General features: G+C 38.9%; 7 protein-coding genes, 1 long non-coding RNA gene and 2 pseudogenes across 17 annotated transcripts; 7 read left to right on the forward strand and 3 right to left on the reverse strand.

The window, feature by feature from the left end:
• Positions 1-6823: 6823 nt before the first annotated feature.
• LOC126614938 (uncharacterized) lies at positions 6824-7687 on the forward strand (annotated as a pseudogene).
• Positions 7688-13014: 5327 nt separating this feature from the next.
• Positions 13015-18796, forward strand: LOC126632208 (potassium transporter 2-like). 6 transcript variants are annotated; one of them, XM_050302536.1, is made up of 10 exons: positions 13015-13261; positions 14922-15019; positions 15193-15427; positions 15531-15776; positions 15862-15915; positions 16069-16329; positions 16614-16666; positions 16757-16874; positions 17086-17340; positions 17490-18796. In XM_050302536.1, the coding sequence occupies exons 2-10, from the start codon at positions 14981-14983 to the stop codon at positions 18596-18598; spliced, it is 2370 nt and encodes a 789-aa protein (XP_050158493.1). In that variant the 5' UTR covers positions 13015-13261; positions 14922-14980; the 3' UTR covers positions 18599-18796. The 6 variants fall into 6 exon arrangements, with proteins under 6 accessions (XP_050158493.1, XP_050158500.1, XP_050158484.1 ...); XM_050302543.1 differs by lacking the exon at positions 13015-13261 and adding an exon at positions 14156-14295; XM_050302527.1 differs by lacking the exon at positions 13015-13261 and adding an exon at positions 14516-14813.
• Positions 18797-19217: 421 nt separating this feature from the next.
• Positions 19218-20637, forward strand: LOC126632292 (uncharacterized; annotated as a pseudogene).
• A 637-nt stretch (positions 20638-21274) lies between these two features.
• Positions 21275-22420, forward strand: LOC126614947 (glucan endo-1,3-beta-glucosidase-like). Its single transcript, XM_050282658.1, has one exon. The coding sequence runs from the start codon at positions 21275-21277 to the stop codon at positions 22418-22420; it is 1146 nt and encodes a 381-aa protein (XP_050138615.1).
• A 479-nt stretch (positions 22421-22899) lies between these two features.
• LOC126632241 (mini-chromosome maintenance complex-binding protein-like) lies at positions 22900-27082 on the forward strand. Of its 4 annotated transcripts, none has more exons than XM_050302557.1 (14): positions 22900-23275; positions 23502-23615; positions 23707-23814; positions 24044-24175; positions 24605-24649; positions 24749-24868; positions 24962-25120; positions 25289-25363; positions 25531-25644; positions 25810-26012; positions 26084-26219; positions 26308-26532; positions 26661-26755; positions 26840-27082. In XM_050302557.1, the coding sequence occupies exons 1-14, from the start codon at positions 23108-23110 to the stop codon at positions 26952-26954; spliced, it is 1809 nt and encodes a 602-aa protein (XP_050158514.1). In that variant the 5' UTR covers positions 22900-23107; the 3' UTR covers positions 26955-27082. The 4 variants fall into 4 exon arrangements, with proteins under 4 accessions (XP_050158514.1, XP_050158529.1, XP_050158522.1 ...); XM_050302565.1 differs by having other exon boundaries at positions 22906-23275; positions 26688-26755; XM_050302572.1 differs by lacking the exon at positions 24044-24175.
• Positions 27083-27897: 815 nt separating this feature from the next.
• On the reverse strand, positions 27898-30087 carry LOC126632267 (expansin-A8-like). Its single transcript, XM_050302608.1, has 3 exons — positions 29848-30087; positions 29233-29545; positions 27898-28821 (listed from the first exon to the last, which is right to left on the reverse strand). The coding sequence occupies exons 1-3, from the start codon at positions 29990-29992 to the stop codon at positions 28518-28520; spliced, it is 762 nt and encodes a 253-aa protein (XP_050158565.1). The 5' UTR covers positions 29993-30087; the 3' UTR covers positions 27898-28517.
• Positions 30088-34355: 4268 nt separating this feature from the next.
• On the forward strand, positions 34356-35179 carry LOC126632320 (uncharacterized). Its single transcript, XR_007626706.1, has 2 exons — positions 34356-35033; positions 35066-35179. It is a non-coding gene; the product is annotated as an uncharacterized LOC126632320 (long non-coding RNA).
• A 2634-nt stretch (positions 35180-37813) lies between these two features.
• LOC126632266 (transcription factor RF2b-like) lies at positions 37814-41025 on the reverse strand. Its single transcript, XM_050302593.1, has 4 exons — positions 40438-41025; positions 39413-39545; positions 39097-39181; positions 37814-38641 (listed from the first exon to the last, which is right to left on the reverse strand). The coding sequence occupies exons 1-4, from the start codon at positions 40926-40928 to the stop codon at positions 38265-38267; spliced, it is 1086 nt and encodes a 361-aa protein (XP_050158550.1). The 5' UTR covers positions 40929-41025; the 3' UTR covers positions 37814-38264.
• A 6134-nt stretch (positions 41026-47159) lies between these two features.
• LOC126632270 (RING-H2 finger protein ATL74-like) lies at positions 47160-48761 on the forward strand. Its single transcript, XM_050302624.1, has 2 exons — positions 47160-47664; positions 47863-48761. The coding sequence occupies exon 2, from the start codon at positions 47963-47965 to the stop codon at positions 48611-48613; it is 651 nt and encodes a 216-aa protein (XP_050158581.1). The 5' UTR covers positions 47160-47664; positions 47863-47962; the 3' UTR covers positions 48614-48761.
• A 2096-nt stretch (positions 48762-50857) lies between these two features.
• On the reverse strand, positions 50858-52500 carry LOC126632279 (chalcone isomerase-like protein 2). Of its 2 annotated transcripts, none has more exons than XM_050302630.1 (5): positions 52334-52500; positions 52114-52197; positions 51849-52004; positions 51429-51655; positions 50858-51169 (listed from the first exon to the last, which is right to left on the reverse strand). In XM_050302630.1, coding segments are annotated over exons 1-5 (630 nt in total). In that variant the 5' UTR covers positions 52335-52500; the 3' UTR covers positions 50858-51007. The 2 variants fall into 2 exon arrangements, with proteins under 2 accessions (XP_050158587.1, XP_050158596.1); XM_050302639.1 differs by having other exon boundaries at positions 52340-52492.
• Between the last annotated feature and the right edge of the window lie 17975 nt (positions 52501-70475).

The following is a 70475-nucleotide window of genomic DNA, read 5'->3' on the forward strand; positions in this document are numbered from 1 at the left end:
TGTATATTTTTGGAGTACTGGATGTACTTTTGATCACCTGGTTGGTGATAATAGCGGCAGTCTGCTGAATAATTTTGGAGTACTGGGCGTACTTTTGATCACCTGGTTGGTGATAATAGCGGCAGGTTGCCGAATAATTTTGGAGTACTGGGCGTACTTTTGATTACCTGATTGGTGGTAATAACGGCAGGCTGCCGAATAATTTTTTGTAGCACTGGATGTACTTTTGATCACCTGATTGGTGATAATCGAGGGCCTGACTCTTTTGGGCATATGAGCCTTCGCCCTCTAATTTCAGCCCATTATTTTGGGCTTGCCGTTTATATATATATATATATATATATATATATATATATATTTTTTTTTTTTTAATTACCCTCTAATAGGGTTATACAGATGTCTCCGAAAGATAAGAAAAATAAATTACATCATTCAAAAATAAATCTGACCCTCTGCTCAATGGGTCACGCCCATGATTCCCTTTTCTGTATGTCATCACCACTGCAATTATGTCTGCTTCTTTTTATCTTCTTTTGCTTTCTACTTTTGCTTTCTGCTTTTGCTTTTACTTTCTCTTTTGCATTTCCTGCATGTTCTCCTATAAAACGTAGCAGCTGCCTGGACAGCCTTGACACCACCCACTTGCTTTTCTCTGGCTTTCTCAAAAAATGGGAACCTGCATATGATGAAAGTGTAGGCATCTTCTTTGGTGGTCGACAAAAGCAAAAGTAGACAGGATAGCAATGGGACTGGAAATCACCATGCCTGAGCTGACCAAACGAGCCATCTCCGCATGTGAAAAGATCACTGCATCCTTTCCCCATGTCAGTACCTTCCCACTTGAGGTTAAGGCGAGAATGTGAGCTCCGCCGCAGGCAATGGAGCAGATGGATCCGGCGGCAGGGGAGAGAGAAAGGTGGCAAAGCAATTGAGGAAGGTGCTCGTCCTGTACCCTGCCGGTGCCCAGTTGCCTGTCCGTTCCTGCCCCCTAACTTCATATTTGTTACTCGCTGCTTCTTTTTTTGTCGTGCTTTGCTACTTTGCTTTCTTCACTCCATGATTAATCGTTTCGACTCGGCGTCGAGCACAATCAAATCCAGAACCCTGACTGATCGATCTTCAAGCTCAGGCTGCCTTTCTGCAACACCAGTCTAATCAAAGTGAGGGAATTGCCATTGCTCTTCACCATTAATCGGCTCAATAGCTCGTTGACTCCGATCTGTATCCTGTCCGGAACTAGACTTGAAGTCATAAACTGGAACCTCAACCTGCTTCCCTGCTTTTAAATTATTGACATTCTGGAGCAATGTGTCGTAGTCTGTCAAGCGTGGATCATCAAAGTTTCCATCTCGAATAGAAAGATCACCTACTCGACATAGGAGGTCCAATATGGGTAGTCCTCCAGCAAAAGAGAAACATTCGAGTCACCTTAAGTCTTCGAAGCATGCTAGGTCCGCTTTTCATCCTGGTCGCTCTCCTTCTCCCCGAACAAAATGGTTAAGAAGAGCTCAAGCTGATAGAGAGGTTGAGAGAGAACTTCACCGTCAGATTAACAGTGCATGAGTAGGCATCGATCTTCCTCTTCTCAACCTCGGGAGCATCAACAACATCAAAACAAAGCTGCATGAGAACAACAAAACCGGAGTTCCTTAGAAGCGTCGAGAGTAATGGTGGAGGAAGACGGTGACTTGGAGACGATGAGAGTCAACTCAGGATTTAAATTCAGATGAGGAGTATTCTCCCAGAGATTCTCTCCCATCGCCGGAGTTCAGGTGGCTAATAGGACAGAATACGAACCGGCCCGCGTTTCGAAAGCTCTCGCAGAAGAAAAAAAGGGAGTCGAAATGATCCATTGTTAGTGGTGAGTTTGAGGAAGTGAATGGAAGGGAGTTTAACTGGGGTAGGAGATAAGCAGATCTTTCTGGTTTGGTTCGTGTTTTGTATGGGTGGGTTTCAGAGAAGATGGTGAATTTGGAGCCACGTGGATTTTTTGGTTCGTACGATTTGTTAGCAAGTTGTGCTAGAAATCAAATACGAGAAGGAGATGGGTTTTGCAGTGATTCTGCAGGTGTTTGGTTTCTTGGGTTTTGCAGATCCACGATGGACAGTGGTGAGGTTGTGAAGGTTTCACGGTGGTGAGATGAAAAAATTGAGAGAGAACCGACATAGCTTTTTGTGTCGATTTCTCACAAACGGGGCCAAATGTGGATGCACAAAACCGGAAGGGTCTTGGAACAACGTAAATCCGACCGTGAATATGCAAGAATGTAAAGAACACAAGATGTATCGTGGCTCACCCCCAATGTTTGGGCTACGTCCACACTGATTGTATTTATCTGACAGTATGTATGGATTACAAGGGTGAGGAGGGAGTCCCCTAGAGAAAGAGAGTGTTTGAGAGGGCTCTCTGTTTGTGAGCATGAGAGCTTGAGAGAGATGAGCTTTGTGAAGGTGAGAGGGCCTCCAATTGTGAGGGTGAGGAGGCTCTTTTATAGAATAAGGGCTCCTCAATTATTACATATTTGCCCTTCCATTTATTACATAATTACATTTGAGTCCCTCAAGTATTTATACGAGGTCTAAATACGGATGCCCTAAATATGGTACAAACATGCACCTTCTTTAGTTTCTCTGTGAAACATGTACTTTCTCTGTTATTGTAAAGAATGTTTGATTTAGTGACTTTAATTAATCTCAACTAGCCTACTGTAGTTGAAGAATTGGACTTTACTTTGGTTTATTTTCAATGAATGGTTTGTGTAACATCCCATATCGCCCAGGGGGATGATCTTTAAATGTATATTCTCATCCCTACCTAGCACGAGGCCTTTTTGGAGCTCACTGGCTTTGGGTTCCGTAGGAATTCCGAAGTTAAGCAAGAAGGAGGCCAGAGCACTCCCAAGATGGGTGACCCACTGGGAAGTTGCTCGTGAGTTCCCAAAAACAAAACCGTGAGGGAATGATAAGCCCAAAGCGGACAATATCATGCTACGGTGGTGGAACGGGCCCGAGATGTGGTGGACCCGGGCTGGGATGTGACAAATTGGTATAAGAGCCAATCCCTGGCCGGAAGTGTGCTGACGAGGTCGTCGGGTCCCTAAGGGGGTGGATTGTAACATCCCACATCACCCAGGGGAGTGATCCTTAAATGTATATTCCCATCCCTACCTAGCACGGGGCCTTTTGGGAACTCACTGGCTTCGGGTTCCGTAGGAACTCCGAAGTTAAGCGAGAAGGAGGCCAGAGCACTCCCAGGATGGGTGACCTACTGGGAAGTTGCTTATGAGTTCCCAAAAATAAAACCGTGAGGGAATGGTAAGCCCAAAGCGGACAATATCGTGCTACGGTGGTGGAACGAGCTCGGGATGTGGTGGACCCGGGCCGGGATGTGACAGTTTGCACTCCTAATTCCATGTCTTTCTTATGTTCATGGTTTTGATTAAGCTTTGTGACCGTGTGTCTAAAACTTCAGTTGGTATTTCTGAATGAAAAAAAAAAAACTAATACAATAATCAAGGGTCTGGTTGGGACCCTTGATTATTGTGTATATATATATATATATATATATATATATGTTTTGGATACATATATATATATGTGTGTGTGTGTGTGTGTGTGTGTGTGTTGGAATGTGTAATGGGTTATTTTATATTATTAAAATAATTATAAAGTGTGGCTGACAAGGAACAATTGCTTGGCAATCGCAGCAAGTTCTGCGCAGTGCTTCTTCATCGTCACAACATTCCTTCCAATTCTTTCCAAACCCTGGCTTCTTCAATCCCCACCGCACCATCTCCGCCGCCCAATATCAGATTTAAAAATAAAAAAAATCATGGAAAAAAATCGAACCGAAAAAAAATCAAAACTGAAAAAAAAATAAACCGAACCCAGCCCTAGTTGCAATTCCAACCCCACATTCTCCTCCTCTCCCTCTGAAAATCACATAAAACCTTATCCATGCTTGTGGTCCTTTTCTGGAGTTCTCTAGATGTACAATGGGTGGTATGGTCAGTTGCGTGGGTGTGTAGATGAGGTGAGACACCTTGGGGCATAATATTAGGACTTATCTTTTAGAATCATTTTGCTATCGAAAGCCTTGAGGACATACCATTCACTAGCACCAAACATACACGTTTGTCTTTTACTGGCTTGGCCTTGTGGCCTTTAGAAAAGGAACATCAATTAGCTTGAATGAACTTCTTCTTCTTTAATTTTTAGTTAATGATTTCAGTTACAGGTTGATAGCTAGTTGGCTGACTTCTTTCCCTGTTATTTTCAGTTATAGGTTTATTATTTACATTACTTTCCTTGACATCACAGTGAACTATACCGAGCTATAATTTGTGCACTCGAGCATAGATTAATTGGGTTTGTTTGCAATTTGTTGCCTGCGATATTGTTCTTAATTTTTTTTTCTCTTGCATCTCCGCAGGTTTATCACCTCTCCCAGACCCTGCGTAAAGCGAGAGCCTTGTGCACTGGGTACGACCTTTTTTTTTATCTCCGCAGGTTTATGAGAAATTTTTGTCGGCTAAGTTACATGTTTAGTTTATCAAACATGTTACTAATGTAAAAATTACTTCTCTTGAAATATAAATATCAGCATGATGTAGTTCATACTATTCATTTGCTTGTTCGCTGAAATTAAAGTTTTAATTATATATTATCAGCCAAAATTATGAAAATAATTAATTGAGAATTATGATAAATTACACAAAACTACCTTAATTATGAGTTTAACCACAATCTCATCCTTCATCTTTTGAACATTGCAATGTCAGACCTCCGTTAATCAATTTGTCAAATTGGTGGTTAAGTGATAACGTGGTAAATGTAATACCATATTTTTTCTGACATGGATGCCAACTTTGCACAATATAAATATAAAAATATTAATAGAAAGAATTTCATAAATACAAAAGAATCCAAATGGGCAAAGACGGAGCTAGTGTAGGCCTAGGGGGTGGATGCCCCCAATCATTTAAAAAAATATATGGTTACGTTCAAATTTTCAATAACTAGCCCTAAACTAGTCTACCGTTTTGGATCCCAAATGCCCTACCTGATGATAATTTAATTAACAATTAATTTAATTGTGCCTCCATGTTTTTCTAACTCTAAGTCGTTAATCCACACAAAACTAATCCCACCAAGTACAGCAAAAGCAATTCAAGTCCTCAACTTCTCCAGATTCCTCCCCTTTCATTCAAACAAAACTCAATTGAATTTGGAGTGTTATAGAGTAATCAATTATCAAAATTCAACGCAAGAATTTTACTCCACAAGGTATTTTATACGACTTTATTTCATTAATTTGTTTTTGGCATTTCAATTTAGAATTTAGCTTTCTAATTTAGATATCAATTGATGAATATTAAAATGATTATTTTTATATAAAGAGATATTTAATGGTATTGGTAATGATATTGTTATGTTACGCTTTTAAAACATGAAAATGATTTGAGAAATATTGTAATATATTGTATGAAAAACTTTATGAATTAATATATTATTATTTTGTTCAATAAATTCTTGATATTTTTTATTGTGACTTTGTTGTTTGAGAATACTCTCTCGTACAAATTTTTGGTTTCGTCCGGCAAATGGGTATCAGAAAAATGGGATCTTGGACGTGGATGTGGCTACAGTTCTCCGGCGAGCTCCACTCGCAAGTTGTCGAAGGGTACACTTTTGGGGCAAATGGAATCTTGGACGCCTTGTCGTTCCACACGACGAACAAACCCAGACCAGCAAAGCAACTCAAACCCCCCACAGACACAGCCAAGCCAAAGCTTCGTACTTTCCGACAGTGTCGGCGATTCGATTGATGCAGGGTTCGGGAATCGGCGTGCCGTTGTCCCAGAGAGCTCGTTGTTTACGACATCTGTCGGGGACGACGTGCCGTTGTCCCATTTGGATTGTCAAATAAAATTATTTTTACAACACAATTCCTTTAAAATTCCGGGAGTTGTCTCTATTCCTCAAAATTTCGATATATGTGACGAATTTCAGTGGATATGTGACGATCCTCATAAAATCCATGTTTTCTTGTATTGACTATACTTGAGTTTTAAAGTTTATTATCGAATCTTAATTTGATTCCATCCCTAAAATTGTTTTATTGTTAATAAATTTTAAAAGGCTTTAAAATTAATAGATTTGATAGAAATTAATATGAATATTTAAAGATTTCTATGGTTTTAGTTTGACTTATGAGATGGATAGACTTTTTATGAACGAGAATCCTCTTCATATCTTATTTGTGAGGATCTCGAAGATCCATCGTATATCATGGTGTTAGAAATCATTTTAAAAAAAATTATTTAAAATTGAACACAAAAAGTACCTGATGAAAATTGGACGCACAACGAGTCAAATTGTAAATGGGCAAATATGTATGTTTTTTCCTCTCTGAATGGAGTGTATATATAGGTTTACGAGGAGTCTGTACAAGTAAATCAGCTATTCAAGGAAACAAATAAAATCCCAAATATCGTGCTACTAATGTAAATGGGCAAATATGTATGTTTTTTCCTCTCTGAATGGAGTGCTATAGGTTTACGATGAGTCTGTACAAGAAAATCAGCTATTCAAAGAAACAAATAAAATCCCGAATATCGTGCTACTAAAATAAAATTACTCTAATCAATACAAATCGCTACAATTTCGAGATTCCAGACTGGTGGTATAAATACGGAACACCTTAAATAATCCAACATGCACCCCAACATTTTCAACACCAAAAGAATTCTGAGGAAGAGGAACTGAGAAGATCGCCATAAGTCAGATGTGCCCAACCAGATCGCCGTCGTTTTGAGCTTATATGGCGGATGATGATGGAAAATTGTCGATCTTCTCCTCCAACAATGAGGATATAATCGTCGAGATACTTTCATGGCTACTGGTCATATGTCTCCTGCGATTCCGTTGTGTATGCAAGTCATAGGGCGCCTTAATCTCCACTCCTCATTTCTTTGACAAGCACCGACCACGTACCAACGACAACGACAACAACAAGAATGTCCTGATTCTCTTCAACCGCTCCTCTAGACGTGCCGATTACTGGGAATCACACGATTCACTCCCTTCTCGATTTCCCCAACTCATTGACTACCAATCACTGAAGAATAAGAGGAATGTTGTCGCCTCTGCCTCCACCGCTACAGCAGCAGCACTAAGTAGATGTAGAAACCTTGAAGATGAATTTCTAGATGATACTAGTGTCCGCGATTCATCCCTTGCGGGTTCTTGCAGTGGCCTCATCTGCCTACTAGGTAAATATGAAGGAGTCTGTGAACGTCGTGACATGTTTATAAAATGGTATGGAAACAATAGACTTTTCCTATGGAACCCTAGTACTAGAAAAGCCCAAAAGTTACCGGACATCGACTATTTTCGTTTCGGCCCAATTTATTACAGATTTGGCTACGATTCCACCACTCAAGACTACAAGTGTGAAATTCCATCCCCAGAATTTCATCATTTATTACGTATTTCATAATTTAAATTCGTATTTCGCGATTACGTTATCTTTATTTGTAAATTTTAATTCCACTAATTATAAGTTTAGTATTTGATTAGTTATCGAGTTGGAAGTTTCATAAACAATCTTTATCTTTCATTGACATTTCGAAGTTACAACTAGTGTTTTTAAATAAATCTTGAACCCACGAATGCATAGGCGAAAGCCGTTTGCGAGTCCGAATTATAACAGTATAGTTTCGGACGTTTGAAGTGGTGAAACTATAGATTGTGGGAATTATTTTAATTTCCACTTATGGGTAAAAGGCCCAAACCCTCTTTGGATTAATGGACCGGCTATTATAAGTGGAATTGGGCAATTTAGGTGTTGGCAAAAAAAAAAAAAAAGGTTAGGCAGCAGCCACTAAAAAGGGGACCCAGCAGATTTTTTTTAAGGATGAGAAAGGACCAATAGGAGGAAAGAGAGGTTGACATTTTCTTTTCCCATTTGGTGAACCCGTGTACACCACCAACCCCTTTTTATTTTCAAACCAACCAATTTTAGGCCAAGTCCTACCCTTTCTCTTTTGATTTTTCCTATCTCCTCCACCTGCAACTTGCTCAACTACCTTCCTCCTTCCCTCTCTACCAAAAATTAAGGGTTTTAAGGTCTATTTCATGAAGAATTCCATAGGAGAACCTGGGGGTTCTCGACGAGGAATTGTCATTCCGGAGAGTATCACCATTCACCATTACCCTTAATCAACTTCCCTTGGACCCAAGAACAATACCCAACTGGTGGTTGGGGCGTTGGAACACCAAGGAAGCCGAATTGAAAAACACCCACCTTAGGGTTTCGTTGGGTGCGAGCCAATTTGAGGACCTTCCTGGCCAAATTAGACTCGGCCACATGTATAAAGTTTACTCTACTTGTTGAAATCTTCATTCTTGTAAAATTTGAGAATTTTTGGAGAAATTCAAATTTTTCGGTGTGTGACATTCGATTTATGAAAATGTTGTTGGTTGAGTATTTTATCGATAAGGTTCGCCACTTGATTATTCTAACCATTTGACGAACTTACCATTGAATTGAGACAAGATTTTAATATGCTATGGTAGATATTGTTTAAGGACCTTAGGGACTTACTAGTGAAAATCTAGTGATTGGATCTTACGGAGCAAGTGACGTAAGATCATGGACCCTACCTTAGAAAACGGTTCGATTCCTCATTAAATGTTGTTGTGGGAGACATATGAGAATTTTTTAGTATGTGAATTATCGAAGGAAATCTAAATGTGGATTTGTGCTTTGTTAGGCGGTGATAGGACGTGATGCCTTGACTATCGTGCTAGGGTACATTAGCGCGGACTCCAGGTGAGTGACTTTAATATATGTGATATTGGTAATTACCAGGTTGTCATAATTATGATCCTATGTGGATATGAATTGGTTTTATGAATATGTTCTATTGAATTGTTATTCCAATACGTCGACATCAATTTATGTTTATGCAATGGGGTGTGGCGTGTATATTTGAAATGTGGGTTGATGTGTATGATTGGCATGTTGAGACTAATGTGAGGACTAGTATGGACTGTTAACCATTGTGATGGAGATTTGTTGCTTCGATATGGTTCCACCTTCTGCTTCGGTGATTGGTTCTAAATTTAGTAATTGTGCCTAATCTTCCTTTGTTGAGTTTTTGTAAATTAAGAGCATGTGCTTGTCTCATTTCTTTGAGCCGCCGTACATTCTGATTGTTGGATTTCTGCGATTCCGTTGAGTGATGGTCTGGAATCGTATCCACTCGGATTCCGTTGAGAGATGGTTCAGAATCCCTTATATTCCGCGATTCCGTTGAGTGATGTTCTAAAATTGTATCTAAATTGGGTTTCATTTAGTTATTGTTACGTATTGTATTTAGCGATTCCGTTAAGTGAGGGTCCGGAATCGTATCCACTTGGATTCCGTTGAGAGATGGTCCGGAATCCCTCCTATTTCGCGATTCCGTGGAGTGATGGTCCAGGATCGTACTCACCTTAAGGTTTATTGAATTTGAATTGAGATGGCTTCAAAGGTGTAGGCTTCAGCCAAACTGTGTCGCTCTAACTCTACTTTTCATTGTGTTGTATGAGAAGATGATTGTGAGATGTTGTGATTGGTTTCAGACGAACCGTTGGATGTCTGGGTGACTCCTTCGGGGTTTACAAAAGTTGGTATTGATTTCTTATGAATGATTTATATTCAAGATATGTAAATTGTGTTTGATGGTTGGCATTAGCATTATTCTCACATACTTGATATTATTGTCACTCTCATAAGCTTCGCAACTTATCCAGGTTGTTGTTTGCCTGGTGCACCATTCCGATGGTGTAGGCACTGATCGTACAGGTGACAGGTTTGAGTAGACTCCGAGAAGTTTGTAGGTGGGGGTAGCAGTGCAGTTATCAGGGACTTGGAGCGTTAGGTTACCCTTGATTCACTCTTGTACTTTATCTTTTGGGACTTTCTTTTGAGCACCTCATACTTGTTCTTAGTAAAGCAAAGATTATGCTTCTTTTTGGGATGTAAATATTTGTAAATATTTTGTGGAGAACTTAGCCACCTTCACATTATTTTGGGTTATCAGTTAAAGTATTTCATTCCGTAACTTATACCGTATTCAACGAACGTTAATTTCCTTGTCACATGCCGATTCTCAACGTATGTTGGAATCGGGGCGTGACAACAAGGTCCTTTTGGGTTGTAGGAATTTGGTTGCAATCTATGCACTCAAAACAGGTTCATGGAAGATGCTTGAGACTGCCTCGGTAGAAATTGATAGGCGAGGGTGCTTTTTGAATGGAGCTCTACATTGGGATCAGTTCACATCACATCGGGATGGGGGAACAAGAATCTGTTGCTTTGATTTCGCACAGGAGAAATTTCATTCGTTGTCCTTTGTTAGGTATAAACCATTAACATCGAGCCAGGGGAGGGGACTGGGAACTATTGGAAATCGTCTCTCCTTTTACAATTCCCGCTTTAAGCATGCAGATCATCATGCGTTGGAGGACGGCCTTACCATATGGGTTATGATGGAATATGATTTTCCCTCCAGATGTGAAGTGGTTGATGCCTATATACCATATGGAAGATGATGGTACAGTTCTGATGCGGTCGAGTCAAGGTGACTTTGTATTATATATACCTAAGGAAGAGGAAGAGGAAGAAGACACATGCATGATTGCGCTCGACAATCCTGGTATTCCTAGTAATCCTTATTTTGGAGAACCAGATCTGACCTTAGAAGCGGTTATGTACGTGGAAACTTTGGTTTCACCGGTGACTGGTGACGGCTAGCTCATGCATTTGATTTCAAACATACCAACAGGTATTGCGAGCCTTGCCTTTCCTTTGCTCTTTTTATTAACGTAACAATGTGAATGTGACGTAATTGTCGTACAAATTAAGATATTGTGGAGGGTTGTAGTTTGTACTGAATTTTTGCAGGAGCAGGATGATGAAGATGATGAAGATCATGACTTGAGCCTAAACCATTTCTCTGTTTGCTCTGCTGTATTGCTAACTGCAGATGCAATTTCTGAATAAGTTTTGAACATCAAGACAATATTGAAAAAAATAATAATTTGGAAGTGCTAGTGTACCTTTTCCTTTTATCTTTTATATCACTCTCTCATACATGTTCTACATCACTGAAAATTTAAGAATTATTCGTCTGCGCTGAATTTACGTCGGATGATCCAACTATATCTTCAAAAGCTTCCACAGCGATGGTCATGTCATCATCGATATCAGATTGCTCTACCTCTGTCGTAACTTCATCCCTATCGCCGCCTACCATAAGTTCCACCCCATGTTGCAATAGTGAATCAGAGTCAATTTTAGCTTCTTCAATTGCTTTGTCTGGTTCAACTGAATTTCGCACAGTGAATTGTGGATATGGATCCCTTGAGACTGGCAGCATAGATGTCGCCAATAGATTCTGCGAGCAAGAAATGCTAGTTGTAATGCTACGAATCAAAAGTTTTAAGAAAACTAATATGCAAGTTGTAGCTGTTACACACTTCAATATTAGTTACATTAAGGTGGCAAGGATTAACTTAAAGAAGCAATTTGATCAGGCGCATGAGAATACCTTCATCCAACCTCTTCACCAGCTCGAGATAGATTTCTCGTAACAATTAATGTAAGGTGCCTAATTTCCCTTTGTTTGCTCAACCGGAGATATATTTCCTCGACCAAAACCATTACCGACCAAAGGTTAGTCCACCTCTCTACTAACATTTGAAACTTGAAAGTTCTTGATGTGCTCGGCATCTAATATTTGAAAATTCTTGAAGCAGGAACTCGGAGGTGGGATTCGAGCAACCATCCAAGATGTCTTAGCAAAAGCAAGGGCCAAGGTGAACACTGCTCAGATGCCAAAGTTGGCACCCCAATTTGTCGCAAGAAAATATGAAGGAACTGTGGGATATCCAACATTGGCAAAATGCTATTTATCCAATCAGTCAGTAAATTATCTATGAATTAGCAAATGCCAGTGTATCCTACAATCCAAAAGAGGCAAATGCTATGTTTTACCTCAGTGGAAAAGGGTTGCCGTTTGGGGGTTAGGTTTCTTCGAGCTGGAGATTGAGGGTGGATTTTCGGAGAAACATTCAAATGCTGACTGGGTTGGAGGAAATAACTCATTTATATACGAGGGCAATTAAGTCATTTCATATTTCAGAAAAATTATATTTTGGTCCCCAAGGTTAAGAAATCTTGTGCATCGTATGCATGTTTTGTGCGTATTCTAAAAATGTTATTTTGGTCTCAATATTAACTGTTTTGTGCGTATTCTAAAAATGCTATTTTGGTCTCAATATTAACAAAATGGGTCATTTCTGGTAATTTCTTTGTATTAAATCAAATATTTTTTTGTCCATCACAGCTAAGTAACCATATCAGTTGCCCCTCTCAACTTCCTCTCTCTTCCACGATTTTCTCTCAAATAAAATACTTTTAATGATGAAATAGTTAACCAGAAACAGTCACTAAAAATATGAGCAACCTATTTAACGACCAAAAATCATTTGAAGGTCATCTAAAAATCTTTAATATTTTCTCTTTTTATAAATTTAATTTTAAAAATTTTAATATATACAATTGCTAGTATTAATAAACCAAACATTCATTCCCATTTGTAAAAGTCTCATGTATGACACGACCTGTACTTTAACAATTTTAAGAACAGAATCAATCGATATCCTCCCAAACTCCCCCACGTTCATAAATCATATAATATTGTCACTTTACTGATGAGTGAATAATATACTGAGAGAGAAACATTCGCAATGGTCGGTTAGTCGACACACTTTGAATCTTTGACATGCAATGCACCCGAATCCACCATGTCTCACTGTCACATGCTTTTTCACTCCACTCAAACACACATCAAATCCATCCCCTATCGAACCGAAAATAAACACCCAAATCTTTGACCCGTCTGTTTACTGCTTCAGTTTACTTTGACAAAGCCTGATAAACACCCAGTTGCCAGTTGTTGTCACCTCTGAGCAAAAAAAGTGTGCGGCTCAACTCAAGTGCTCTCAAGTAGAAAACCTCGTTTACGCGAAAGGGTTTGTAGCTCGGTTGGTTAACAAGAGCATACAAACTTGCATTCGAGTTCGTGAGCTTGATTTTTCCGCCTCCCAATACGGTTGTGTAAAGAAGAAGAAAAACAGAAATATAAAGGCCTCATTTTCTGTTCAATGCCTGGAGATCCATGCTGATTTGCTGGTGCGAAAATCTTAGGTAATTTTAGTTTGTAATCGGTTTGTGTAAATGCAAGCTCTATTTCATTCTCTTTGTTATTGGTTCCATTTTTTTTTTCCAGGATTCGATATTTTAAACTACTCTAATTCACGAGATAGAAATTCGAACTTAAGCCAAAGGAGAAAGACACATTGCCTACTAACTGCTTAACCGATAGATTTAAAGTTATTTCCTTGAATTTCAAGCTTAAATTTTAATATTGTATTGGTAGGTTATAACTTAGAATTGCAAAGGCAGAATCTTCCAGAAAATAACTGTAATTTGGACAAAAATGGAAGTGACAATCTTCAATCCCGGCAAAGATTGATGATAGCTGATGCAATCAAAAAGTTGTTTAGCTAAAATGAAGAAAGGACAAGGTGGGTGGGTCAGAAGGGAAGAGCCCACAGAGGCCAATCCTACTGGGTGTGATGGAAAATCTGAAAAGACTGAGCCTTTCATCCCCTCATGTTGTTTGTCTTTAAGGGTTGGGAAAAAGTTAGCTCCTTCGAGCTATCATTAGCATGTTCATAAGTCCTTAATTTCACATGGGTTTGCCAATTGCCTCTATAATTTAGATTATATAGTCCTTGTTTTGCAATTTTTATTTTTTTTACTGCCATTTGGGTAAATCTTACAAGTTTCTGGAAATTAATTTTTGGTATGGTCTTGGTTTTGTTTGTTGATTTCTTCAGTTAGCTGCAAACCCTTTTGTATATTTATTGAGATAGTGACAGTTTACCTTCTGTGTTGGTAAAAAAAATTTGTTAAGAGACAAGCTTTTAATATCATGTTTTACAAGCCAAAGAAAATGAAGGGTTTTAGCAATTAGGTGGGAATGTGGAACAACCAGAACACTCATAAATGAAATACTTGATTTATAAAAGGTTGTGGGTTAGAGAGAGAGAGAGAGAGAGAGAGAGAGAGAGAGAGGTGATAAGATAGTGGCTATGAATCTGAGATAAATGGTCCTTGAAATCAGCTTTATTTGCGTGGGCACCAGTTACCTGACCCCGAATTTTCTTTTCTTTTGGGTAAATGCAACTCTTCTTACTGATTCACGTGGCTATGCCCTTGTTTCTATTACTCAACTTTTTCTTTGACCATCTGCTGATTTCTCCAATTTCCATATGTTTTTCTTGTGAAAAATGGGAAGTTTTATGTCACATGCATCATAGTTAAATTCAAGTTTCTCCATCTTTTTCCTATAGAATGTTGACAACAAGGTTAAGTTTTTATTTACTAACCCTACCAACCATTGAAGGTTGAGAAGGGTAAAGTGACAGGGAGCTGCGTATAGAATGATTGAGGGCCCCTTACTTATTTCTATGAGACATTTATCTGAAGAATTCTAGACTTTCTAGTGCAGCTGACCACCAATTCTTTTTTATTTTTTGGCTTTTGGGTTTTTATCCCTTTTGAGTTTTCATTCTTATCCTGCAAATTTGCAAAAGACTTTTCTCTGAGCCTTCAAACTTTTGGTGGGAATGTGATTACTAGTATGGATTCCATGTGGGTTTACTGGAAAGTGTGTGAATATGTTCTTGGAAGTGTGATTATTCATACTTTGAAATCTATAAAGCTGTGGATTTTAAATATTTGGATTCTGCAGAATCTGCACTTTGAGTTAACCAATGAAATTTGTACTGTTTCAATGCAGATCTGCAAATAACTGCTTCCAACTGATCTAGCACTCAAAGCTGAAATTTGAGCAGCGCCATGGATCTTGAGAGAATTAAGTGTTATGACACTCCAAAGGTTAGTGCTGTATCTTCATTGTGCTTATGTTCATCAACCCTTTTGATGTTTCTGGTTGGTTGTGGTATAAGTCTATATAAGCAAAGCAATTTATGTTTTAGAAACTTGGTGAATGATTGTTCCTAGAATCGACCCGAACACTCAGAAATTTGTTTGTTGGACTGAATTTCCAGAAGGATTCTTGGAAGAATGTTATGCTGTTGGCCTACCAGAGCCTTGGAGTAGTGTATGGTGACCTGAGCATTTCCCCTCTCTATGTTTACAAGAGTGCATTTGCAGAAGACATTCAACATTCGGATACGAATGAAGAGATTTATGGTGTACTTTCTTTTGTCTTCTGGACTCTTACTTTAGTCCCGCTGTTCAAGTATGTCTTTATAGTCCTTCGGGCTGATGATAATGGAGAGGGTAAGTACTAAACAAGCAGTTATATGAAAAAAAGTACTAAACAAGCAGTGAATGCGTACATCTTGTATTTAGGCTATAACATTTGGTGCATGATTTTCTGCAGGTGGTACATTTGCACTGTATTCGTTGATATGTAGGCATGCGAAAGTAAGCCTTCTGCCCAACCGGCAGCTTGCTGATGAGGCCCTTTCTACTTATAAATTGGAGCACCCACCGGAGAAGGAAAAAAGTTCAAGGGTGAAACTTGTACTCGAGAAGTGCAAGACCTTGCACACTGCTTTGCTAATTCTTGTTCTTCTTGGAACTTGTATGGTAATTGGCGATGGCGTGCTCACTCCAGCCATTTCAGGTAGAATGCATTTCGTATTGAAGAATAAAAGATGTAGCAATTTCTTCTGGTTTGATGACTAATTCATGGCTGTGCTTTATTTTAGTCTTTTCTGCGGTGTCTGGCCTCGAATTATCCATGTCCAAGGAGCATCACCAGTGTAAGCAGTCTTGTCTCCTACTCGATTTTCCATTTCCAGTCAATAGGAGCGTAGGATTAATCAGTTTTTGTTTTCTTAAGATTTGTATATGATGAAATGTCAACTTTACTTTAATTATACTGATGTGCGTAAACTTCTCTCGCCAATTTTCAGATGCTGTGGTTCCAATTACTTGTTTCATATTGTTATGTCTATTTGCACTTCAACACTATGGCACCCATCGAATCGGATTCTTTTTTGCACCAGTGGTGTTGGCATGGCTTCTGTGCATCAGTGCTCTTGGCTTGTATAATATAATCCACTGGAACCAGCATGTCTATCAAGCTCTGTCTCCTTATTACATGTTCAAGTTCTTGAGGAAGACAAGGATAAGTGGGTGGATGTCTCTAGGTGGAATATTGCTGTGCATAACAGGTAACATCGGAGAATAATTATCATATTCCCCTATATACATCTTGTCGTGTTGCTTGTCCTGCATGTTGATGAGTTGTGGAAAACGTATGCATAAAGCATAAGTTTGCCAGTGCATGCCAGATCCCATATGGTAGAAAGCATTGAACATGGAATTCCAGAAAACCTAACTGATATAATTTCATAGAACTGACATTCGTTTCCTGAAATAATTTGATGGCAAATAAATGCAAGCGAAAAGAGAGAAACCAAATAAATGCTAATGATATGTGTGACTATGCTTGCAGGCGCAGAGGCAATGTTTGCTGATCTTGGCCACTTCTCATATAATGCCATTCAGGTAATACCTTCCTAGTAATGTCTTCGCTATGCATTTCCAACGCTGATTTGCATACTGATAACAGAAGCTGCAACCCCCTTCGTTGTGCAGGTTGCTTTTACCTTTTTGGTTTATCCAGCGCTTATATTGGCATATATGGGGCAGGCTGCTTACTTATCGCAACATCACCACACCAGTCACCGAATCAGTTTCTATGTCTCGGTTCCAGGTATGTGTCATTCTTGTTTTAAAGGCAAGAATATATCCAGCACACGTAGAAATAGAATCAGATATGCTGCTGCATGAGAATTGGATGATTTAGTTTGCATTGTACTACAAGGGGTTCATGCCGTAATCTTTTAGGATATCTATCATACTGTAGTTGTCTAGTATATATACTTATTATGGAAGATGTAACAGCTCTTCATTTTTTGGGACAGAAAGTGTGAGATGGCCGGTGCTTGTACTAGCCATTCTTGCTTCTGTTGTGGGAAGCCAAGCAATCATCAGCGGAACATTTTCTATCATAAACCAGAGCCAATCATTAGGTTGTTTTCCGAGAGTCAAGGTCATCCACACTTCTGACAAGGTACATGGCCAGATATACATCCCCGAGATCAATTGGATGCTCATGATCCTCTGCATTGCAGTGACCATTGGATTTAGAGACACAAAACACCTGGGAAATGCTTCTGGTAAGTTACCCTTACATATTTTGCTAGCTCGTACTATATATTTGATCTTAAAGCCTGCGTAAACTTCAAAACACGAATGCATCCAAGAAGAAGTTAATTAATCACTTTTGTTGCTTGAAGTACTAAGCGGTTGTTATCTTTAATTGCAGGGCTAGCAGTGATGACAGTTATGTTGGTTACCACATGCCTCACTTCCTTGGTGATTATCATTTGTTGGCACAAGCCGCCTATTGTAGCCCTTTGCTTCCTAATCTTCTTTGGCTCCATTGAATTGCTCTACTTCTCAGCTTCGCTCACCAAGTTCCGAGAGGGTGCCTGGCTTCCCATCCTTCTTGCGCTGTTCCTCATGACTATCATGTTTGTATGGCACTATGGAACCATCAAGAAGTACGAATATGACCTACACAACAAGGTTTCATTAGACTGGCTTCTAGCTTTGGGTCCAAGCTTGGGAATCGCTCGGGTCCCTGGCATTGGCCTAGTGTTCACAGATCTCACCTCCGGCATTCCTGCTAACTTCTCCCGCTTTGTAACCAACCTCCCTGCTTTCCACCGCATCCTAGTTTTCGTGTGTGTAAAATCAGTCCCAGTCCCATATGTGCCGCCTGCTGAACGATACTTGGTGGGTCGCATTGGTCCTGCAGCTCATCGGTCCTACAGGTGCATTGTTCGTTATGGATACCGTGATGTTCATCAAGATGTTGACTCCTTTGAAACAGAACTAGTTGAAAGGCTGGTTGATTTCATCCGATATGACTGGTGGCGAACACAGAGGACCAGCTCATGCACCGAGGATGACACATCAAGGTCTACTGACACGAGCGAGTGTAGACTAGCTGTCATCGGAACAGTAGCATTTTCTGGTGCACCAGCTTATGAGATTGAGGAGACTCAACCGGCAAGTGTATCTGCTGGTTTCCCAACTATAGAAAGTATAGCAGAAGTTATTGAGATGGAACCAGTTGAAAGAAGAGTGAGGTTTGTTATCGACGAGGTGGAGTCTCAGCCTGACACCCGGCCTGAGAATACAATGCAGATGCGCAAAGAGCTTGAGGATCTCTACGCAGCTCAACAGGCTGGGACTGCATTTATACTTGGGCACTCACACATAAAAGCCAAGCAAGGGTCGTCCTTTATGAAGAGATTCGCCATTAACTTCGGTTATAACTGCCTAAGGAGGAATTGCAGGGGGGCAGACGTGGCGCTGAAGGTCCCTCCGGTGTCTCTTCTCGAGGTTGGCATGGTTTATATTGTGTAGACCAGACGGACATGCAATTACCGAAACAGTTTTGTCTTTGTTTTTATCATGTCAATCTCGTTGATGAAATTTACTACCAGAAAATTGTAAAAGTTACTTCTTTTTTCTTGGGTGGATACGAGGCTTGACTTGTTAGAAGTGTTTTTATTAGAAGCACGTTAGGCTTATTTGCTTTTATGGCCCGTCCTTTGACGAAAATCTCGCTATTCTCCTGAACTTACAACTGTATGACTGTGCCTCCTACGATTCATCTCGGAAACCTATGTTACCTCCTATGCCAAGTTGTTCAGAAAATATCGTTAACTTCGATAATGTTCAACTGACCAAAAAAATGAGTGCCCTTACGCCACCTCATTCTTCCTAAGCCAACTTAACGAGTTTCTCGTTTTACTTGATAAAATAAGATACCTAGAACATGAAATGAAAACACCGAAAGTAAGGTCACACCATTATAAGTTCAGGGAGGAAAGTGAGACTTTCGTTAAAGCAAAACCTTGGTTTTTCACTGGCTATTAGTTTAATATTCTATCAGATACTTCATGTTTGGATCGAATGACATGAAAAAAAAAAAAAAACACCAAACGACTGCTATGACAAATGGCCATGTAGAATTATACAAACCACCAGGTCTTCTGAGTTCCGAGTAGTGGCCACTACTTAGTCCCCCAAACAGGCAAAAAGTGGCATTCGTTCATAAAAACCCTCCAACCAAACAGAGAATAAGCAATTAATCCATACATGGGAATCCTAATTAGAACACTTGCTCTGAGCTATCCCCATGGCAACTTCCCTTCAAATTTTTTGGAGCTGCAGAGAGATTACCAAACAGTGGATTTATCAGCAGGAGCTCGTCCTCTCAGCTTAGAGTGCTGGCCAAAACAGAAAAGGGGGAGAAGGAAGAAGAACCAAAGAAGAAAACCAAACAGTCCTTCTTCTGCAATGTGACAGAAGCACTTGATTTTTCTCAGACCAGGTCTGCAGAGGATGCTGTGCTTATTGAAGAAGCTAGGGATGGAGAGATTTTTCAGTGTGACCGACACACGAGGTGGTACACTACGTGTCACTATACAAATGACGGGATATGTGTGTTAAAAAGTTAATAATTTAACAAATAAAATTTCCCACCACTTACATAAAAACACATGGTGTACCACCCGTATTTCCATCACAATAAAAAAATTCTGCTTGGGATGACACTAAATCTGGAGATGGAGTGTCCAGACAACAGATATAATCACTAACTCATTAAATTCTCATCACCTTCTTCAATTTGCCTTCTCAACTTTCAATTTGGTTTTGAGCCCCTTAATTTTTTATAAAGTGTAAATTTACCCACACCGTCCTATACACCGCATTTTATGTTCGTTTTTCTCACATAAATGGCAAATTAGCACATTCAACAAGATTAAGGAGCTCATAATCAATTCTAAAAACAGCTGACAAATCCGAATCACGCCTTAATTTTAAGAGGGATCGATTAACAAAAATTAATTAATTAATTAAACTAGAATGCTTGTGCAAATTTGCCAATAGAGTTTCATTATTTTCATGCAGCATGGGGCTCTGAGAAGGAAAATTGGAGGGACGTACAAGGATTTCTTCGAAGACTATGTCGAGGGTATGTAGCATTAGCAATTTCAAATATTCATATATTCTACAAAGAAATTTAGGACAATATGCACGCAAAATGCTTACAAACGAGAACTGGAAGGACACTAGGTCTAGCAAATGGATCGTATTTAATGCGTTCGTGTCGTTTTCATGTCATACTAATTATATTAACGGGTCGTGTTTGTGTGTATTTTCTTTAAAAAATATTTGTTGAAATAATTTTGCTAGTTTGGATAATTGTTTTTTACTTGAAATTAGTGGATGGGAAATATGTGGAGGAGGGGTGGGTGGACAAAACGTGCAAGGTTTGCAAGAAAGATACGGGTGGCGAGCCCAGGGAAGTGGACAAGCTTGGAAGATATGTTCATGTGGCCTGTTTGGAGAAATCAAAATCCGGCAATTTCTTTACCAGACTTTTCTCTGGATGATGAAGGCTCATCAGTTTGCTTTGTTATGTATATCAGATGTCCCAGAGAGCCTAAACATAAATACGTACATTATACATCAATTATCGGATTTAACGTCGGTAATTGCTTGCGTGCCAATTCAGGCAACAAATTTTAACCGGACACACATTCTCCGTTTCCGGAACTCTAGGCTTCCGACGTGAAGTTTGGAAAATTAGATCTTTTAGGGCCTTAAAATTATGTTCGAAGATTGAGAGTGTGAATTACCACTCTAAGAACGTCATCCTGCACTTTTTTTGAGCTCAACTTTTTACGCTAGAGAGCAATGCAGCTGTTTGGGTGCTAATATTAATTCCCGTTTCGTCTTTATTAATTTAGGTTTTCCTAGTCTGAGTTGAACTCCTCGTTTAATTTAGGTTTTTCTAAGAAACATACCTGTTTTTGTTAGTTTAACTTTCCTTTTCCGACAATGCAGTAAGAGTTTCGATTTCCTTTGTCCATCAGGAAATCAAGTTTTCTTTTTACTGGTTGAACTGGGGTTTGATAACTATATAATGCATGGTTTAGAGCTGTCTAATTTGCAGATTATTCACACTACCAATTCAGCTCGGTTTAGAACCTGTCTAATCGATCCTGTGTTCTTGAATCAATCTTTGCGATGGCCGGTAAGCTTCTGTTGCTTTGTCTCGCCTTCTTTGTCACGCTTTCGACATCACTCAGTTCTCCAATCGGAGTATGCTATGGAATGCTAGGTAACGACTTGCCACCACCAACAGAAGTAATCAACATGTACAAACTGAATCAAATCGGTCTAATGAGACTCTACGATCCAAACCACGAAGCGCTCGAGGCCCTTCGTGGTTCTGGCATTAACGTCGTAGTTGGAGTTCGTAATGATGAACTTCAACAACTTGCAAGCACTGATTCCGCTGCTGAGGACTGGGTAGCAGCTTACATTCGTCCTTATTGGCCGCAAGTCAATTTTCGATACATAGCCGTTGGGAACGAGGTCATCCCAGGAGAGGTTGCAAAATACGTCCTCCCAGCAATGCAAAACTTGCACAATGCATTGAGCTCCGGGGTTCTTAACTCTATTGAGCAAATAAAGGTCTCGACCGCAGTTGCAATGACGGTACTGGGTGAGTCTTACCCTCCCTCGGCCGCAACATTTTCTCAGGACACCGCGGAGTACATGGTTCCGATCGCACGATACTTGAACAACATTGGTGCACCGTTGCTAGTCAATGTGTACCCTTACTTTATCTACGTTGAAAACCCTAGCGACGTTTCACTACCCTATGCATTGTTCGCTTCTGAAAACGCTGTAGTGACAGATGATGGTCTGAGTTATTACAACCTGTTTGATGCCATGGTGGATGCGGTTTATGCATCGTTGGAGAAAGCAGGCGCACCCCAAGTCCGAGTGGTGGTGTCCGAGACGGGCTGGCCCTCCGGCGGGAATGGGAACGTGACAACACCAAGCACTGCGCAAAAATACAACTCTAACCTAATTAGGCACGTCCTGTCGTCACATGGCACTCCAAGGCGGCCGGGAAAGTCCGTCGAGACTTACTTGTTTGCCATGTTTAACGAGAACATGAAATCTGGTGAAGCAGTGGAGCGACAATGGGGTCTGTTTTATCCGAACAAGACACCCGTTTACGCTATCAATTTTGAAGAACAAAGGATGGAGCCTGTACAAAGGATGGAGCCGGCAACGGAAAGTAATGCGAGTGCACTATTAGCTCAAAGTGCAGTTATATTGTGTCTTTGTTTAATTTCTTTTTTCTTAATTAGTATGTAATTCGTCTCCAAATAATGTAACATTCCTAGATTTTTTTTTTAAATTCATGTGTTTGTCCAATTTGATTCTCTTCTACGTTTATGAACTGATGATGGAACTAATGAAGGCTTTTCAGAACTGCTAATTAACCATCAAGTTAATTGTAATCGAAGATTAGGGCGTAGCTAAAATGACTGAACAATATGCTCTCTCTATACACTTAATTAAGTTCGACGATTTCAATAATAAAATTGCAATAGAAATAGATTTTATCGTCATGAAATAATTAATCAATAGAATTAAATTTAACCCTTGCATAACTAAGTTCGCTAAAATAATACACAGACTCTAACTTAAGTTTGAATCAATCTATCATACTTATTAATTAAAATCTAAAATAAGCTCACCCAAGCTAAGCAAGCAAAAACAAAACACAACTTAGCTTTCCAGGAATCCAACGATCCAAAAGTCGTCTGCCACATCCGACGATCCGAAACTCATTAAATTATACTCTTTGTAAGTAAGAAGATATAGCCAGTAACCTAGGACCAAAATGGCGGGAACAAGCACTTCTTAGCGGGAAAAATCCAACGACCTCACTTAAAAGCGCGGGAAACCGAATCCCAAACGGCACATCGACAGAGAGAGAGAGGGAGACTGTGAGAGCGAGTGAACTGAGAGGAGAGAGAGAGAGAGAGAGAATCAGATATGGTGGGAGTAGCGTACGACTGTCTGGCGAACCCTCTCGGAGCGGTTCGATCCACTTTCGGGAAGGCGATTGCGTCGGGATCCGACCCGGCCTCCTTCAGCGGCAAGGACTGGGGCGCCGTCGATGTCTTCCGCAGCTTTCTCTACGACGACGGCGGCCTCTCTCAGGTCCAAAACCTAATACCCACTTTCAATTGCTAATATGCCTTTTGATTTTCTCATTTTATTCTCCTTGAAACCCTAATTGTGCGTTTTTTCCCCTTTTCCCCATTAATCTCTTGTTCTTAGCTGGGCTTATATAATATTATTCTGTGTGCGATGCCAATTAACAATTGAATTTATTTCTATAGCAAAAAAAGATTTGAAATTTATTTATTTACTTGTGAAAATTTAGGTCCCACTTCTGAATTCTGCAAGTATAAGATGGGTTCAGCCCAACACTCTGGTTCGATTTCGCGGAATGATACAAGACATGCTGGGAAATGAATTCTACGTTGGCGCTTATAAGGTAGCAGTCTTATGCCCTCTGATCATTTTTCTTATGATCCAATACTGACTGATTTCTTTGGTGCTAAAACAATGTGTTGTTTGTATTGAAGGATGGTTCTGTTTGGAGGACCAACAAGTTTACCGATGTTCCTCAATTCCCCATGGATTCTAAGCCCGATATGCGATTGTGGGAACGCCGTATGATCTATTGCATACCGGTGAATCTATGTTCAAAGTCTTTCTTCTTTATAGCACCATATTCTTTAGTTTTAGTAAAATGGTTATAGAAATTCGAAGCACATAAGCATATGCCTAGTGTTGGTATTTGGTATATGAATTTTCACGTTGTTAGGATAAATGACGTTCCTTTAATTTCAAAGAGCCTGCAAGGATTTGCGGGCCAACATTCTTTTGATTTTCATTTTGTTATATTGTTTTTGTCTTTAGGTGCCAGGACAGAATTCATGGACTGAATCTCCTTCTGAAGCGGTGGTGTATAGAAGTATGGATTCGGCAACCCAACAAAGAGAGAAGCGCCAAAGAGTGGATGCTGAAGCTACTGATATCATGGATTACGATGTAATTTGCATTTTCATAATCTGCATATTAACTGTTTCTTCTTTATTGAAAGGATAATCGTGATTAAGTATGCATTTTAACTGTTTCTTCCTTATTGAAAGGATAATCGTGATCAAGTAGACAATGCATACTATATTACAGTGCAAAACCTCCTTATGGTCATCTTTATGATGGGCTTCAAAGCAGCTCAAAGCGGTTATTTGAATTTAGGAAGTTTTGGTTAGCGAATTGGGTAGGAAGCTCTCTGCAAGGATTTCAGTTAATTGGATTGTCATAGTTTACTTGATAGGCTAGATGCATTCATGTTGCTTTGTTTATTTCAGATGGTTTTTATTTTCTCCACATCCCATTCTCTGAATTGTGCCCTCAGCTTTGTACTGGGAACATGACATCTTGTTTGTCTACCTAACATACTGCATTAAATAACAGGTTTCAGATGATGGGATTGAAGGTTCTCCTTCTCCCAAAAAGCTGGTAAGTAGTACCAACTTTATTCAAATAAAAAACAAACATTAGTTTTCAATTCTGATGGAACATATACTTATTCATACTGAATTTCTTCTTGTTTTCCAGAAAGAGAATGGACATTCTTCCCTTCCTACTCCATCTCAGCAGTCAATTACTGAGGGCACCAGCTCTAGTGTGATTATGGTGCCTGATGTCGACAGGGATTTGCTTCCTTGTCTTATTAAGGTACATTGGACAATTAATTGTACTAACAGAAAAATGATGAACCGAGATTTGTTCTCTCTTCGTGAAAGCTGATGAAACTCTTGTTGCTTTCAGATATATGATTGTCCGGAGTCTGACTTAAAGCTAAATGAGGTTTTTGAGTTTGTTGGAGTCTTCACTTTTGATTCAGAATTTAAAGAGGACAAGGATGTATCGGATGATTTCACAAATGGTTTTAGCGAAGATGTGTTGGTTCACTTGCCCCCTAATAAGGTATGGGTTCATCTTGCATTTATGAAATTGTTGGTCTCCATATATAAGAAAAGACTAAATTTTGCATGTTTGGTTCTGTACAGCTTGTTTGTTAGTACTTGGTATTGGACTATAAGTACATACATTTTTATACTCTCTTTTTTGTTTCACATTTTTCCCTTGGTGCAGGTACCACGTCTCCACTGTTTTATTCACAGGAAACTTGCAGTTCACGACTTCCTTCCTTGTTCCCCTACAATCGAGGTGATTTTGTGCTCATTATGGTCTCATATTTCCTCAAACAAAGGACTTCTATGCCTGTCTGAGTGTGTATATGAAAACCTGGGATCTTTAAATTTCCCCACTCCCGCATTCCTCCCTTAATTACTTAGATATTGTGTTTGACAATGCTATTATTGTCTACCTTATAGCCAAAACCCAACGTGGTGAAAGAGATCAGGGAATCTTTCTTGAGGCACCTTACAGCTGTTCTTGGTAATGATGGCATAGCTGCTAATTTCATGCTGTTGCATCTCATGTCCATGGTAAATGGTCCTCCTCATATCAAAATTTTCGGTGTTGGATCCACATGATGATACTATTTTTGTTCATCATGTCGTTTGATTTCATGTCTTATTTCAATCTCTTAAATGACATCTCTCCTCATCTCCTTTACTTATGAGGTATATAATTTAATCTCTTTTTGACAGGTGTATTCTAGAGTTGAAACTGTCGCTGTGGGGAAGCTTTCACTAAATCTTACTTGTTTAAGCAAAGAAAGTGCACCCGTGTTTGGTACTCGGATTGGCCGTGCTCTCAAGAATCTTTTACCTTTCACACAATGTATATCCGTAACAGTGGATTATCTCAACACTGCTTCTCTTGCACCAAGAAAGGATTATGAAACAAGCAGGTAATGAGATTTCTAATTCTGTACCTTAGTGTCAATTTTGTTCTAGTTTTTAACTTTTCACATTGCTCCAGGCTGATAACCGGAGCTCTGCAGCTGGCTGAGGGTTCACACATGATATTTGATGAGACCCGGTTGGAAGCTGGCATTCTTAACTCTGTTGGGGTTGAAAATGCAAGATTGCTTAAAACTTTAATAGAGTTGCAAAAGGTGATTTTTCTATTCTATTATACATGTGTCAGTTTATAGCACCGAAATGCACACTGAGGCATGATACTTTTTAATTTGTCCTCTTCAGGTGGAATATGATTTCAAGTTCTATAAACTGGACATGCCAGCAGACATCCAAATCCTTGTGCTTTCGGAAGGCAAATCAAACATTTTGCTAGCTGATGTAGTGTTACCTTTCCATCCTTCTTCAGTGGCTTCTGTTGACATTACTGCAGAGGCACTAGAGGCTTGGAGATGGTACTTGGCTACTCTTAGATCATTGCCACATTCTATTGAGCCAGAAATACAGAAGGTAAGAGTTGCTTTGGATGATTTTATACCCTGAAATTGCTACTTCAATAGAGTTAGGAACTTAGGATTACTAATTTAGTTCAGAAATGTTTTTCTCCATGTACAATAAAATGATGGATCCGCCTTTAGCTAATGTCGTTGTCTGAAACCTTACAGGTGATGGAAAATGACTTGGTTGAGGCAAGGCAGGAAGATAGGACACTGGGAACCCAAGATTTCAGCAGGTTAGGGACTGAAAGATATGCAAAATGTTCTTTCTTCTTTCGAGATTAGTTTGTCATTCATTATTTCCTTGCTCGTGCTTGCAGATTGCTGACAATGGGTCGATTGATGTCTATGAGTTTCGGTGAAACCTCCCTATCATTAGAACACTGGCAGATGGTCAAGGAACTCGAGAGGTTACGAAGAGAGAGACTCAAGTGAATGTACTATTCACCACTGAGATTTGTTGTTACCGGCCACAGGTGCAGATGTTTTTGTAAGAAAATATTGTGCCATTAATGTTAACATGCTCTGCCAATTTACATCAAATTTCATACTCTTCAAACTCTGGAGTGGACCCTTTTTGTCTGGTTTACTGAAATACCTCTTTAGGTTTTCTGATCGAATGAGGAGTAACACTAACTTTCTTCAAAACTTAATATGTTGATGTCCAAAATCGGATCAACGATGTTAAAACCGCTAAACGCAAGTGTTAACGTCGATCACCCAATACTATTCAAGTTCCGCACACAAACGATGATACGACCCAATTCTCAATTCCCTTAATCAACTTGCAAGTAACACAGAGGATAGAGAGGGAGGGGGGAAGGAAGAGAGAGAGCAGAGCTCTTGAATATTTTTTGTTTATATTTCTGTTTTTGTAAATTCTGATCTGCCACATTTGAGGGAGCTGGGCTTCTTTTATACAGACTCTACTTCTTAAAACGCCAGCTGGCATATTTAACAATTCTTAACACTTCAATTAAAGCATAAACCTCAATTACATTTTGGGTTCATAACAAACGAATTATATTCAAACCGTCTTGAGAACCTGTCTACCATACAGGTAGAGAGATTTCACAGGCCATCTTATTTCACATGTCAATCACTTTGGTTTAAAGCACGAGTACATGATCACTTTTTTAGAGTATCGATAACAGTTTTTAAAAACGAAAATTAGTGAAACAAATAAGTCTTCGTACTAAACAAAAGCATATAATTTTTTTTTTTTTTGAACAAATGATATTATCTATACTAATGGAAAGGAGGTGAGCTTAGCCTGACTAACAATAATGTGGTTCAAATTCGTCTTTGTCGAAAATCGAACCTAAGACCTCTCATTTATAAGTAAAAATGAACATCACTAGACCGTAGTAATAAATGGCAACCAAAGTATATAATTAAGAGGGAAGTACAATTTTGCCCCAACTGGGTTCAGTACCTACTTTAGGGTATGAGTGATAAAATCTGCATACCACATCCAAAGGTACAAAATACATCGTCAAATTTGGAAACAATAGTACTTGTGTTCCTCTCATAGAAGAACTTACATGTCCCTCTATTTACGATTAACAATTTTTTAATAAACTAACTTTTTTTTTTGAGGGATTTAATAAACTAACTATAAACTCACAATATCCTCACTATGTATAAATAAATAATATTATTATTTATATATATAGGACTAGCGGGTGCCAGTTAATTAGCCACCTCAGCAATCAGTTGCCTCTCCTAAAACTACCCCCCCAACTCTCCTCTTCCCATCCACGTACAAATTACCATATACAATGGGGTGTGCTATCCACACACCCCATTTTACTTCTCACACACCCCTTGATAATTTATGTCCGTTGATCTTCTTCAATTTATCTGATCCGACGGCCGAAAATTAAAAAGGTGTGTGAGAAGTAAAATAGGATGTGTGGATATCACACCCCTATACAATTCACCCTTCACCATTGACCATTCACCAGACTTTTTAACTGTTTTACCGCCGGAGGAGTCTCAGAATTGACTGCCCTCAAATGTTTGTCCGAACTGCCAGTTTCCCGGCGCAACATTGTTGGCGGTGAGAGTTCTGCCGTCGCTGGTGGTGACCTGGAAGGAGAGGCTCTGGCCGTTGAGGTAAGAGTTGCTCTGCCAGTTCTGGCCCCAGTTTCTTGACATGGCTTGCCACCCTGTCTTGGAACCCTTGATCGACACAGAGTGGACGTCTCCTGCTCCTCCGACGTTGGTGATCAAAACCAAGTTGAAGTAAGAGTGGCCGTTGATTGTGAACCTTATTCCTCCCTTCTTCACACACGAAACCCTACAAAAATACCAGCACATGCATGTCAGTGTCACCACCCTCACAAAATATTAGTAACTTTTAACAACAAAACAAATAAATTATTATGTGTGACCATTCCACGTGACTTTCGCGACAAAAAATCCAATGTAACAGTTGTATATCGTCTTTTTCGTGTCCCACGTGACGTGGTGAGCAGATGGGTGAGGTAGAAAGAGAGTATGCAAGTGTTTCCATACAAAGGAGATACTATTGTGAGTCGGTGACAATGTTTTAGCGAGGTCAATCACACATTTTCATGCAAAAAGGTTAAGATGTGATGGACTTTATATGCTCCCATATTAGCATTTCCGTTGTAGGTAAACTTCAAGGTTAAATGTAAGAGTCGCACAGAAAAATTACTGAGGCAGTTTAAGTTAATGTTGTTTTTACCTTCTGAAGGAGACGGGGACAATTCCAGCTCTGTATTGGGCAATTTTCAAGAAAGCAGGCTCAGCCAAATCAAAGTGCTGGAGAGGAGGGTTGCACCAGCCACCATTGTCGTTGGCCTGCGCAAAGTTGGGAGGGCAGAAGTTGGTGGCGGTGACGATGATGCTGCCGGGGAGGCACCATTTGGGGTCACTGCCACATTTCATCTCATAGCAAGACCCGCAGCTCAAGCCATTGTTGAAGAGAGCTGTGCTCAGTGCTGCAGTGTTGGTTCCGTACCCTTGGCTGTACAAGTTCCCATATCCACAAGCACCTCCTGCAATATCCAAATATACAACCCCATCAACATTCATGCTAAAAAATATTTACCATCTTGCATCTTGGGTTTTTGGTTTTTTTCCATACAAGTGATATCCTACTTTAAACTAATCTAAATTGCAGCGAGACAAATTTAAAGTCAGGTTTATAGAGAGAGTATATTTGCTCTAATCAATGTGTGACTATGTCCACGTCTGTGGGATTTGGGTTTAACATATTGAAGCTCAAATTACAGTAAAGTTTTTACCTTTACCACATGAAGTTACCCTAAAGTGAAAAATAAAGTGAGTTGGGACTTACCCATTGTGCCAGAGGCATCACCACCACCATAAAATGTGGCATGGCCACCCTCCCATCCACCTCCATAGTCACCAAAAGTACCTTGAAGACATAGATTGAGGACAAAGAACAGAAGAGCAAAGGTGGAGTGAGAAGTAAAAGCCATTGTTTGTGTTTTTAGAGAGAGAAACTAAGGAGAGAGAGGATGAGGAGGAAGTATTGAGTGCAAAGTGAGAGGTGAGTTGTTGCATTGGGGATGGATTTGGGGTTTGCTTATATAGGAGAGTTGAAGGCATTTGGGGTTGTGTGTGATGGGGCAGAGGCAGTGTGACCAGAAAGAGACAAGTTTAGCACAATGTTGATCACCTTTTAGAGAGAGAGAGAGAGAGAGAGAGAGAGAGAGAGAGAGAGAGAGAGAGAGAGAGAGAGAGAGCCACATAACACAGATTCGTATTTTCAGGTCATGTTACAAGAATCGATGTGCACATGCAAATGTTCCAGTTAGACTTACCAACTGCTAAGCTCGACGACCCTACCTGCACATGCATTTCTCAACCGTTTTCTACAACTACAAATTACTTGTAGAAATTGGTATTTTCTTCTTCTTCCTAATTTGCCTGAAGTTACGGAGATTAATTAACCAACAACCTTATCCCTTCAATTTGGGGTGTTTAGGTTCGATCACAAGTCCAATTTGGTGGCTTTGGAAATGAGAGAATCTTGGTTTTCTTAAGTTTGCGTTCTTACGTTTATAAATTCAGTCTGTAAACATGAACTTGTAACTAAAAAGGTCAATACATATGTTAAGTCGATTGGGTGAGATATTCACCATTACGTTCTGATAAAGTCAAATTAAACATGTGTTGCTTCCTCATGTTAATAGGGTGACCTCGCCCTTATAAGTGGGTAGTAAATCATTTTCAAAGAGAGATGAACGCATGAGATATACAACCCGTTGCAAGATAGATAAAACTTGTATTATAATTTAAACATGTTTTACACATCATGATAGTTTAAACAGAGATCCACTCCAGATTTTACAATCCGAGCCCCAGGGACCAAGCAATTTGGAGCACTTAAATTGAATATGACGATCCCTATTAACTCATTCCGTACTCACACAAACCAAGAGCTCTGATTTCTCTTTCACACAAGCCAAGGGCTCGAATTTCCTGATTCTTAAACTCTGAACACAAAAATCAAGAGAGAATTCATATTGGATTTGCTTGGTACCCTTTCTAAAAGACCCAAAAAAAACATCATTTGCAGAATGCACTGACCATTGTTGTACGGTGCAGAGGATCTACTAGAAAATCCGACATGAAAATCATTACCATCTTTACGGGATGCTCGAACAATATCAGTTCCCACGTGTGTTGATAATTTGAAGAGATTGAGAAGAATCTGTTGAAGTGTTAATATGCTTGATTTGTAAGACATTAGTCAAGTTAATTAAACAACTGAATCTACTAATCTAGTTCGTTTCTTCCAATAAATTTTAAACAATTAGAGGCGAGGCATCGAATCATTAGGAAAATGAAAAACCAAAGAGTAGATAGATGATCTGGAATAATTTGTCGGTTGAAATTATGAACATTATTAAGAAAGAGTAATTGTCAACCCAACCAATTATGGTTCATATATAATTCTCAACCTTACACGTTTGTTGCCTTCAGGACGACGAAATTAAGAAATTAGAATAGGGGTGTGCTATCCACACACCTATTTTTACTTCTTCCACACCCCTTGTTAATTTATATCCTTCGATCTTCTTCAATTCATCCGATCCGACGGCCGAAAATTAAAAGGGTGTGAGAGAAGTAAAAAATGATGTGTGGATATCACATCCCATTAGAATATGATTAGCTTGTTTTCTGTTGACAATGTAATCGTATCATCAAGATTACGAGAGTACGTGGATGACAATTATTTTAAAGCATATGCTTTTTGGTATGTCGGGGTAAAAATTGTGGGTTAAGTCGGGTATAAGGTTGGCGTACTGTGTTAGACTCTATTAATCGTGTAGAACAGAAAATACGTGCAACGATTTGTGAAGAATGTCGGGTTATGCGATGTGTGCCTCTGCCTAGGCCGCGTCTAATCGTTGGGCAGCTGGCCACCGTCCTGATTAATCTTTAGGCCTTTGAAAATTAAGAAAGAACGTCTAAACCTGCCTTGCCCGTCTAGTCCCACCTAGGCACCCACTGTCACATCCCGACTCCACTGTAGCACGATATTGTCCGTTTTGAGCCACGCCCTCACGGATTTGTTCTTGGGCAAGAAAACCTCACTACCCAAAACACGTTATGCTAGGAAGAGAGGGGCATGTACATATAAGGCCAGGGACCAACCCTCATCCCGTCCATGTGGGATTCTACAATCCACCCCCCTTAGGGAGACCGACTTCCTTGTCGGCACATCCAAACGGACGGTGAGTCTGGCTTTGATACCAAACCGTCACATCCTGACTTCGTCGTAGCACGATATTGTCTGCTTTGGGCCACGCCCTCACGGATTTGTTCTTGGGCAAGAGAACCTCACTACCCAAAACGCATCATGCTAGGAAGAGAGGGGCATGTACATATAAGGCCAGGGACCAACCCTCACCCCGTCGATGTGGGATTCTACACCCGCCTAGGTCGCAACTCTCACTTAAACATAAAATAGTAACTTTCATTTTGCATTTTATTTTTTCAATAAATTGTGAAAGACGGTTGAATACTCTGATGAACACTCATTATATGTTTGTTACCTATGTTTTCAATATATTTTAATAATTTATAATCTGTATACCATTCTCTTTTGGGATTTATTATTATATATTTCAATACAATTATGTATTTGTTTGGGGTGTGATATCCACACACCCCATTTTACTTCTCACACACCTTTTTACTTTTCGGTCGTCGGATCGGATGAATTGAAGAAGATCAACGGACATAAATTATCAAGGGGTGTGTGAGAAGTAAAATGGGGTGTGTGGATAGCACACCCCATTTGTTTTATGGGAAAGGGATCCTCTCCGGATCCCTTCCTTCTAATCCACCAAATCAAGGAATCTGTGTCGTTGAAATTTGATCAAACGGCTACAAACAGGGGCCCACTTTAAAAGTTATAATAACTTCAGTCGTTGGATCAAATTTCAACGGCACAGATCCCCTAATTTGGTGGATTAGGAGGAAGGGATCCAGAGAAGATCCATTTCCTGCTTTATGTATACATAGACAATTATTTATATGTTACATAATAAATTTAATTATAAAAACAAATAAAAAAAACCAACTAGGCCTTCCCCTAAACGCCTAAGCGTTAGACTTCTGTCCATTGTCCGACTAGTACCTAACGCTTTTTAGAACCTTAAATTTTACTATGTAACAATGGAAATAAGTATTATCCTTTTATAATCGAGACTTTATTCTTTAAATTAATGATGATTTTATTTAATTGAAAAATTGGAATATATTTAGATGATGAACCCTACCATGTTAGCAGCACATGCAGTTCCCGGGCTTGGCGGTCCCTATAATTCACGCATCATTTTCAGATGATTTTTGGCGATGCTTTTCGGTTTTCTAAGATAATGATAAATAAATAAAACATGGAGGAAACAGTAACTAGAGAGAAAAAAATGAAAAATAAATATTTGACTGTGACTTTTAGAAGATAAAAAACAAAGAATAATTATGACTTTTATAAATAAATTTCGAAGAAAAGGACACGATTTAACCTCAACAAAATCATCAACTTTTTGTCTCTTCTGTAAAGGAAAATCTTGGGGATGGATTTGTCGAATCAAAGTCACTAGGATTGTTACGTCACACACATTTTTCTCGCATTTACATTTTCCATTTTGTTGATGTCTAGGCCGATTTGTTTGGGCATTATGTATGTCTTCTTCAATAAAATAAAATATCGTTTCATCACTTAAGTTATCGTGTTTCGATCTTGAAATTAGTTCATAATCGATATGTTGACGTTGGGACACCATAATATGATAAAAAGTAAAGTTGGTCAAGTGGGATTGTTTCCCACCAATATATGAGGAATAGGTTTACAAATTTACAACATAGCAAAGTTCCTCACGGGAAGAATCACGCATGTACGCCCCAGATAAATAAGCACAAGAATAAATAAACCCTAAACGCTCTAACACTAGGCCGAATACCGTTACACACGAAGTCTTCGTGCTTAAAAAATGCTTACCATCTAAGAGTGATTTGCTTAAGATCATTTCAGCTTCGCATGAGCAATCTACGAATGTGTCTGATATTGGACCTATCATGGAAGATACTAAGGCTCTGTTTGGCAGATCGGATAGGACTAGTTATACGGACGCCGGTGTTTGGCGTTCACTCGTACTAAATAAGCGTCGGATTAATTTAACCGGTATGTTTATTTAACACGGTATATGCCGGATTAATAAAACCAACCAAAAGGCTCGGATTATTAGTCGGCCCTCTCTCTCTCGCCTTCTCTCGGCCCTCTCTCTCTCTCTCTCGACGTCATCGTCCTTCCCGTCACCTTCTCTCGGCCCTCTCTCTCGCTCTCTCTCGCCTTCTCTCGGTGTCATCGTCCTCCCCATCACCTTCTCTCACCATTGTCGTCCTCCTCGTCGCTTTCTCTCGCCGTCGTTTTCTATCGCCATCGCTTTCTCTCGCCATCTCTGCTTTCTTAGTCCTCGTCGTCCTCTCCTTGTGGCCTTCCTCATCGCCTACTCGCAGTCCTTCCCTGCAACTGGGTCTTGCAAAGAAACATGGTGTGGTGGAGAGATGATTTCAATTTGGGATTCTTCCGCAACTGGCTGTTTGAATTTATTTGGGATTCTTCTGCAGTTGGGGAAGAAGAAGGGAGAGAGAGGGAGGGAGTTTGGGGGGTGCGACAAAGAGATATGGGGAACAATTATTTGGGATTCTTCTACAGTCGGGGAAGAAGAAGGGAGAGAGAGGGAGGGAGTTTGAGGGGTGCGGCGGAGAGATCTGGGAACAAAAGTGATAGTTTCTGTTTTTTTTATAATTTTTTTTTAAGTTTGATTCCTCCTATCCGGTATAAAATCAAACACAGTATAAATAATACGGTTATTAATCTGATACTGCATCAAACGCGCGACTAATTTAGTCAGTACTATCCGGTGGCTATTTATCATATCCGACAGAAATAATCAGTACAGTCCGAGCTGTCAAACGATGCTTAAGTGTTTACCGTAATAGGTCAAACGATGCTTAAGTGTTTACCGTAATAGGTTGCTGAAGCTTTTGCTTCCCATGTCCGCTGGCAAGCAAACTGTGGAGCGCATCGGCTTGCTCGTTTGCCCTTCATGGAATATACATTTTATAATCATGATCATTATTTTATTTTTATTATTTTGCAATTTTTGTAAATAAGTGAAAAAAATGACAACGGTCCAAAGTGAGTGATGCTACACGAATTCGGTGCAAAGTCAAAGTTTGTGGCTTCAATTTTAACCAATCGAAATGTCGTAAGAGAAAAATACATAGTAAACATATAAAATGTGTATCGGGTTTTGTGGTCATGGAGTTTGAACAAAGTTGTTCTCGATCGAGAATCCGAAGTACCATTGCATTGTATTGATGTTTATGATGTTCCTGCATTTGTTACCGACACCTAAATATGTTCTCTTGCACTCTATTTTATGAAAAACACAAAAAAAAGGGAAATTTTATTTAAACTTATGCAACCTCTTTTTACACCCAACTTAAAATTTTGAATGTTAATTGTCTATTTTATCCTATTGCATAATTACTATTAAGTACAAAATGAAATTAATAATAAAACTCAAATTTATCAATAAACCCAAAACCCCATTTTCTCTCCATCTTCTTAGTCTTCTTCTTCGATTTCAATCTTACATCTGTTGAAGAATCAATGAAGGGTGGTGGGAGAGATGTAAAAATACGCGTAAGGAAGGGCACGCACAATAGAAACTAAAAATAAAGAATGATATTTAGTTGTTTTTACTTTCAAGAATTTATTTCATTCTTCTTTATTTTTTTTCTCTCTCTCCCATCGCCCTTTAAAGTTCCTTCGTGTATGAAGAATACACTTGTAAAGGGCATGTAGTTGCGTTCATCCTTGCAGGCGGAGTCATGTGGTTGAATCCTCGTGGTTGTTTTATTCTTTATCAAGACCATCGTTATTGAAAAGATCTTCATCTTTCTGGAAATGTCAGATACATGTTGTAGATGGTTCTTCACATGCCAGAATTTGAGTTTAATGCAGTTTGTCTGGAGTTGGAACTGTTTAGCCTTGAAATTGTTGAAAAGCCTTATGTAGTTACATTTAACAAAATGGACCTTCCAGATGCATATGAAAACTAGTCATCATTCAAAGAAAATTTAGAAGCTCGTGGGATTCATGTTTTTGCATGAGTGCAGTGAAAAGAGAGGGTAGTCATGAAGTGAGCTATGCTACTTATGAGCTTCTACGAGAAAATAAAGTGGCCGAGGAGGAGTTCCCAAGTCTATTTACTTTATTTTTTTTGTATTAAAAAGGTTTCTGAATCTAAATGCATACATATATTATCTTGTGGATTGAATTGGGTTTATGAGGGTATATTAGGTATTAAATTTGGGTTTAAAGAGATATTAATAGTTTAGTTAAAAATTAAATGGGTGCAAAGAGTAAGTTTGGTGTATAAATAGGTTAGATGGGTTTAAATAAAATTTCCCAAAAAAAAAATCTTACTCAAATAGTCGAATTGCTACATAATGATTCTTTTAAAGTGTCAATAACACCGTCTTTTAACAATTTATATATCTTTTATCCTCGTATTCTCTTTTGAACAAAGGTAGAAAGAGCTCAAATTGAGGTCCACAAAAAGGCATGTGGATGTTGTCCAAATGTCGAGCGTGGAGGACCCATGCAAGTGCCCTTCACTTGGGGTTGTCTACCTAATTTAGTCGCCCACCTATGAACAATCCCAATTGCATGAAACTGAAATCCCAAAACAAAGTTAAAGGACCCATTTGGTCATTGGCAAGAAGGATTTGAGTGGTCAATTTTTTAGGGTAGTTAATAACATGGTCTGTTGTAGCAGCGACAACTAGTCCCACATGTATTGCCACCTTCCAATTTAGGGCAAAGATTGTTCAAACTACAAGGTCTCATCCAACACCAGGCATGTGAATTTAGTGGATAACTTGTAGTGTAGGCCATTGCAAACCTAGTGACATGTTACCTGTGTCTGGTGTCATAAAACCTCTGCCTTTTATGTTATATTGATATAGGTCTTGGGCTAGTGATACTTCTTTTTCATGTGCCGAAAGAGATTCAAAGCTCAAATTCTTAGAAGCAAGTCCTCTCAGAGCAAAAGTAACATGACGTTGCAAATCTCTCCCTCCGTCGCTCTCTCCTTCTCCTCTCACCACAAAACCCTAAACACGCCGCTGCTAGCCTACTATTGCAAAAGCCGCTCATGTGCTTCATTGGTGATTGCAGAGGGGAAGGAAACGACGAATTGCGCTGCTGCTGCCCGCAATCTAGATGACGGGCTTAACCTTTCCTATTTTCCATTTTTCTTTTTGATATCTAATTATGGGCTAATGAAGCCTATAAATCATTTTGTTAATGTATCCGTTGGGGACGGAGAGGAGAAATTCTTGTGTCCATACAACAAATATGACACCACACACAAGGGAGGGACCATTGGCCACATATACCCGTTGGTCCTTTGCACCCAAAAAACGGGTGGGAGTGGAAGGCAAGGGAAGGACCATTGGCCACATATACCCCTTGGTCCCTTGCACCCAAAAAACGGGTGGGAGTGGAAGGCAAGGGAAGGACCATTGGCCACATATACCCCTTGGTCCCTTGCACCCAAAAAACGGGTGGGAGTGGATCCTTCCACAATTTCGACAAAGCCATGGGCTGTGGGAGTTCAAAACCCAACACAGAATTCGTGAGTAAGAAAAGTAAAATTAACAATTGTTCGAGTCAGGCTAATGTTTCATAGCGTTATAAGATAGATCGGTGGTTAAAAATCAGACTGCATTTCTCACCAGGAAGGGAAGAAGCTAAAAAAAACATCAATTGTTGTTACATCAAAAGCAAGTTAATATAATTTGAGAGCGACAACGGATGAACAACACAACACAGATTTCCACAGCATGTCAAATTATCTATGGTTACAAACGAGGAGAATACATGGGGGAAGGGGGATCCCCAGCATGAAGAGCCGCATCTCTTAAAATCACCCGGAAGTGGGAACAACACTCTATTCCCACATGAGCAGCCCGAACGAATGAATTTGGAATTCAATAAGCATTCATGAACAACTTACGGCCTAAAGCAGCTACCAAAATTTTTGGGAGCAATCAATTCAAAGAATCAAAGTCCAGTAAAAGAAGTTTAAACCATACCTTTGGCTGAGGTCAGTCTATGAACAATCCAACAAATAAGGTGGACCTGAGGTAGATTAGGTTTTAAAATCTTCTGTTACTTTCGCCGGCAGATATTGAGGGCCCTTCAGGCCTTACTAGATGAGAACCTCTGTTATTGATGTCAAGCCCCTGAAATCGGCCAATAGGATCCTGCTGTGACATATCTAAGCAGGCATGTGACTGGGATGATCCAAGCATAGGTTGATGGGGAGCTGACATATTAGGCTGGAATTGATGGAACTGTGGCATGTGAATGTTCTGGGAATCCCGTGACCCGGTCTGTGACTGACTGGGAAAGAAGGGGGACTGCGAATATGGAAAATGGTGCATTCCCAGATTGTATGAATCAGTGTGTGTTAATTGTTCTCCAGTTGCAACCTTGAGCCTCTCAAGTTCTTTCTTCAGTGCATCATTGAGAGCTGTATTATGGGAACAGTACAACAAGAGTATCGACAGTTAGCAATTACCATAGTACTATCAGGGAAAACTTAGTTTAAGGAAATGGAAAAGATACTCGCACACTTTTAAGTACAGTTACCCGATTCAACCCAAAGGAGATAACCAAGAACAAAATCGTAAACCAGTGAATTGGTTAAGAGTACAACAGACCCAAAGGTAGAGCTTTTAAATTTTCGATACCTCAGACTCAAAGAGGAGGGTGCTATACTAGTATTTTCTAAATATGGGATAGCAATCGACTTAGCGCATCTTAACTGGTATTAACCACAAATATAGCAAAGAACCACCTTAGACCAATATCCAGATGATGATCCATTGCCCACATGCATAACAAGTAAAACAATAAACGGAGCCTGGAACTGAGATCTACAGTGAAAAGTGACAACAATTGCAAAACTGGGTGGATGACACATACCATCACGTAATTGAGCTTGTTGTTCCATAGCTTGCACCCGAAGCTTAAGCTCTGTGTTCTCAGAAGATAAGCCCGATGTGTCTCTCTAGAAAATAACACAAGGAAACAAATAAATCTCTCAGAGAGCAGTAGGTGAGAACAAGCAATATGCGGGTACTGAGTACAACGTCAAAAACTCCTAACTACAAGTCCTGTAAAACGTCAAAATAATCTCTTGGAGGTGGCATGAAGTTAATGCATGACACTCAACTGTATTTTTATGAACTACATTACTATAATCAGATAAGACAAGCCATATGAGCATTTCCGTACAAACCTGGAACAAAGTGAGCTGTGCTGAAAGAGTAGTAGCTTCTGTTTGTAGCGTCTGAACTTTTCTTTCAAGTTCTGATATGTACCGGGCCTTCCTCTCTTTTGACCGAGCTGCAGACTGCCGATTTGCCAAAATCCTGGAACAATATGTACATGATGTACATTTTTTTTTAAAACACCACCATGAACTTCACTCTAATAATTAACTTTACAATTATCCATATATTATAGATATGTGTGTGTACCTCGTTGAGTACTTTAACGAGATACATGCTATATGCTAAGCTGTATAATGAAGATCCAAGTGGGAAGTATTTCAACCCCGATACACACAATATTTTAAGCTTCTGGATGGTAATCAAAATCCTAAAAATAACTTACATGCTTAAAGCCTTTGACAAATATTAGGATAACACTAATCATTTATTTTGAGAATCGCCCTTTTCCAGATGTATTTGAGAGAGAATTTCCTCGGCTCCTTGTCTCTTTGTACTTCAAATCTAAGTTTCTCGAGTTGTTAGAAGACATGAAAACTATAATGTTCCACTAAACATCCTTAAATGTTTGAAAATTATGTTGGCAATTTGTTGGTAAATTTCGGAACCATGAAAAGCAATTATCTTCGAGCGAATCTAGAGTAACTGTTGTATTTTCCACTAGGAACATCCCGCTCATAAATGGTTGTCGAGCAGCTTGGTTAAGAAAGATCATAAATTCACAATGCTTCCTTAGCATTGTTGATAAAGAATGATTCTTAAACTTATAATTAGGGAAATGATTTCCGCAAAATGCAGATTATGGTGTTTCGGCATCTGGATTAGTTATTTCTTTCTTATTAGCTTCATTCATCGCGATTTAACAATCACAAATCCCTCCAAAGATTTGTTCTTTATTATAATAATTGTTTCTAAGCTGATTATATCCAACTAAAACATGAACATTACGCAAAATTCGAGTCAAAATGCAAGAAAGAAGGAACAGCTAAAGTCAAAGAAACACAATTTCAATCGAAACAGATTGAAGAAATACCTCTTAGCTCGTTTGGGGTCGACGGTCCAGAGCTCGGCCAGCTTATCGGGAGCCATGGCCTTCTTAGCCTCTATGCTATCCAAAGACGCGTCCACGGAGTTGCTATGACGATGCCTCGGCCTCGCGCTCATATCTCCACCAAACCCGCCGCCCTCCGACTGCAGGGAACCGCCGGCATTCTCGGGTTTCAGGTCGGAGGGCCCGTCGTCGAGTTTGGATCCGAGCTTCTCCATGTCCATGTAGGTGCCGAAGATATCTTCCTCGGAGCCCCCCAGCTCCTCGAATCTGCCGGACGGGCCGTCGAACGGGTCCTGGAGCAGATCCAGGTCGTCGGGGATCCGGAAATGGACCTCGGATTGGGCTCGACGGTGGTAGGAGCCCCGGAAAGGAAGGCTCGGAGTCGCGTCCTGAAACGGCGGCGCCATGCGTGGGCGCTGAGAGTCCTGAGAGCTGGAGCTCGGATCCGGTTTCGGGTTGGCCGGATCTTGCATTTTTGTCGAGTCGGGAGCTCAGCTCTCTTTCTCTCTCTTCTCTCTCTCTCTCTCTCCTCGCGACCGTACTAGATGTGTTGACAGTGAGTGTTCTTCACTCGAGATCAAGTTGGAGGGACATTTCGGAGCGAAACTGAGAAACGAATGAAACGGCGTCGTTGTCATGTGGCTTGGACTTAAAGTTTCAAGATTGTACATTCATGATTGTAGCCCAATGGACTCTAAATATCACCAAACCCAAAGTATGCTCAAGTTAAGGCTCGTGCGTTACGCCAAGGGTTCAAATATTAATCAAATTATCGATATTTATGTCGAAAGATTTGAAAAATTAAAGATCAATATGAAAAGGTGGGGGGAGAAGAGGTGAAATGTAAACTTCACTCTATGTATAGGTAAAATATAAGAAAATCAATTAATATCGACGATAATTACCAATTCACTACAGAAATTCTAAATTTAAATGAGTTCATGTATGCACTTCATTACAAATTTTCATAATTTCTACTGAAGGCAACTGATATCGATATCAACATCAACATCAATATCAATATTTTCACATATATCAATATAAGATAGTAGATAGCAAAACACTAACTTGAATATAAAAATTAGCACACCATTAAAAAAAATAAAAGACATGCGGTATGATCACCATCAAGGGCGGATTGTTTAAATTTGATGTGAACAAAATAGTCATAGAATTCGAAAGGTTTGGTTGGGAGTGAGAGGCTTGGGGGAAAGCATGCGACAAGCGATAGTGATACGAGTAGTACTTGTACTGCAACAATGAGGGTTTTTTGAGTAGGCTCCCACATAACCAAAGTACAAATGTTTCAAAGTCTCCAATTTACACGTTAGGTTGTCTTAGGTGCAGGCAAACATCTAGGTCCAAACAACTATTTGGGCTTCTTTTATCAGCCACTTTCATATGTTTCTCTATTTTTCTCGTCAAATGACGTTATAAGACCTTATCCAACATTGGGCTAAAACTCAAATTTCCACTTTTATTCCCCTTCAAAACTCAACCCAACCTAATGCGAAAATGTGGCCTAAAACTTAAAACTCAAATGGAAGCCAAATTTAGCTCAGGATTTAGCCCAGGATTAGTGGGGCTAGTCCACTATATATGTATATTTTATTTAGTTTTATATTTATAAATACATTGAATCCAACGGTTAAGATCTGTATTGATGAAATTCAACGGTAAAAAAAAAAATTAACGGTCTAAACTTAAATCTAACAGCTAAAGTAATTAAAAAAATCTTTTATTTGTTTCATATTTTTTTCATAGTGTTTAACGAGTTTCATGGTGTCATATAGTAATTTTTAAGTATTTGTCATAATCTAAATATTTTTAGGTTAAAATGTTCATAAAATTAAATTATGATAGTCTATATAATTTTTTATTTTTAAAAAGTTACTTTAAGAAAAAAAAAACCTAAATTCATTCTTTAATAATTTGGAGCTAAAATTTTTTGCCATAAAGATTGGAGGAGAAAAGCTGTTTCTGGGCTAAAACTTTTAGGTTTTAGGCCAAATGTTGGAGATGGTCTAATTAAAGGCGGATGGACATTGAGGCTAGAGTGATCCCAAGACTACTCTGAGTCCGAGAGATATACATGTGAAGATCTTCAACAAATCATCTGAATGTTTAGTCAGGTCCTTTTTGCGTGCACTAAGTGTTTCATATAATATATGTTAGACATATCTAGACAAGTTATATCGATAAGACTCAATAAAACCTCTCGAATATCTACATTACTCATCAGATTGTTTCAGCATATGTAAATATATCTTGATATTGTGCAACATGCGGTCTGATTACCATCAAGGTTGGATTGTTTAAATTGATGCAAATTGTCAGAAAATTTGATGTGAAAAAGTTGTCATAAAACTCGAAAGGTTTGGTTGGAAGCGAGAGAGGCTTGGGGGATAGCATGCGACAAGCGATCGTGATACTGGCAGTACTTGTACTACAACAATGAGGCTTTTTTTTAGTAGGAGTTGGATTGTCTACCCTTCTATTTCGGTGCCCTTCTCGTACCTTCATGTTTGTGTGGTTACGGTTAAGTTACGTCAACATTTTATATTACTATTTCTTTTTGTTTTATTATTTTTATAAAAAAACAATATAAAATGTTGACATGGCTTAACCGTGACCACATAAAACAGGAGGGCACGGGAAGGGCACCGAAATGGGAGGGTAGACAATCCAAGTCCTTTTTAGTAGGCTCCTACATAACCAAAGTATAAATGTTTCAAAGTCTCCAATTTACACGTTAGCTTGTCTTTAGGTGCAGGCAAACATCTAGGTCCAAACAACTATTTCGGTTTGGGGTTGTAATTTTCACACACCCTTAACTACTTTTCCCACACTCATTCCTATTTTTTAATAGTTAATTGGTATCCTACTATTTAATCTTCCATATATACCCTTCCTACTTTTTGATGGTAATTAATGAAATATTAAATAGGGAGGGGTATATGAAGATTAAATAGTAGGATACCAATTAAGTACTAAAAAAATAGGAAGGGATGTGGGAAAAGTAGTTAAGGGTGTGTGAAAATCACAACCCCTTGGGTTTCTTTTATAAGCCACTTTCATATGTTTCTCTATTTTTCTCGTCAAATGACGTTAGAATCAAAGACGGCTATTTTTCTCGTCAAATGACGTTATAATTAGAGGCGGATGGACATTGAGACTAAAGTGATCCTAGGACTACTCAGAGTCCGAGATATATACATGTGAAGATCTTCAATAGATCCTCTGAATGTTTAGTCAGGTCTTTTTTGTGTGCACTAAGTGTTTGATATAATATATGTTAGGTATATCTAGACAAATTGTGTCAACAAAGACTCAACAAAACCTCTCGAATCTCTACATCGCTCATCAAGTTGTTTTAGCATATGTCAATATATGTTGACATTGTGCAACATGCTTTGGCTGACGACAACAGGTTTACCAAGTGTCAAAAGAAATGACTTAGTAAAATAAATTGAAAAATAAAGTTTGAGCGCCTCACTCTCTATTTCTATATAAAAAACTTGAATCATTAACACTAGGATCCCATTGTTCACATATTGCTTGAATCTGCCACTGACTAGAATTCATAATAGATACAAACAAACGTTAACGTGTGAGGAGAGACGTTTTGATAGACTTTATTAGGATAGTTCTTACATCAACAAAATCGGCGTGCAATTAAATGAAATCAAAATACAAAGAATCTCGTATTTTTGCGAGGACTATTTTCCGAATCACGTGATTAGACATTCTTATTTCATGCTTGAGAAGTTAGCTAGTATGATCGGTTGAAGCTGCTCCACATGTTCACCTAATCAAGTAAGGTGTTGAAGACCTGCGGAGGCTAGCAAAGTCGGTAGGCCATTCAATTTTTTTAACAATTGTACATGGATCTTGATGGAACTTGTATGGGTTTACTCAATCCAAGGATAACGTGTGTTTATCCCTTGAATTTTGAGGGCCCATTGGGACACTTGGACTAGACATGTGTGGACCCATCAACTCCCTCAGTCATCTGATCTCCAGTATGAATGATCACGTGCTTCTCACGTGCCGTACTCATGATCACGCACTCACAACTCACAAGTATCTGGACGGTATAAACATGTCATTGTCAAGAGAGTGATTAATGTTGAATTTTATATGATTTCCAATTAGTATAGAGACATGGGAAATACCGACGAAGCTCTCTCAAAGTTACTTTTATTGGGTTTCTGTCGATTTACAGTTTTACATTAATTTTTATAATAATATTATAAAATATTATGTTAAAATATAAGGTGATAAATAATATATAAAGAATCTCGTCTTGTTAACAAATAATATTATCTATTCTAAAATGGTGATGAGTGAGCTAAATCTCATAATAGACTAACAATAATATGATTTAAATTCATTTCTCTCCCTTACAAGTGAAAAAGAATATCATTAGACCGTAGTACTAAATGAAAAATCTCACTTTTAAGAAGATATTTGTAACGTTTCTCATAGTCACATTTACTAGATGCTTAAAGAAGCCAATTACTTGGTCAAATTCCATGATTTGCTGACAATTAGAAATTTTGCATGTTCATGTGTCAATGCCTACAATTTAGGTTCTAAATCTTCACGTTTTATTAGACTTATTCTATTTTTTAGAGTAAAACTTAAATTTTATATTCTAAACTTATCTCAACTTGCTCAAACTCTTAGGGCAAATATGAGTTAAAACTCAAAACTTATTTCTGGGCCAAATTTAGCCCAGGATTCCCCCTTGGGTTAGTGGGGCTGGATACCATATATGTATATTTTTTTTAGTTTTATATTTATATATTCATTAAATCTAACGGTTAAGATCTAATTTGATGAAATCCAATAGTAAAAAAAAAATATAATGGTCCAAATTTAAATCCAATGGCTAAAGTAATTAAAAAAAAAATCTTTTATGTGTTTTATATTATTTCATAGTGTTTCACGAGTTTCATGGTGTCGGTTAGTGATTTTTCAATATTTATTGGAATAAAAAATGTTCATAAAATTAAATTATGATAGTCTACATAATTTTTTTTCTTTTTAAAAAGCTACTTTAAGAAAAAAAATTAGTCTAAATTTATTCTTTAATAATAAGGGGCTAAAACTTTAACCCATAATGGTTGGAGTAAAAAAAAACTGTTTCTAGGTTAAAACCTAAATTTTATGGGCTAAAAATTTTAGGTTTTAACCCAAGGGTTGGAGATAATCTTAGGGTAAAACATGAGCTACCCACAATTACTCATTTAGTCTTTACTTATTGAATGAAATCTTGAGTTTAAATCTCATAAATGACAATTGTTCATTGAGAAATACACGATCCAATATGCATTGAGTCCTATAACGCATCGGCTAAATTTTACATGTCTTCAAACCCCCAATCGCTCTCGGAGATATAATATTGTATTAATATTAGTTATTTCGAAGTGGGGGTTAACTTTTTCTTTTTTTTTTCGGATAAAGTGGGGGTTAAGTTTTACATGTATAATATTGGGAGCATTTTTGCTCACGGAAGGGGGTCCTCTCCGGATCCCTTACCATTTAATCCATTTAATCCGAAATATGGACTGTTGAAATTTGATTTGATGACTACAGTTATTATTACTTTTAAAGGGGCCACTTGTTTGTAGCCGTTTGATCAAATTTCAACAGCCCGAATCCGGACTAGTCGGATCCCTTTCCTTTGCTCACTACCATACATCATACACCTAATCATTTGACACGTGTCATTTCACTTAATTTTAATTAATTTTTTTTTTAATTCAAAAAGTAATATTTAATGTAAAAGTTAACTAGAATTAAATAAAAAAACACATGACAAATGATTAAGTATATATATAGTAAACATATATCATAGCTATGGTGGTGAGAAAAATACTCTTATAATATTGGTAATCCTCTTACAAATTGCAAATGTGGACATTTATCATTAATTAATAATTATGTCATCTAAGTTGGGGAATAATGATTTGACTTTTCAATAACAGAGAGAAGAGTGAAGAAGTGGAAGGAGGATTAGTGATTGGAATCATTAAGGGCCCTTCTTTCTTGTTGAAGCCACAATTGAGATTAGGACAAGGAGGGATGAGGTAAATTAGAGCTTAATCAAACATTTTAGAGAAATGCTAAGAAGCTTTCTTAAAGTGTGACGCTTTATTGACTATTTATCACTTCACAGTTCAACTTTAATTTTCATACCAAAATTATAAAACATTGTATAAAAAAATATAAAGTAACGGATTGTCCATGAAGAGTCCTATTTTTTAGAGAATCTTCGTAACCTTTCTCAACATTTTAACTTTATTTTGTTGAATGATTTTTGGTAACAGGTAATGTTAGGAAGACTAAATTTTTTAAATCAAATTTACAAACCAAATGATTTGATTGTTGATGATTGAATTATTATTTGAGCGTTAATTAACGTGCTTATTTACTATTAATGATATATTATTTAATGTGCAAATACGGTTTAAAATTTTGATTTACCTCACATTATTCGGGTAATTAGAGCACCACCTTTTTCCCCACTCGATTCTACACTTAAATCCTTTGCACTGCATGTCTACCCACAATAATGCACACACTGGAATTTGGAAGGACAACCATCTTTATCTCGTTTGGCACATCCTCTTATCTGCAATCCCCTCAACCACAAACAATCCAAATATTACAAAAAGGTCTCTATATAACTCCACATATCTGCAGAAAAATACCAAACTCTCTCTCTCTCTCTCTCTCTCTCTCTCTCTCTTGAAATGAAGGAAAGCAGAACAAGCTTCATTCTTTGAGCCTCTGAGTTCTGGATCTTCATCTTGTCTTTTCCGAGTTTTAGGGTTGTTCTTCTTAGGAATTTATTGGGTTATTAGTAAAAGTGATTATTTACCTTAAAAGCTTCAGCTTTTTTACTATTCACCACCTCCTCCCTCATGATCACCGACACCACAATATCTATATATATGCTTTTCTAGAAAGTGCTTTTATCTAATTGCAATCCTTATAGACATTGCTAGCAACCCTAAAGGCCTCTATCTCTCTCTCTTTCTCACAGCTAGCTAGAGAGTGGAACAAAAAATAAGAGAAAGCCTTGGCTGTACATGGGGAAGATCAAATCCCTTCTCTCTGTCTCCTTTGTCGTGCGATTTGGCGCTAAAAAACCACGGAGACGTTAAACTCCAAGCTTATGTGCCTAGCTTCACCAAAAAGGTACCTTCTTTTACCTTTCTTCAAGTAGAGGAAATTGGGTTCTCTTAGTTTTGGTGAACTGATATCTAGGGGGAGAGCGGAATCCAACTCAGAATCTCGGATTGTATGAGTTGAATGCTCTCAACCAATTAAGCAGTACGTCCCTAGTGAATTGATATAGCGATATTGAATTGGTGAAAAACGAACTTGAAACCTCAGGTGCATGAAGTGAATACGGTTAACTATCTGAGCTACAAGTCTGTTGTTTTAATTTTGGTGAATTGAAGTAACCCATCAAAAGTTCATCATTCATCACTCAATGGTAACTCTTCATCACCACCGTCCACACCGCCTACTTCTAGACCAACCAACAACACCACCAGCATCACCAACCCATGGGAGCAGACCACGTGGTACAAACTCCAATGAAGCCAATGGGAGCAAGGCACGTGATACATACGCCAATGATGCCAATTTTGACACCAACATGGTCATCATCCTAGCAGCCTTGCTGTGCGCTCTGATATTTGCATTGGGACTAAACTCAATCGTCCGGTGTGCGCTGAGATGCAGCAGAAGGTTCTCTTCTGAGACACCAGACCAGACGGCAGCGCGGTTGGCGGCCACGGGGCTTAGAAAGCGCACATTGCGCCAGATTCCCGTCGTGGTATATGGGACTGGACAAAATATTCCCTCCACAGATTGTCCAATTTGCCTTGGAGAGTTTACAGATGGGCAGAAAGTGAGGCTGCTGCCGAAATGCAGCCATGGATTTCATGTCAGATGCATAGACACATGGTTTTTGTCACACTCGTCGTGCCCAATTTGCCGCCATTCGTTGCTTGAGCAGCCTGCTGCAGGCGGTTTGGATTCGGCCGAAAATGTTGATGGTGGTGGTGCTAGACATGCTGGAAATGTATCATCAGGTGGACAAGGTGATGCGACAATCTCTGTTGATGAGGCTGGCTAGCTAATAGAATGTTATATTTTTGTATTTTATTAAGAATAGTTGCTAGGGCAATGCTTATATATGGACATTTGGAAAGGATTTTACCGGAGGATACAATTGTGACAGTATTTTTAAGTTAATCACATATTGCAATTTGATTAAGTTAAAACGAATGACAATGCTTAATTTTAACAGAAGTCGTCATAATGTGGTATCCTCGTAAGTTTCTCTGTTGTATGTGAGGATTTTGAGGAAATACTATTGTGTATGTATACTCTTTAATTACATGTGTAAAAGAAGGAAGATGGAGTTTGTCAAACTAATGTAGGTCCTCTGATTATTTTGCAATTAGTTGAGGAATATAAAGTTAGGGATTGGATATGTACATGTATTTAATACAACCACAATTTGACAATTAGATATAATTCATGTGAATATATGTATTAAATACAATAATTATTTGACGATCAAGATGATGATTATATCAGATACATGTAAGTAACATGAAAATTTTCAATTTCAAATCACAACCCAAACTTTTTAGAATGGATCTAGTGGTACTTGTTCTAGTTTCCACCACAAGAATGTAAATCACCCAGATATTGGTCTAGTGTTAATTCTCTTCATGGTGTTGAAAAACATCTGCATTTCGAATCTCCCTCTTTGCATTGATGAAAAACTGATAGTAAAAGTTTAGAAAAGTGGGAAGCTAATGAAAACATAAGCATTTCTCATGAGCTGCATTTGATCTGACATAGTTAATCATCCATGACGATGATCCAAGCACCTTTGAATTTCCCTGTTTGATTTGATGGGCAATTATATGAGGAACACAAGGAAAAGAAACCACCATTTTTGTGCTAACAGAATGGAATCACACACTCTTTTCCGCCTGCATTCTTCACCTTTTATTGGCCCACAAGAAATTTGATTCCTGCACTATCTCATTTCAAACCCATGTTTTCAGGCAATGAGGAGCCGAAGGCATTTTCTTAAGCATCATATTTTATCAGTGGACGACCCCTCCTCTTTTCAACTTGATTGATCAAATATACCTTTCATCTTCGAGATTTTTCTTGGATTCCATAGATTACTTTACTGCCAAGGCAATAACACTATTTTGACTGAAATACGAAATACGTGTATAGAATAATTTAAAGAAATTAAATGGATGGTCAAAGTCACTTAAAAGACGACATATATTATACACTCAAGTTTCGTTACTTTGTGGCAATTTCTTTTTGGTTGAAGTAGAATCTTCAAACAATGTGTCCACTAGAAGTGTGCATTGCTATGTTTATGTGTAGTGATCCACTAGGTATATATGACTAGTACACCCAAAACGAGCGGACATGAAAAGTACCAATAAGGTACATCTAAAGCTCTAGAGTTCTTTCAATGTGCCTAACATGGAGTAGAACACCATATATCAGTATACAAGGGGCGATAATTATTTTTCAATTTTTCAAGTCTCCTTCCATTTATTAATGACATATGACGTATGTAACTGTATTCTAGACACACTGAAAAAATATCTACTAAAGCTTGTCATGGATGGAGTTGAGGCCAATCTTTGTATTCTTTTATTTAGGAAGAGAGAATTTGAGGCCAATCATTTTATTCAAGTCTTGAGGATCATATGGATGGAGTTGATAATGAATTTAATCTTGTCATTAGTACTACAAAGTAATGATATTTTTCAATATTTGTAAGTGAAAGACGATAAGTTCTCAAGTTTGCATTTGAATGTCGAGTTTAATACCTAATTATCGTTGACTCTTGGCTTGCCAAAATCATCCCCCATAATCATTGTATGAAATAATAGAAAAATTAATTCTTCTGCTCACGGGTCGGACCAATTGTGCCACTCTAGTTGGGCCAAGGTCCAACCCGGCCCTTATAAGGCAGGTGGGGCCGAGACTTAAAGCCTGAAGTCAGCTCGGCCCAAAATAGTCCAACTCAAGCCCGGTCCATTTCCTAATCAACAATGTTATATTCATATTATGATCATATTATTTGACCTCTATGAGCAGGATGATCAACACTCTGCTACCAATAAGTTTTCTTGATATAATAATTCAACAGATTTTAAGAGGTTTGAGGACGGACAGAGGACGGATTAGTCATTTTCAACGGTGAAGAGTATGAAGATTGATGTTCTCCTTCAGGAGAGACACTTATCTATACCAGATACGTCACTGTAACAGTATTTCAAACTAATAACGCATCATCATGCATGTTTTTGATAAGCACAATACACTTGAATGGACAGAACTCGATATATCATTCATTTTATTACGCAAAACAAAACAAGAAACCGCAGATTTTTCCACTTAACAAACTTCAAAACGAGCCTTGCGGTTGCAAACAGTAACATCCCATAAGTCCCAAGAACCAGACATTCACTTAGTTAACTCACTTGCTCAGTTCAGCTGAGAGTGCGTTGGCCAGGGAGGAGATGGTCGAAGGAGACACCCCTCTTGTCCCACCCAAATACCATTTCTTGATGTTCTCCACCACATTTGCATTCTCCACTTTGAGTTTCGACTCTTCCTTCCCTTCGGTGCTAAACACGATCTGCATACACATAAAAGTTCAAGTACAAATTAAACAATAGCTCGTAACGATGTTTGTCAAAGCTTTCAGAGAGTCGGGTCAGCAACTAATTACTAATCAACACTTATATCGCCTTCAATGTGCATTTAAGTTTAACTGCCTATCAACACAACATGTGTGAGATTTCATCGCAAAATGTCTCGGTAGAGGATTTTACATTGTTCTACAGTATTCATGTTACTTTTTACTTTCTACGCCTTTGATCAAGATGATTCTTTACCTCGGCCGCGGCAGAAGTTGCAGGAAAATGGAATGTGATGACGGAATCCTTCTTGAAGTACTTTGATTGGAAGAACTCAACAACTTTTTCCAAGGCCTCCTCCTCCTCTTCCTCATACTTGTCATCAGCTGCCAATCTGTCCCTCACTGCACTCTCAAGCTGCACTCCATATTGTGACCCTTTGATCTCCTTGATCACCACAACCCTAATGAATTTCTCAACAGGGGCTACATGAACGCACAACTTGATCAAAGAACTAATTGGGTTAACTTAAAATTCGACCGATATTTTAAACTACTCTAATTTCTCAGGACGAGCTACATGAACACTACTTTGATCAACTGCCCTGACACACGTTTATCAAATTGGTATTGGGCTATTAGCCAAATGAAATATGACAGATAAAGATTGAAACTTCACCAGAAATAAGAGCATCAAAGAAGTCATCATCTTCTGCAAGTTCATCTGCCTTTTTGGCCTTCCACTGTTGAAGGTGTGACACAACTTCAGGGTCCAAGTAAACCCCAATTGCTGTGAACTTGATTTGAAGAAAGTGAATCTCAATGTCGGTAATTCCTGCGAAAACCCCAATTTACCCATCAGTAATTTTTCGATTTACTTTGCTAATTAAAGTTAAACCCCAGATATGTAACTAATTAGCATGTGAAAAAGATGATGGCTTTACCTTGACCCAGTAGAGATAATGGCTTGGTGGTTGTGATCTGAGGAGGAAAAGGGACTTCATCCACCATTACAACTTCAGTGCCCACTGCAAAACACAAAGATTAAAGCTTTAATCATGAAAAAATCCCCCCCAACAAAATATAAAAAATATAAAAATAAATGGGATTATAAACATTAGGGGGTGTGATTAGCAATTTAGCAGAGAGGCAGAGAGGTCTTACTCTTACTGGCTTTTGGGATTAGGAGGGTATGATTAGCAGGAAGCTGTGGAGATGAAGGGAGGAGATGGAAATATTTGTCTGAAAAAACAATTGGGATTGCATGTAACCGCTGTTTGAGGGGCTATATATCTTCGGGTGTGAGATTTTCAGCTGACAATTGCCCTCCTAGCAAGTGGTAGGTGGTGCTATTTTGGAGGTTAGAAAGCTTGTGATCACATCTCACTTTCTCCAACTTAACTTTACAACTGTGAAAATTACAATAACAACCCCACATTTTGATTACAAATTTCTAAATTTTGGGTCCCTAGCTTGTTGACACCTCAATTAGTAACTTGCACAACCTAGTGTAATTATTGTATAACAGTCAGAATACTAAGACGTAGGTTTCGAGTTCAAAACCTGTTGTTGGTGTGGAAGCCAGACTTGTGGCCAGAGGGAGGTTGAAATGCCTCTGTGAGTCTTCCTGGCCCCCGAAATGAGTGGATAACCGTGGATTGCTACCAGTTGTCCCTTTAAAAAAAAATGAATACTAAGACGTGGTTTGGATTCGCTCATATTATAACACATAAATTCGTCGGTTATACTTTGCGGTAAGATAAATTTTCGATGATCCGAATTACTTGTATAAATAAATAAGCATACAATGAGTTGTAAGAGGCTTGACATTACTTGATTAATAACATTCATCTTTGCACCTGTTCGCAGTTTGAATTCCCCTCCAGTAGTATTGCTTATAAAAGCAAACACAAATTGAGGTTAAAATTTACAAACTACACAAGAGAGATTGTAATTGATGAGGAATGGATTGTGGAGAATTCAATCCTCCCAAAATGCCATAGCGTGTCACTTGGTTTGCAAGGCACCAAGACAGTCACTTTTCATATTTCATATTATTCTTCCCAAAATTTGCTAACAAGTCCTCAATATTTAGTACCTATCCTATTAACAATTTAGTTAGGGGCATTTACGGAAAATAATAAATATTTTTATTTTAGCTGAAAATTATATTGGAGGGCCTCCATCTACCCACGTGCGCAACAGTTCTAGTTTTGCATCAGCCGTTCCTTCTACCTACCCACCCTGTTCATCTCTTCTGTTATGTTGCCACAAAGCCATATATACATCAACATCATACCGGTCCACTCTCCTAAGAACAATAAAGAAATATTAAGGAACAATTAGTCTAGCTCTAGCAACTACATAACTACATAGAAATCATCAAAAAGAGTTTGAATTAAACAGGTAGGAGGCTCTGTAAGGTCTTCAAAATCCATCTTACTACTTAAACTCAACCTGGCTAACTTGTCACTTGCAAAATTACACTTTCTATACGCTGCAAACATGCTGCAAATTACAACTCTAGTACTCCGAGACAAGAGCATAAAGCAGATGATTAAGCATTGGTTTAGTATTGAGGTGCTTTTATAAAAAGTGGGTATAAAAAAGCTGAGCTCAAAAAAGTGTTTGGTAAACACTTAAAAACAGCTTATTTTCACATTTTTGGGTGAAAAAAAGTTGAAAACATGAAGTAACAAAAATAAGCTTATTCTCACAGCATAGCAGAAGCAAATTTTTTTTCAAATATAAAAAGTTGGTATAAAAAAAAACTGAGCTAAAAAAAGTGTTTGGTAAACACTTAAAAACAGCATATTTCACATTTTTGGGTGAAAAAAAGCTAAAAACGTGAAGCAACAAAAATGAGCTTATTCTTATAGCACAACAGAAACAATTTTTTTTCAAAGCACAATAATATCAAACCAACCCTAAGGCTAGGATCCAGGAAAACCATGAATGAGAGAGATCACAAAAGTAGAATCATGGACCTAGGATCCCTACTGCAACAATATTGTGGGTGGGATTTTATGGTAGCCCAATAGAAAATAAAACCATTTTGCGACTTATTAGGATCAGGAGGAGGAGTGACAATTTTGAATATGATACGTTATAGTAATTGAAATGTACAAGATTAACACCATCAATATTAATATTGTTTAATATGATTTCAAATGTACATGAGCAAGCAAACGTTGTTTGCAACAATTTTTTGTAGGCGACCTTCTCATATATTAACATGCACATTTTGTGCTATTAAAAATTCAACGTTAACGTGATTCACTTGCAGTGTAATGTTAAACATTTTTACCTGTTTGAGCTGCAAAGGTTTGCATGGTTAATTAGCCTTATATAACGAATCATGTCTCAAACAGTTTTTCATTAATTAGCCTTATAAAGTTAACGTGACACCTAAACTGTACGAGAATGTTTAATAAAAAAATTTAAAAGGCATACATCATTACATGTTTAATCCGAAAAATTTAGAGAGGGTAATCAAGTTGCTGATTGTTTGGCCAATTATGGTGTTGATCACCCCGGTGTTCATTAGTGGGATTCATGCCCTCCTTGTGCTGCATCTACTTATTCTCACAACCTTTTTTTAAGCTTCCTTGTTATAGGTTTTGCTGAAAGAGGTTTTGAATTGTTGTTATGAATTCTTTAATGGTATGGGTTTGGCCTCATGTCCCCCCTGACATAGTGTATTTTACTTATTCTCACAACCTTTTTTTAAGCTTCCTTGTTATAGGTTTTGCTGAAAGAGGTTTTGAATTGTTGTTATGAATTCTTTAATGGTATGAGTTTGGCCTCATGTCCCCCCCTGACATATTGTATTTTTCTTGTTTATCAATAAATTCTCCTCAAAATCTCTTCCCATGATAACAATGCTGGAGTGGAACGGACTTAATTTGAAGCCAAATTTACCAAAAAAAATAAAAAATCTAAAAACCTCTCCAGTTTAGTTCTGGGGGTGATGAACTCGATCGGCCATGCATGTTATATTTTGCAAATACCACTGCAGTCGTGCTTGGAGTGCCATGTTGGTCCCTAAATAATAATAATAGTGGTTATAATAAGGAATTTATACAAACAGTTTTTTATTAAGGCCTAATCGGATAAATGGTTTCCCTGAGCATAAGGCATTCCGAAGATAACAACTATGGTAAAAAAAAGTCGGATTTAAACCCATGTGGACTTCTGTCATTTCCTCTGTTCGTAGCCTGCACTTGGGCCTCACCTCATCTTCTCCGGCAACATCAATTTGCCGTCGTCGTTTATGGAGCTGTTTAAATGGCGAGTTTGAAAGGGATGAAATGGAACGACTGTTCATCGTTTCATGAAAGGAGATCAACAATGAAAGGAATGAAATGGAAACGATGAAATGACCATTTTAACCTTACACGTAAGGCTCACGTGCAAGCTATTAATGAAATAATGACATAAGTTTTAATTTTGTGCATAAATTCTAACGGACTTATACCACAGGGGTTTTAATTTGAATTCTTTTACCACATGGGCTACCTTATGAGTGCGAACCATTTATTCGATTAGGCGAATAATAGTAATAGTAGTAATAAGGAATTAATACAAATGGCGTCGTAGATCAGAAGTTTTAAATGAGGTTATATCTTTAAGAGTAGGTAGCGTGTAAAGATGGCGCCGCGCCCTCTGCATTCAAAAGAATGACTTGTGCAGGATGACTTGTGCAGGGTTGATTGATTAGGGTTTTAGGTAGCTTACGCGGAAGAAGGAGACTTGTATGGAAAATTAAAAAAATATTAATTAATGGGGGTGATTTTTGGTAATAAGTAGGTCTTCCACCTACAATTTGCAGACTCAGAGTTATTGTTCTCACCTCATACACCCCTCAAGTTCCTTCCCATTTTTTCCATTTCAAGTAGAATCATCACAGCAGCAGATTTGGGTACTTGTGGAGCGACGGAGCTCCAACAATGGCTTCCACGACCTCGACTCAAAACGGGTCGCATCAATGGCTGCGTCCATTCGGGTATCCTGCACTTTCTCGCTCGTGTTTTCTCCACAAGTTTAGTTTTCTCATTTAATTTCCTTCTTGTTTTTTACCCTTTTTCAGAAGGGGAAAAAAAAAAAAAAAAGGAGTTTTGGTGGAGCTATTTTCTTACGTTTTGCGTTTTCACTTGGTATTTGCAGGGTCCCGAATGGACGCAGCATTGATGCGAACCGTGAAACGGGCTTTGACAAGAAACTCCTCCGTGCTGCGGTGAAGAAATTACTGAAGGTTGGTTTATTTTGTTTATATGTGTTTCATTATTTTCTCATAGGAAATCGCTTTAGGATTTGGGGTTTTGTTAGAAATGTGAACAGGATATTACTTTCATGTTGATAAGGGAAATAATACGACAGTGAATATGGCGATTTATAGAAGAGCTTGTTATATGCTTTTGATTGAACAACTGCTTGACAAAGTAGAAGCATAAGATGCTGTTGAAATTAGAATAAGCTGATTGCTGCTGCTTCTTCTTCTTGTAGTTTTTGTATGCTGAACTCGTTGTTTCTCCATTGGTTGGGGATCTCGGGATCATCTTCATCTATCTCTCAGACGGCAAGCAGAGGGCGTCTTCCATACTGCAGCAGTTAGAAATGGAGTTAGGGCTCACTTCTTCTCGCTAATGCACGGCCACTAACTGTCTCTAACTCTATCTCCAACCGCAGTATGGGAGACGTTTCCCTTGGAGGCCGAGAGCTAGATGAAGAAGATCCATGAGATTCCACCTAAAGGGAAGCAAGTTCAGCACACAAAAACAAAAGCAATCAACTTATCCTACAACATCTTCTCCTTCTACTTTTTTCAAGAAGTTGTTAGATCAAGAGCGTATGAAAACTATCTTCAATAAATAACCATGGATTCACTGTCCTAATGCAAAACCCATTTCACATTTCAAACAAAACCCAAAACCCTCACGCACTTTGCTTAGTTAAACAATTAGTACGATAACTATATGGTTATAGAAGGTCTTAGATTCGAGGCTGGTTGCATTTACCAAAAAATGGAGATCCTTTTGAATAAAAGGCATACATACTATAATCTAGAGCTTTGATTTGTTCAAAGTCCTTCTCAATAGTCCATCATATGAGTCTTATTTGAGCTCGTATACACTTTACATCCACGCAATCTCTTGCAACAATACAGATTTGTGCCTTCAGGTTCGGCGGAGGAGCTCCAACAATGGCTCCAAGAGTACGAGGCAAAAAGGTTCAGCCTTTACTTTCATTTTCTCACACTTTCTCGCCTTTTCCCGCAATTTTTTCTTCCACAAGTTTTGTTTTCTCACATTTGATTTCCTTCTTGTTTTTATTCAGAGATTTTTAGGAGCTGTTTTCTCAGATTTTGCACTCTCACTTGGTATTTGCAGGACACCTGAATGGACGCAGCCATCGATGCCATGCGTGAAATGGGTTTTCACGACAAACCCGTTCGTGCTACGGTGAAGGAACGAGTGAAGGTGGACGATTCAAATAGTGAGTTTGCCCAATAACTTTTTGTTACTGAATCCAAATCTTGGGTTATCTCTTTCGTCAACAAATTCAAATAGCAGGTTTTACAAAAGAAAAAATATGGATGAATTTTTGCAACTTGGGAAGCATACAATTATAGTGACTAACCTAGACGCGCATGAGCAAATCGGATATGAGTGCAAGACAACATTTTGCTTAACTAGATTAGCATCAATATTGAAGTCCCTGAATTCCAACTATCCTGTCAAATTAGGACCAAGAACGAGAACATGATGGTTTTCCAAGAACAATAACATGATATTCATGATTTTCCAAGAACATTCCATGTATGGTTCGTTGGAAATTTTGAGTAGAATTTCATTGTCCCACATTGCTCACCACCACAATGTTTCCTCATTTTATAAGGTTTTGTCCCTTATAAAAAGTGATTGGAGTGATGTATCTTGGAGAATAAAATTGGGCTCATCCTTGGGGTTGGGCTTTAGGGTGTAATAATTAATTAATTAATTATTATATATAATTAATTATCAAAAGATGGGCTTGGGGCTCTTGGGCTCTGAAAATTAAAAATTTTAATTAATTTCAAATTTAATTAAATCATTTTTTTATGAAAAGACTCATCTTTTCAGATGAAGTCTGAGAGCGTATCTGAGAAGATGAAGTCTGAGAGCGTATCTGAGAAACGGATGGAGCAACACACCCTTTACGTTGAACAGTCGCCTCCCAAAAACATGTCTGTTGCGAACATACATATGCTCACTATAAATACGTGCATCTGCATATCCTTCAATACGCTGAAAATCATCAATCCTCAGATACCAAGCATACTGAGAGCACCACAAACAAATTCGTCAGAAGTCTAGTTTTCCGATGCTGGAATTCTAACTTAGATCATTGAATCTTGGTGAAGCAGACGTCTGTAAAACTACAAGCACTGAGTAGGGATGAAATTTTTGTTTCAAGGACATTACGGTACGCAAGCCTCGATCTTCAAGTTGTCTGTTTTATATTTTTGTTTGTTCATAATCTGTTAATTTCTCTATTCGCATTTATTATTTGTTAGCATATATAATTATATCACGGATTGTTGACGTATATCCAACATGGTTTTCCAAGAACAAAAAGCTGACATGCATGGTTTTAGTTTCCATATACATGACCAAGTCTCTTTGCCTATAAATACTAGGCAATTTTCAAATTGAATACACATCACTCATCTGGCTTTACTTTCCTCAAGAAAAGACCAAATCAGTGCATGTTGGGACTAAATTAGGCCCTTGATCAAATCTTCTTCACCAAGCTAGTGGATAATCAAATTCACGTACTTTTCTACTACATTCAAATTCAAACATGATGATGAAAGTGCTAATTGTGGGACCATAATTTTCTAGGACTATGACACGTAGCTCTCGGGTGGCAAGAAGAACCATAATGCCCAAAAGCCATGTAATGTAGTCCGACATGCTAGGCATAGTCATAAGATCTACTTGTCACCCAAGTAAAGAAATCCTAATGCTCATAAGATCTTCGTGTCACACAAGTAAAGAAACCCTAATTCAAGTCAAATAGGATATTTTGGGGATTAAGCAACATGATCATAATTCTAGTACAATTTGACATCTTATCCAAAATTCTCTCCTAGATATTTTGGGATTACTCTCCCTACAAGGATTCTCAAGATCTCTATAAATACTCTAGCCTAAGTATTTATAAAAAAACTCTTCTCTGGATCTGGAAACTTTTTTGGATTCTCTAATCACTCACAACTAAGGATTCTTCATCTTCACTACAAGACTATTACACAAATGTCCTCTCTATGCCTAACAAAGACTCATCTCCTTAACGCCCACTTAGAGGCTATTCGTTAAGGATGGTTCACGATTTGCACACATCACATTATTCTTCCTTAGAACTACACCAATGGTTTAATTCTCCTCTTCAGATATATGTAGGCAGTCTTCTCGGATTCAACCACACCTTCCCTAATCAACCTCATTCTCCTTTTGCCGGATATCATGGACAATTACGATTATGATTGGATCTCACCTCCGTCTACGGATATGCACGAGTTTGGTTTCAACAATAGTATTTTTTAATACTAAATGTTACTGGGGTCTCAACTTCCCTCTAGTTGGAGACAACTGTGCTGTAGCTAGAGATGGCCGTGCTACAGACTGCAACTTACACAGATTTCATCAGAGCTCTCTAATGCACCCACAGATAGTACATGAATTTTCAATGATGCGTCGAGGATGGAGTATCGAGAACATTTCTTCTAAGTCCATCTTTTTAACTACAACGAAGAGTTCGTCACTATGATAATTCATGTAGTGAATGTTTACATGGTGGGATTCTTCGATGAGAACCAGTATCTCGACTTCAGAGACACTTTTTCAAATGCAAATGCTTACCGAGCTTTATTTTCCTATAGTGAATAGCTTAATGAAGTGGCAAATATGATAAAATAGAGTATTAGGCGTGAACATAAAGGCTTAATCTTTAATTGGGACATGTGCCACTACACAATGCCATTTTCCAATTACGATTTGTGGAACGTGTTTCCACTATAGCCAGACACTTCTTTTGATCATTCTAATGATATTTGAAGTGGTAAGGTTCATTGCAATAGAGTGCCATGTGGCTTCCCACATAGGCATAAGAACAACTTACATACTGACTTTACAGTTGGTTGATGTCAAAAAAAAAAAAAAATGTGAGCGGTTGCCACGAGAGATACATGGTGCAAGACCTTTTAGAACCTTCCAAAATCCCGTTCGTATTAGAAATAGGGATACCCAGAATTCAAAATTTGTAGCACCCATTTCGCTAACCTTATTATATGAATGGTCTTATTACTTCACATAAATTTGCGACACTGGCGGATCCATGGCAAGGGGGGTCAGCGGGCCTTCCGAACTTCGATGAACGTCCATAAATACCTTAGGTGCTGACCCTCCGAACTTCGGTGAATGTCCATGGATACCTTGAGTGTTGCCCTTTTGAAGATTAGAGTTGGCTTCATACTTGCTCTCCAACCGACTTCAGGCCTACCAAAACCCGATGAATGTCCATGAATACCTTAGGTGCTTTCCCTTGCATACATTAACATGTATGTAGCATGCATTTTCAAATGACTTCAGGCCTACCAAGACTTGATGAAATGGCAATATGCATGCTATTTCTGGTATAAAAAAATTTGCACGCTCCGCGCGTTATTCTTACTGACCCCATAATATTATTTCTTGGATCCGTCACTGATCTTGCGATGTGGCCCAAATACTAATGAGGACTCCAAGTAAATGTGTCTAACACAAGTCATAGGACGGGTTGTTGGTTATGATGGCAAATGTCTTAAGGCAAGTGATAACTCAACTTCTCCTATTTGTATTTGTCACGGTGCACTAACACGGAAATCAACCAATAGTGAACTTTCCAAACGAATGGGGCGATTAGTGTTTAAGGATAGATATTATATGGACATCAGTAGGGGTGGTTCGGTATATGATCCCATACCGAAACTCTTGTCCCGATTCCCAAACCGAAATTTTCGAGAATCCGAATTTCAATCCCGATCCCAAACCAAATTTTCTGCAATCCCAATTTTCGGGAATCCCGGAATAGTTTTGGAATTTCGGGACAAATCAGGAATCCCAAAATAGTTTTGGGCTTTTGGACTAAATTTTGATATAGTATGCGTTTAGGCTGCCAATCTATTGAACATATAACAGTACAGACACAAATCTTTTCTTTGTTTTTGTTTTTTAAGGAGAAATTTTGTTAACTAACTAAAACATGAATTGACATGGAGTTCTCAACGAATAAAACCATAACACAAATCTGTGCAGTGTGAAGTGTGCCAATCTGCCCAATCTGTGCAGTGTGCACAATGACAATAGCACAAATCTGTGCACAATGACAATAGCATAGCATAAATCTGCCTATTGAATTTCTACTACAAATGCATGCAATAAAAATAAACTAAGTAACAAATCCAAAAGCAAAAAAATTAGTTACAAGCCAAGGTTTTAAAATAAATAAAGTAACAAACCCAAAAGAAATCCGAGCCAAAGTTTCAATAATTAAGTTACAAACCAAAAGCCAAAAAGCAAAGCTTAAAGTTTATGAAGATTGTTGGCCTCTTCGGCCCCTTCGGCCCCTAGATCTTGTTGATGCTTGTGGTTGCTCCCTTCTTGTTGGTACTTGTGCTCTTCCCCTTAATGTTGATGGTTGAGCCTTTCCCCTTACAATGGATGGTCATGGAGGTAGTGATTGATTTTGACGTTGTTGAACTTGAACTTGAACTTGAGGTGGTCAAGGAAGTGGAGGTGACATTTCATTTTCGTGTGTTGTATTCTCCTCACCTCCCAAATTAGCCGTGCCTAAAACAATAAACCACAAATCATTTACATTGAATTATAGTCTAATAGATAATAAATACTAAGAAAATAAAAGAGGGAATTAAATTGTTTACTTACTTCTTTCTAAGCGTTCAAGCTCTTGGTAGAAATTGAATTCGTCAAGTGTAGGCTCCTTGTAGAAACAAAATTCCTTTCCTCTAAGCCAATCACTAGTACACACTAATGCCTCAACCGTTTTAGGTGTTAAGGAAGTTCTAAAAGGATTAACAACTCTCCCACCAAGACTAAATGCATTCTCACTAGCAACGGTGCTACTAGGAAGGGCCAATACATCCTTAGCAACTTTACTAAGAGTTGGATATTAAGCACAATTTCCTTTCCACCAATCCAAAAGATTGAAACCCTCATATGTTAGGCTTTGATGTGGATCATTGAAGTACATATCCACTTCATTGACTATCTCATTTTGTTGTGCCTCCGCTCTCTTTCGTTGGATCTTCTTTGCCATCCTTGAAGCTACATCAATATCTACGATCACACCCCCCACATCATCTAGTACAACACTTGATCTTTGCTCCACATTTGAGGTAGCACTACTATTAGTACTGCTAGACTACTACTACTAAGGACCACTCCCTCTTTATATGTATTATACAACTTGGTTACATAGCCTTTAATCCTTACTTTCTCCTCCCTTATTTTGTCCTATCCATAGCCGAGCTCTTCTAGATTTGTCTCCAACATATCAAATTTGTACCTCGGGTCGAGTACTTGGGCCACAAAAAGAATAGGATAAACGTTTTCAATGTGACCCCAATATTTGTCAAACTTGAGCTTCATTGAGGTAGCCATACTTTGCAAAGTGGCATTACAGGGGTTTGAAATTTGTTCTTGTATCTCAACTTGCAAGGCAATCATCGTGCTAAGTATTAAGTGTGATGTTGGAGTAAGGGTTTCACTTAATGTCAAGGTGGCATCATAAAACTTTTTAAGAAAGTGAGCAAAACTCATCGACCTTTCCCAATCATCCACCTCCGGAAGACTCACCCGCTTGGCCTTTCTTGTCACCCCATCAACCTCTTTCGAGACCTCCTTTTTAAAGTAAGCAATAAAAGAGTCACACTCAAAGACCATCTTAGAGAACACTTCTTTAAACTTGAAAGCACTATTAAGCATTTCATACGTGGCATTCCACCTTGTGACAACATCAAAAGGGATACTTGACATCCTACCAAATCTCAACAAGACACAATATTCCCTAAAATACTCCAACCTTGCCGGAGATGAGTGTATAAACTTCACACAATTTCTTAGGGCATCAATCCCACAACTAAGCTCCGTCATTCCATCCTTAACTATCAAATTGAGGATGTGACAAGCGCACCTCATGTGCAAGTGAGCCCCGTCAAGTAAAAGACTACCATTTGACTTGAGTCTTTTTTTCATGTATACAATAGCGGTGTCATTTGCACTAGCATTGTCAACGGTAATACTAAACACCTTGTCTATGCCCCAATCATTCAAGCAAACCTTTAGACATCTTCCAATATCATCACCCTTATGAGAAGTAACTTGGACAAAGTTTAAGATCCTCTTATGCAACCCCCAATTAGTGTCCAAAAAATGGGCTATGATGACCATGTAGTTTATCATTTAAATCGAGGTCCAAGTGTCGGTTGTAATACTCACTCTCAACCCCTCAATCACACTTTTTATTTTTGTCTTCTCTTCAACATACAACTCCAAAACCGCCGATGTCACCTTATGCCTATTAGGAAGTTTGTACTTTGGATTCAAGTCACGAATAAAATCTCGATCGTCCTCTTGATCAATCACCCTAAAAGGCATCTCCACTATTATAATCCACCTCACACATCTCCTATCAAGTCTTTTTTGATTGAAAGTGTGAGTGACAACCGGACCTCCCATCTTCGCTTGTGTCAATGTAGGTTGGTTCGGATCCACTTTCTTAAAGAGACTATAACCCGGGCATTTCCTCAAATGATTAAGAATTCCCGTTGTCCCATGAGTTATAGGGTGTGCCAATACTAAGAGTTTGCAATGCTTGCATTCGTCCATGAAAGATTTCTCCCCATTGTTATCGGTGATCGTTACCCTCTTAGCATCATTCCACACCAGACTTGGACCATTTCTCCTATTACCTTTTTTTCGAGGAGGACCTTCCCATTGTCTCACTACTTCTTCTATTTTCTCTTCCCTATCTTCCCCCTCTTCCCCCTCTTCTTCTATTTGTTCTAATGCAATATCCTCCTCCATATCCGGATCATCATCCCAACAATCTTCATAATAATCATTATGCAAATAATCTTGAGGTGAGGGCGTGCCTAGTTGAAGGGTGCCACTAGGTTGGGCTTGTTTTTGTTTTCCTAATACCGAGACCATAGGTGTACTAGATTGGCTACTAGACCCATCCATCCTAACAAATAAAATAACAATGCACATTAATATATCACAACCACAGTTCAACATATATCTAAGTTCCAATCAATAAATAAAATATTAAAATATTTCCAACTGTTGTCTAGTCTAGATCAAAGCAAATTCAACATAGAATCAATATAAACACCAGCCCAGCATCTCTACCAAACAGTGAAACAGATATTCGAAAAACTTGCAATAAAAAGAAAGCAACAGTTACCTCAATCCTCAAATCAACAACCCGGTAAAACACGGTGCAATCGATCCTTAAATATTTATAATGCTTGTCTAGAATACTGCAAAAATAAAGGACACATATCATGTCTTAGTATTACAAGTCTATTAGCTGTGAATGAAAATCTAAAATATGTAAATAAATTTTTAGTACCGACAGTTAAGAATGCACATAAATTTTTAAAACAACTAAATATTAAATGAACTAGATTCACCTTGAAGCTCACACCTCTTAATATATGCTTCTCGCCAAACGATTTGTAGACGTCTTTACACTCAATTAGAACATCAAAATCATCATCAGGCTCTCGAACTCTACTTAAATCCTCTGATTTAAATGAATCCTGATCAGAAAAACCATGTTAGCCACAACTACCATTTTATGATTTGGATTAGTTTTAGCTACTACAACATCTAACTACGCATTTCATGTGTCCATTGGAAATCCAACACGGTGATCAAAATACGACACAAGTTTTCCAAACTACAGCTTATCGAAAACAACACAAAGGAAATAACATATAACAACATAATGTAGATGTCAAAAGAAGCCAAATAAGCATACGAAAGAAGCCAACATAATGTACAGACATTGACATTGATATATCGAATGGTAAGACTAACGGATTATTGAGGCATGTTAAGTTGTCTGTCGGTGCAACCTTTACAGACAGACACACACACACACACACATACTTACTTCCCAGAACCAGCATCAACTCCTCAAATCATTCAGGTATGAGGTTATCTTCCTTAAATTCAGAACACAAAAATAAATGCAACAAAAAACCAAGTAAAAAACACATTTGTTGATGCACAAAACCGGAGGGGTCTTGGAATAACATAAATCCGACCGTGAATCTGCAAGAAAGTAAAGAACACAAGATGTATTGTGGTTCACCCCAATGTTTGGGCTACGTCCACACTGATGTTGATATTGTTTCGCTATGAATGGTGAATATACAATAAGGCTAGAGGCAGTGTGCTCTCTAGCCTATTTTTTGTGTTTGCTCTCTCTACGATGTTTTCTCTCTTCCCATGGCCTAAACCTTGACCTCCTCTAATGAGGAGAGTGAGGAGTCCTTTTATAGAATAAAGGCTCCTCACTTATTACACATTTGCCCCTTAATTTATTACATAATTACATTTGAGTCCCCCGAGTATTTATACGAGGTCTAAATACGAATGCCCTAAATATGGTACAAATAGTAGTCCCCCAAGTCTTCAGTCAAGAGAGTCTTTTGGCTGGAGACTTGAAATTCAGTCCATGTATGGGCCAAAATAACTAGATGTCGTCTAGAACTGATACTCGATATGAGACGGTGCTCAATGTGAAATGATGCTCAACTAGAAGTAGCACATGTTGCTCGGCTGCTCGGCTTGTGGCTTATGTTGCCTTGATTGGCTCGGCTTGTGGCGTTGAAGGTGAGGGAGTCCTTTTTATATAATAAGGGATCGCTCCTCAATACATAAATGATAGGCTAGAGTTGATGCTCGCGGTGAGGCGGTTGCTCAGCAGGCAGCGATGCTATCTAATGATAGTGAGGAAGTACCTTTTATAGAATAAGGGCTCGCTCCTTAATACATAAGTGATGAGTTAGGAGTGGTGCTCGCGGCGAGGCGGTTGCTCAGCAGGCGGTGATGCTCTCTAATGATGGTGAATGAGTCCCTTTATAGAATAAGGGCTCACTCTTCAATACATAAATGATGGGCTATAGTTTATCTTTAATGAAGATGAGGGAGTCCCTTTTATAAAATAAGGGTTCACTCCTCAGTACATAAATAATGGGCTAAGTCCTCCAAGTATTTTTCATAAGGCCCAGTTGCAGAAGCCTAATATATGGTACATAGTGTAGTTCCCAAAATCTTCAATAAATATAGTCTGTTGGCTAGAGACTTCAAATTCAACCTATGTATGGGCCAAAGTGGTGGTTGTTCGGAGGTGGTATTTGTATACCATGCACTGAAGCTTTGTAGGTGAAGCTTTGAAAGTGAGGTTTTATAGGTAAGGCTTTGAAAGTGAAGCTTTGAAGCTGAAGCTTTTGTAAATGAAGCTTTGAAGTCAGAGCTTTGTAAATGAAGCTTTCGAAGCTGATTGACATGAGTGATGCTCATGAATGTTTATGTTGATTGACATAAGTGATGCTCATGGATGTTGACATGAGTGATGCTCATGAATGTTTATGTTGATTGACATGAGTGATGCTCATGGATGTTGACATGAGTGATGCTCATGGATGTTGACATGAATGATGCTCATAAATGTTAACATAAGTGATGCTCATGAATGTTAACATGAGTGATGCTCATGAATGTTTATGTATGATTGACATGAGTGATGCTCATAAATGTTTATGTATGATTGACATGAGTGATGCTCATGTATAATTTTGGTGTACTGGACGTACTTTTGATCACCTGGTTGATGATAATAACGGCAGACTGCTGAATAATTTTGGAGTACTGGACGTACTTTTGATCACCTGATTGGTGATAATAGAGGGTGAACCTTAAGTGGAGGGATGTAGGTTGGAGTTTGAAGCTATAGGCCTTGGCTCTTTGGGCATATGGGCATTCGCCCTCCACATAACATTCCAGCCTACTATTTTGGGCTTGCCGACATTTTACTTTTTTTTTTTTTTGGCATGCTGCCTTCTTTCTTTATTTATGATTACCCTCTGTTAGGGTTATACAGATGTCTAAAAAAGATAAGAAAAGTAAATTACATCATTAAAAAGAAAAAAAAACTGATGGGACTTGGCAACAGCGAGATTTCTCACTTTATCAGCCACACTGAGGCCATTTACTTCACATAGTGGGATAACATGTGCAGCTGACAGTTGCGGAATAAAAACTTATCTTTTTAGATAATGGAGTGGGCATTTTCTTTGGTGGTTGACAAAAGTCATCATCAATTATACCAACTTGACTCTTTGTTTGAAAATCATATATCCTCTTTCTTATTTTTTTCTGATCTCACTTTTTTTTTTTACTTTTGCTTTCTGCTTTTGCTTCTTCTTTGGCTGGTTCTCTCTCTTTTCTTTTCCTAGCGCTCCATGGTCATGTCCCACCACAAATGTCTGCTGTCCACCAAAGTGATCAAGGAGGCCAACAAGGTCATCGACGAGGTGGAGAATGGAGTAGGAGGTAGGGTTGAGATGGGCGTCGGTGTCGCCATAGCCTCTCATGTCAGGAGCAACAACATGGTAGCCATGCTTAGCCAAGAAACCGATCTGGTGGCGCCACGAATACCATATTTTCCAGGAAGCCATGGAGGAGAAGCCCCATACATAACTTTTCGTGTATTAAGCAGAAAGAAAACAATTTGGGAAAAGAGAAGCACCATGCAAGCTTTGCAAGTACTGGTCTTCTCTTATAAATCCCCGCAGCGGGCTAGCCCACCCCTTGCTAATGATGCGGACCCACTCGAGATCAATCTTTGTCAGCCGCACAATGGGCAGCGCTTCCGCCTCCAGTAGCTCTTTGTCTCTCCGGCACCACGAGATCGACCAGGGGCCCAGCCGTCGGGGTCGGTGAGGGAGCTCTTGATGACAGCGGATTGATGAATATAGTTTAAAATAACCTCCATCGTGAAATCAACCACCGGCCGACAAGCGACGTGTGCGCAAGCATTGTCCATGCAGACGCAAACGCCTTTAGGCAGACACCTGAGCTTCCCGCTGTACAAATACCCCAAAACAGCGAGGAGTGCATCCAGTCGTATTCCTTGGCGAGCTCCTTCAATTCAAACCGAGGAGCCGCAACCGACGACGACGCCACCGCTGCTGATGATCCGCTGTCCTTCACCGAGAACACGTTCTTGAAAAACTCGCTCCTCGCAGACAGAACGCAGTGGTGAACAGGAACTTCCCGGTCGGCGTTGACGATGATCTTGACATTAGGGAAATAGTCAAAGTCTGTGAAGTCGACAATCGATTCTAGGTTGTCGGAGAGGCGAGCAAGGCGGAGATGTCAAGAGGGGGACGGTTGTGGGGTACTGCAATGCAGGAGATGTTGCTGCTGTTGGAGTGGCTGTTGCTAACTAAGTGATTGTCACCCATGTTCATTGTTGGGAAGACGAGAATTGAGTCGAGTGATGCAGTTAGTGAGTTGGTTGTAGGGGCGGTGATCTGAAACATGGTTAGCGTCCAAGCTTCTTTGGACTCAGGAAAACTCCAAAGAGAGAAAAAAAAACAAATTAAAGCTAGCTGGATGAGCTGAGAGATGAGACTAAAAGAGAGAGATCAAGTTTTTTTAGTTTTGCAGTGACTGTGCAGGTGTTTGTTTCTTGGTTTCTGCAGATTCACGGTGGATATTGTGGTGATGTTTCATGGTGGTAAGATGAAAAAACGAAAGAGAACCGACATAGCTTTTTGTGTCGTTTCCCACAGACGGCGCAAATGTTGATGCAGAAAATCGGAGGGGTCTTCCCGTCCACAGTTGCGTTCTGTCTGCGATGAGCGAGTTTTTCAAAAACGTGTTCTCGACGAATGACAGAGGATCATCAACAGTGACGCCGTCGTCGTCGGTTGCGGCTTCTCGGTTTGAATTAAAGAAGCTCGCCAAGGAATACGACATCGGACTGGATGCGCTCCTCATCGTTTTGGGGTATTTGTACAGTAGGAAGCTCAGGTCTCTGCCCAAAGGCGTTTGCGTATGCGTGGACAACGCTTGCACACATGTCGCTTGCCGGTCGTTGGTTGATTTCATGGTGGAGGTTCTTTTGAACTATATTCATCAATCCGTTGTTATCAATAGCTCCTTCATCGACCCCGATGGCGGGGCCCTGGTCGATCTCGTGGTGCCGGAGAGCCAAAGAGCTGCTAAGGCTCTAGAGGCGGAAGCGTTGCCCAAGGTGCGGCTGACAAAGATTGATCTCGAGTGGGTCTGCATCATCAGCAAGGGGTGGGCCAGCCCGCTGCGGGGATTTATGAGAGAAGACCAGTACTTGCAGAGCTTGCACGGTGCTTCTCTTTTCCCAAATTGTTTTCTTTCTGCTTAATACACGAAAAGTTATGTCTGGGGTTTATCCTCCATGACTTCCCGGAAAATATGGTATTCGTGGCGCCACCAGATCGGTTTCTTGGCTAAGCATGGCTACCATGTTGTTGCTCCTGACATGAGAGGTTATGACGACACCGACGCCCTTCTCAACCCTACCTCTTACTCCATTCTCCACCTCGTCGACGACCTTGTTGGCCTCCTTGATCACTTTGGTGGACATCAGGCATTTGTGGTGGGACATGACCATGGAGCGCTAGGAAAAGAAAAGGGAGAGAACTGGCCAAAGAAGAAGCAAAAGCAAAAAGCAAAAGTAAAAAGAAAAAGTGAGATCAGAAAAAAATAAGAAAGATGAGATATGTTTTTCAAACAAATAGTCATGTTGGTATACTTGATGATAGCTTTTGTCGACCACCAAAGAAGATGCCCACTCCATTATCTAAAAAGATAAGTTTTTATTCCGCAACTGCCAGCTGCACATGCTATCCCACTATGTGAAGTAAATGGCCTCAGTATGGTTGATGAAGTGAGAAATCTCGCTGTTGCTAAGTCCCAGCAGTTTTTTTTTTTTTTTTTTTTTTTAATGATGTGATTTACTTTTCTTATCTTTTGGAGACATCTGTATAACCCTAACAGAGGGTAATCATAAATAAAGAAAGAATGCAGCATGCCAAAAAAAAAAAAGGGAGCAAAATGTCGGCAAGCCCAAAGTAGTGGGCTGGAATGTTATATGGATGGCGAAGGCCCATATGCCCCAAAGAGCTAGGCCCTATGGCTTCAAA

Source organism: Malus sylvestris, chromosome 1, assembly GCF_916048215.2.
Source record: "Malus sylvestris chromosome 1, drMalSylv7.2, whole genome shotgun sequence".
Lineage (NCBI taxonomy): Eukaryota > Viridiplantae > Streptophyta > Magnoliopsida > Rosales > Rosaceae > Malus > Malus sylvestris.

Coding starts and splice junctions, on each gene's coding strand:
- LOC126632208 (XM_050302536.1), top strand. CDS start 14,981: ATGGATCTTGAGAGAATTAAGTGTTATGACACTCCAAAG. Junction 16,667..16,756: donor TCTCATATAATGCCATTCAG/GTAATACCTTCC, acceptor TTCGTTGTGCAG/GTTGCTTTTACCTTTTTGGT. Junction 17,341..17,489: donor ACACCTGGGAAATGCTTCTG/GTAAGTTACCCT, acceptor CTTTAATTGCAG/GGCTAGCAGTGATGACAGTT.
- LOC126614947 (XM_050282658.1), top strand. CDS start 21,275: ATGGCCGGTAAGCTTCTGTTGCTTTGTCTCGCCTTCTTTGTCACGCTT.
- LOC126632241 (XM_050302557.1), top strand. CDS start 23,108: ATGGTGGGAGTAGCGTACGACTGTCTGGCGAACCCTCTCGGAGCGGTT. Junction 24,176..24,604: donor CTGATATCATGGATTACGAT/GTAATTTGCATT, acceptor ATTAAATAACAG/GTTTCAGATGATGGGATTGA. Junction 24,869..24,961: donor TGCTTCCTTGTCTTATTAAG/GTACATTGGACA, acceptor TGTTGCTTTCAG/ATATATGATTGTCCGGAGTC.
- LOC126632267 (XM_050302608.1), bottom strand. CDS start 29,992: ATGGCTTTTACTTCTCACTCCACCTTTGCTCTTCTGTTCTTTGTCCTC. Junction 29,546..29,847: donor TGATGCCTCTGGCACAATGG/GTAAGTCCCAAC, acceptor TGGATATTGCAG/GAGGTGCTTGTGGATATGGG. Junction 28,822..29,232: donor GTCCCCGTCTCCTTCAGAAG/GTAAAAACAACA, acceptor GTATTTTTGTAG/GGTTTCGTGTGTGAAGAAGG.
- LOC126632266 (XM_050302593.1), bottom strand. CDS start 40,928: ATGCAAGATCCGGCCAACCCGAAACCGGATCCGAGCTCCAGCTCTCAG. Junction 39,182..39,412: donor CACAGCTCACTTTGTTCCAG/GTTTGTACGGAA, acceptor GTTATTTTCTAG/AGAGACACATCGGGCTTATC. Junction 38,642..39,096: donor ACAAGCTCAATTACGTGATG/GTATGTGTCATC, acceptor CCCATAATACAG/CTCTCAATGATGCACTGAAG.
- LOC126632270 (XM_050302624.1), top strand. CDS start 47,963: ATGGTAACTCTTCATCACCACCGTCCACACCGCCTACTTCTAGACCAA.
- LOC126632279 (XM_050302630.1), bottom strand. Junction 51,656..51,848: donor CTTTGATGCTCTTATTTCTG/GTGAAGTTTCAA, acceptor GCGTTCATGTAG/CCCCTGTTGAGAAATTCATT. Junction 51,170..51,428: donor CAACTTCTGCCGCGGCCGAG/GTAAAGAATCAT, acceptor ATGTGTATGCAG/ATCGTGTTTAGCACCGAAGG.